General features: G+C 36.5%; 1 protein-coding gene and 1 non-coding gene across 2 annotated transcripts; both read right to left on the bottom strand.

Moving 5' to 3' along the window:
• Positions 1 to 13539: 13539 nt before the first annotated feature.
• Positions 13540 to 13647, bottom strand: LOC130971808 (small nucleolar RNA R71). Its single transcript, XR_009083016.1, has one exon. It is a non-coding gene; the product is annotated as a small nucleolar RNA R71 (small nucleolar RNA).
• A 15743-nt stretch (positions 13648 to 29390) lies between these two features.
• On the bottom strand, positions 29391 to 51790 carry LOC130965844 (diacylglycerol kinase 4-like). The gene is made up of 13 exons (XM_057890606.1): positions 51547 to 51790; positions 50107 to 50495; positions 49657 to 49779; positions 48957 to 49094; positions 48785 to 48870; positions 47915 to 48002; positions 47191 to 47266; positions 46911 to 46993; positions 46723 to 46793; positions 41638 to 41715; positions 41425 to 41512; positions 32963 to 33079; positions 29391 to 29549 (listed from the first exon to the last, which is right to left on the bottom strand). Exons 1-13 carry the CDS (start codon positions 51788 to 51790, stop codon positions 29391 to 29393), a joined length of 1740 nt encoding a protein of 579 aa, XP_057746589.1.
• Positions 51791 to 72089: the final 20299 nt, after the last annotated feature.

Genomic DNA, 72089 nt, shown 5'->3' with positions numbered 1-72089 from the left:
AAAGGACTGCAGATGCTGTTGGATTCTGACCTTCCTGCACTCGAAGTGGATTTTCTGGAGCTACAGAAGTCCAATTGACGCGCTCACAACGGCGTTGGAAAGTAGACATCCTGGGCTTTCCAGCAATATATAATAGTCCATACTTTGCCCGAGATTTGATGGCCCAAACCGGCGTTCCAAATCAGCTCAAGAATGCCCGGCGTTAAACGCCGGAACTGGCACAAGAATTGGAGTTAAACGCCCAAACTGGCACAAAAGCTGGAGTTTAACTCCAAGAAGAGTCTCTACACGAAAATGCTTTAATGCTCAGCCCAAGCACACACCAAGTGGGCCCGGAAGTAGATTTTTATGTTATTTACTCATCTTTGTAAACCCTAGGCTACTAGTTCTCTATAAATAGGACCTTTTGCTATTGTATTTTTATCTTTGGACGTCTAGTTCTTAGATCAGATCTTGGTTCTTCTGGTTCCCTCTCTGGGGTCGAGGCCAATGATCACTCTTGTTCTTATGTATTTTCAACGGTGGAGTTTCTACACACCATAGATTAAGGTGTGGAGCTCTGTTGTACCTCGAGTATTAATGCAATTACTATTGTTCTTCTATTCAATTCAGCTTGTTCTTATTCCAAGATAGTCATTCGTACCCAAAAACATGATGAATGTGATGATTATGTGACGCTCATCATCATTCTCACTTATGAACGCGTGACTGACAACCACTTCCATTCTACAAGCAAACAAGGCTCTAATGTTTATCTCTTGGATTTCCTTAACCGGAATCTTCGTGGTATAAGCTAGAATTGATGGCGGCATTCAAGAGAATCCGGAAGGTCTAAACCTTGTCTGTGGTATTCTGAGTAGGATTCAACGATTGAATGACTGTGACGAGCTTCAAACTCGCGATTGTGGGGCGTTAGTGACAGACGCAAAAGAATCACTGGATTCTATTCCGACATGATCGAGAACCGACAGCTGGATAGCCGTGCCGTGACAGGGTGCGTTGAACATTTCCACTGAGAGGACGGGACTGTAGCCATTGACAACGGTGATGCCCAACATACAGCTTGCCATGGAAAGGAGTAAGAAGGATTGGATGAAGACAGTAGGAAAGCAGAGAGACGGAAGGGACAAAGCATCTCCATTCGCTTATCTGAAGTTCTCACCAATGAATTACATAAGTATCTCTATCTTTATCTTTATTCTTTATTCATAAATCATCCATAACCATTTGAGTCAGCCTGACTGAGATTTACAAGGTGACCATAGCTTGCTTCATACCAACAATCTCCGTGGGATCGACCCTTACTCGCGTAAGGTTTATTACTTGGACGACCCAGTGCACTTGCTGGTTAGTTGTGCGAAGTTGTGTTTATGCCATGGTATTGAGCACCAAGTCTTTGGGGCCATTACTAGGGATTATTTGAGTTGTGAAAATTAGTGATCACAATTTCGTGCACCAACTGTAAAGACGAATGGAGTTGATCCTGAAGTCTACAGACTCATGCTTTTCCCTTTTGCTGTAAGAGACAGAGCTAGAATATGGTTGGATTCATAACCTAAGGATAGCCTGGACTCCTGGGATAAGCTGGTCACAGCCTTCTTGGATAAATTCTTTCCTCCTCAAAAGCTGAGCAAGCTGAGAGTGGATGTTCAAACCTTCAAACAAAAAGATGGTGAATCCCTCTATGAAGCTTGGGAAAGATACAAGCAGCTGACCAAAAGATGTCCATCTGACATGTTTTCAGAATGGACCATATTAGATATATTCTATTATGGTCTAACTGAATTTTCAAAAATGTCATTGGAACATTCTGCAGGTGGATCTATTCACCTAAAGAAAACGCCTGAAGAGGCTCAAGAACTCATTGACATGGTTGCAAACAACCAATTCATGTACACTTCTGAGAGGAATTCCGTGAATAATGGGACACCTCAGAAGAAAGGAGTTCTTGAAATTGATGCTCTGAATGCCATATTGGCTTAGAACAAAGTGTTGACTCAACAGGTCAACATGATCTCTCAAAATCTGAATGGATGGCAACATACATCCAACAGTACTAAAGAGGCAGCTTCTAAAGAAGCTTATGATCCTGAGAATCCTGCCATGGCAGAGGTTAATTACATGGGTGAACCTTATGGAAACCCCTATAACTCATCATGGAGAAATCATCCAAATTTCTCATGGAAGAATCAACAAAAGCCTCAACAAGGCTTTAACAATGGTGGACGCAACAGGCTGAGCAATAGCAAGCCTTTTCCATCATCTTCTCAGCAACAGACAGAGAATTCTGAATAAAACACTTCTAATTTAGCAAATCTAGTCTCTGATCTGTCAAAGGCCACTTTCAGTTTCATGAGTGAAACAAGATCCTCCATCAGAAATCTGGAGGCACAAGTGGGCCAGCTGAGTAAGAAAGTCATTGAAACTCCTCCCAGTATTCTCCCAAGCAATATAGAAGAGAATCCAAAAGGAGAGTGCAAGGCCATTGATATAATCAATATGGCCGAATGCACAAGGGAGGAGGAGGACGAAAATCCTAGTGAAGAAGACCTCCTGGGACATCCCTCAAGCAAGAAGGAGTTTCCTATTAAGGATCCAAAGGAATCTGAGGCTCATATAGAGACCATAGAGATTCCATTAAATCTCCTTCTGCCATTTATGAGCTCTGAAGACTATTCTTCCTCTAAAGAGGATGAAGATGTGACTGGAGAGTAAGTTGCTCAATATTTAGGAGCTATCATGAAGCTGAATGCCAAGTTGTTTGGCAATGAGGCTTGGGAAAGTGAACCTCCCTTGCTCATTGGTGAACTAGACACCTGGATTCAGAAAACTCTACCTCAAAAGAAACAATATCCTGGCAAGTTTTTGATACCTTGTACCATAGGCACCATGACCTTTGCAAAAGCTCTGTGTGATCTGGGGTCAGGGATAAATCTTATGCCACTTTCTGTAATGGAGAAGCTGGGGATCATTGAGGTACAACCTGCCTTGTTCTCATTACAATTGGTAGACAAGTCATTGAGACAAGCTTATGGAATAGTGGAGGACGTGTTAGTAAAGGTTGAAGGCCTTTACATCCCTGCTGATTTCATAATCTTAGACACTAGGAAGGAAGAGGATGAATGCCTCATTCTTGGAAGACCTTTCCTAGCCACAGCAGGAGCTGTGATAGATGTCAACAGAGGTGAATTAGTCCTTCAATTGAATGGGGAATACCTTGTGTTTAAGGCACATGGCCATCCCTCTGTGACAAAAGAGAGTAAGCATGAAGAGCTTCTCTCAGTTCAGAGTCAAGAAGAGCCCCCACAGTCAAACTCTAAGTTTGGTGTTGGGAGGCCACAACCAAACTCTAAGTTTGGTGTTAAGACCCCATATCCAAACTCTAAGTTTGGTGTTGGGACTATACAACATTGACCTGATCACCTTGTGGCTCCATGAGAGCCACTGTCAAGCTATTGACATTAAAGAAGCGCTTGTTGGGAGGCAACCCAATTTTATTTATCTAATTTTTATTTTATTTTATTTTATTGTTATTTTGTGTTTTATTAGGTACATGATCATGAGGAGTCACGAAAAAAATATAAAAATTAAAAACAGAATCAAAAACAGCAGAAGAAAAATCACACCCTGGAGGAAGCACAGGCTGGCATTCAACGCCAGTAAGGAGCATCTGGCTGGCGTTCAACGCCAGAACAGAGCATGAATCTGGCGCTAAACGCCAGAAACAAGCAACATTCTGGCGTTTGAACGCCAGAAATGTGCCTAGAGGAAAAGCTGGCACTGAACGCCAGTAACAAGCATGAAACTGAAATATTCTTGCGTTTAACGCCCAAAATGGCACCTTTACTGGCGTTAAACGCCCAGAATGGTGCCCATTTTGGCGTTTAATGCCCAAAGTACCCCTTACTGGCGTTTTTTCGCCAGCAAGCTCTTTTTCTCTGCTTTTTGCACTGAATCCTTCTGTAACTCTGTGAATTCCTTCAATTTTGATAATTGCCCTTTGAGAATATGTATCAAGCTTTGATTAAACAAAACAGATAACCTGCTAATGACTGGGTTACCTCCCAGCAAGCGCTTTTTTATTGTCTTTAGCTGGACCTTCACTGAGAATCATTCAAGCCTCAGTTTTGAGCATTCCTGCTCAAAATTGCCTTCAAGATAATGCTTGATCCTCTGTCCATTAACAACGAACTTTTTGTCAGAATCAGTATCCTGAAGCTCAACATATCCATATGGTGATACTCCTGTAATCACATACGGACCCCTCCAGCGGGATTTAAGTTTTCCTGGGAACAGTCTGAACCTAGAGTTGAAGAGCAGAACTTTTTGTCCTGGCTCAAAGACTCTGGTTGACAACTTCTTGTCATGCCACTTCTTTGCCTTTTCCTTATAAATTTTTGCATTTTCAAAGGCACTGAGTTTAAATTCATCTAGCTCATTTAGCTGGAGCAATCTTTTTTCACCAGCTAACTTAGCATCCAGGTTTAGGAATCTGGTTGCCCAGTACGCTTTATGTTCCAGTTCCACGGGCAGATGACAGGCCTTGCCATACACAAGTTGGTATGGAGAGGTTCCTATTGGAGTCTTGAATGCTGTTCGGTATGCCCACAGAGCATCATCCAAGCTCTTTGCCCAATCCTTTCTACGGGCAATTACAGTCCGTTCTAGGATTCTTTTTAGCTCTCTGTTAGAGACTTCAGCTTGCCCATTTGTCTGTGGATGATACGGGGTTGCCACTTTGTGGCTAATTCCATATCGGACCATAGCAGAGTAAAGCTGTTTATTGCAGAAATGAGTACCCCCATCACTGATTAGGACTCTGGGAACACCAAATCTGCTGAAGATGTGTTTTTAGAGGAATTTCAGCACGGTCTTAGTATCATTAGTGGGTGTAGCAATTGCTTCTACCCACTTAGATACATAGTCCACTGCCACCAGAATGTAAGTGTTTGAGTATGATGGTGGGAACGGACCCATGAAGTCAATCCCACATACATCAAACAATTCAATCTCTAAGATCCCTTGTTGAGGCATGGCGTATCCGTGAGGCAAGTTACCAGCTCTTTGGCAGCTATCACAGTTACGCACAAACTCTCGGGCATCTCTATAGAGAGTAGGCCAGTAGAAGCCACATTGGAGGACCTTAGTGGCTGTTCGCTCACTTCCAAAATGTCCCCCATACTGTGATCCATGGCAGTGCCATAGGATCCTTTGTGCTTCCTCTCTGGGTACACATCTGCGGATCATTCCGTCTGCACATCTCTTAAAGAGATATGGCTCATCTCATAGGTAGTACTTGGCATCTGAAATTAATTTCTTTCTTTTCACCCTGCTGTACTCCTGGGGTATGAACCTCACAGCTTTGTAATTTGCAATATCTGCAAACCATGGAGCTTCCTGAATGGCAAAGAGTTACTCATCTGGGAAAGTCTCAGAGATCTCAGTAGAAGGGAGGGACGCCCCAGCTACTGGTTCTATTCGGGACAGATGATCAGCTACTTGGTTCTCTGTCCCTTTTCTGTCTCTTATTTCTATATCAAACTCTTGCAGAAGCAACACCCATCTTATGAGCCTGCGTTTTGAATCCTGCTTTGTGAGTAAGTACTTAAGAGCAGCATGGTCAGTGTACACAATCACATTTGATCCCACTAGATAGGATCTAAACTTGTCAATGGCATAGACCACTGCAAGTAACTATTTTTCTGTGGTTATGTAATTCTTCTGTGCATCATTTAGAACACGGCTGGCATAATAAATGACGTGCAGAAGCTTGTTATGCCTCTGTCCCAACACTGCACCAATGGCATGGTCACTGGCATCACACATTAGTTCGAATGGCAATGTCCAGTCTGGTGTAGAGATGACTGATGCTGTGACCAGCTTGGCTTTCAGGGTCTCAAATGCCTGCAGACACTGTGTGTCAAACACAAATGGTGTGTCGGCAGCTAGCAGGTTGCTTAGAGGTTTAGCAATTTTCGAAAAATCCTTTATAAACCTTCTGTAAAATCCTGCATGTCCCAGAAAGCTTCTGATTGCCTTAACATTGGCAGGTGGTGGTAATTTTTCAATCACCTCTACCTTTGCCTTATCCACCTCTATTCCCTTGCTTGAAACTTTGTGCCCAAGGACAATTCCTTCAGTCACCATAAAGTGACATTTCTCCCAGTTTAAAACCAGGTTAGTCTCTTGGCACCTTTTTAGGACAAGTGCTAGGTGGTTAAGACAGGAGCTGAATGAGTCTCCATATACTGAGAAATCATCCATGAAGACTTCCAGGAATTTCTCCACCATATCAGAGAAGATGGATAGCATGCATCTCTGAAAAGTTGCAGGAGCATTACACAGACCAAAAGGCATTCTCCTGTAGGTAAACACGCCAGAAGGACAGGTGAATGCTGTTTTCTCTTGGTCTTGAGGATCTACTGCAATTTGGTTGTAACCTGAATAGCCATCCAAAAAGCAGTAATAATCATGACCAGCTAGTCTTTCTAGCATTTGGTCTATGAATGGTAAAGGAAAATGATTTTTTCTGGTGGCTGTATTGAGCCTTCTGTAGTCAATACACATACGCCACCCTGTAACTGTTCTTGTAGGAACCAGTTCATTTTTTTCATTATGAACTACTGTCATGCCTCCCTTCTTGGGGACAACTTGGACAGGGCTCACCCAGGGGCTATCAGAAATAGGATAAATAATCCCAGCCTCTAGTAATTTAGTGACCTCTTTCTGCACCACCTCCCTCATGGCTGGATTTAGCCGCCTTTGTGGTTGAACCACTGGTTTGGCATTATCCTCCAATAGGATCTTGTGCATGCATCTTGCTGGGCTAATACCCTTAAGATCACTTACGGATCACCCAAGAGCTGTCTTGTGTGTCCTTAGCACTTGAATCAGTGCTTCCTCTTCCTGTGGATTTAAAGCAGAGCTTATGATCACTGGAAAAGTGTCACCCTCTCCCAGAAATGCATACTTCAGGGATGGTGGTAGTGGTTTGAGCTCAGGTTTGGGAGGCTTATCCTCCTCCTGAGGAATTTTCAAAAATTCTTTTGTTTCCTCTGGTTCTTCTTGATCAGGCTGAACATCCTTGAAGATGTCCTCTAGCTCTGATTCTAGACTTTCAGTCATATTGATCTCTTCCACTAAAGAGTCAATAATGTCAGCGCCCATGCAGTCATTTGGTGTGTCTGGATGCTGCATAGCTTTTACAGCATTCAACTTGAACTCATCCTCATTGACTCTCAAGGTTACTTCCCCTTTTTGTACATCAATGAGAGTTCGTCCAGTTGCTAGGAAAGGCCTTCCTAGAATGAGAGTTACACTCTTGTGCTCCTCCATTTCCAGCACTACAAAGTCAGTTGGAAAGGCGAATGACCCAACCTTGACAATCATGTCCTCAATTATGCCTGATGGATATTAATGGAGCCATCAGCAAGTTGGAGACATATCCGGGTTGGTTTGACTTCAGTCAACCCAAGCTTTCTGATAGTGGATGCAGGTATTAGATTGATACTTGCTCCAAGGTCACACAGGGCTGTCTTGGTGCAAGCACCTTCTAATGTGCATGGTATCATAAATCTTCCTGGGTCTTGAAGCTTTTCTGGTAAGCTTTTCAGAATGACTGCACTGCATTCTTTAGTGAGAAACACTTTTTCAGTTTCTCTCCAATCCTTCTTATGACTTAAGATCTCTTTCATGAACTTAGCATAAGAAGGTATTTGCTCAAGTGCCTCTGCAAACGGAATCTTTATTTCAAGAGTCCTTAGATAGTCTGCAAAGTGGGCAAATTGCTTATCCTGTTCCGCTTGGCGGAGTTTCTAAGGATAAGGCATCTTGGCTTTATATTCCTCAACCTTAGTTGCTGCAGGTTTATTCCTTACAGAGGTGGTTGGAGAAGCCTTTTTAGAGGGATTACTATCAGCACTCTCAGGTGTCTGATTCTCCATTGGCGTTTGAACGCCAGGATTGGGTGGAGAATGGGCGTTTAACGCCAACTTTTCCCCCTTTTCTGGCGTTTGAACACCAGAACTGGGTAGGGAATGGGCGTTTAACGCCAGCTTCCCCCCTTTTCTGGCGTTTGAACGCCAAGAGTATTCCTCTCTGGGCTCTTACTGTCCTCAGAGGGATTTTGGATAGTGGTTTGGCTATCCTCTATCAATTGTTCCTTTATTGGCTTTTTGCTACTTTGAGCAGTGTTATTCAATGTCTTCCCACTCCTCAGTTGAACTGCTTGGCATTCTTCTGTTATCTGTTTAGATAGTTGCTGTTTTGCCTGATTCAACTGTGATTCTATGTTCTTGTTAGCAATTTTAGTTTCTTGGAGCATCTCTTTAAATTCTGCTAAATGTTTTGTCATCAGGTGTAATTGCTGATTAAGCTCAATCATCTGTTCTTGAGGATTAGGATCAGTGGCTACTGCCATAACTTCTTCTTTTGTGGAGAACTCATTGCTAGAGTACAAATGTTGATTTCTAGCAACAGTATCTATAAGCTCTTGAGCCTCCTCAATCGTCTTCCTCATATGTATAGATCCACCAGCTGAGTGGTCTAGAGACATCTGAGCTTTTTCTGTAAGCCCATAGTAGAAGATGTCTAACTGTACCCACTCTAAAAACATTTCAGAGGGGCATTTTCTTAGCATACCTCTATACCTCTCCCAGGCATTGTAAAGGGATTCATTATCTTTTTGTTTAAAGCCTTGGATGTCCAGCCTTAGCTGTGTCATCCTTTTTGGAGGGTAAAATTGATTCAGGAATTTGTCTGATAACTGTTTCCATGTCTTTATGCTTGCTGTAGGTTGGTTATTCAACCACCTCTTAGCTTGATCTTTTACAGCAAATGAAAACAGTAATAGTCTGTAGACATCCTGATCCACCTCTTTATCACGTACTGTGTCAGCAATTTGTAAGAATTGTGCCAGAAACTCAGTAGGTTCTTCCTGTGGAAGACCAGAATACTGGCAATTTTGCTGCACCATGATAATGAGTTGAGGATTTAGCTCAAAGCTGCTTGCTTTAATGGGAGGTATACAGATGCTACTCCCATATGCAGCTGTAATGGGGTTAGCATATGACCCCAGAGTCCTTCTGGACTGTTCAATTCCACTTAGGTCCATGATGGAGAAAGGGAATATGATATGAATTCACAAGTAAAGTATTTTTTTTACCGAAAATAATAAAATAAAACAAATGGAAAAAAATCAAATTTCGAAAACTAAAAGAAAATAAGATCAAAGCAAATTGAAAACTAAATCAATTAGTTAATTAAAAAGATTTTGGAATTAGCAATTGAAAATATATGATTGAAAATTATTTTGAAAAAGATTTTATTTTTGAAATGAGGAAAGAGAAAAACAACAAAATGACACCAAACTTAAAATTTTTAGAAAATCAAACACAAATTTTCGAAAATTTTAAAGGAGAAACACAAAGAAGACACCAAACTTAGAATTTTTAAAGAACAAGAAAGAACTAAGAACATGCAATTGACACCAAACTTAAAATATGAAACTAAACTCAAATAAAAGACTCTAAACCAATGATGAGCGGATAATTTGTATACTTTTTGGCATTGTTTTTAGTATGTTTTTAGTATGATCTAGTTAGTTTTTAGTATATTTTTATTAGTTTTTAGTTAAAATTCACTTTTCTGGACTTTACTATGAGTTTGTGTGTTTTTCTGTGATTTCAGGTATTTTCTGGCTGAAATTGAGGGACCTGAGCAAAAATCTGATCCAGAGACTCAAAAGGACTGCAGATGCTGTTGGATTCTGACCTCCCTGCACTCGAAGTGGATTTTCTGGAGCTACAAAAGCCCAATTGGCGCGCTCTCAACGGCGTTGGAAAGTAGACATCCTGGGCTTTCCAGCAATATATAATAGTCCATACTTTGCCCAAGATTTGATGGCCCAAACCGGCGTTCAAAGTCACCTCAAGAAATTCCAGCGTTAAACGCCGGAACTGGCACCTGATTGGGAGTTAAACGCCCAAACTGGCACTAAAGCTGGCGTTTAACTCCAAGGAGAGTCTCTACACGAAATTCCTTCATTGCTCAGCCCAAGCACACACCAAGTGGGCCCGGAAGTGGATTTTTATGTCATTTACTCATCTATGTACTAGTTTTCTATAAGTAGGACCTTTTACTATTGTATTAGAAATCTTTTGATCACTTTTAGATCTCTAGATCATCTTTGGACATTTTAGTTCTTAGATCATTGGGAGGCTGGCCATTCGGCCATGCCTAGACCTTATGCTTATGTATTTTCAACGGTGGAGTTTCTACACACCATAGATTAAGGTGTGGAGCTCTGCTGTACCTCGAGTATTAATGCAATTACTATTGTTCTTTCATTCAAATTCCGCTTGTTCTTGTTCCAAGATATCACTTGTTCTTCAACATGATGAAGGTGATGATTGACGCCCATCACCATTCTCACCCATGAACAAGGTGACTGACAACCATTCTTGTTCTACAAGCATCTGAGGCTTAGTGAATATCTCTTGGATTCCTGATTGCACGATGCATGGTTGATCGCCTGACAACCGAGTGCTCGCCTGACAAACGAGCCAACCATTCCGTGAGATCAGAGTCTTCGTGGTATAGGCAAGAACTGATGGCAGCATTCAAGAGAATCCGGAAGGTCTAACCTTGTCTGTGGTATTCTGAGTAGGATTCAATGATTGAATGACTGTGACGTGCTTCAAACCTGTAACCTACTGGGCGTTAGTGACAGACGCAAAAGAGTTATTCTATTCTGGTAGGGGAGGGAACCACACCGGTGATTGGCAGCACTGTGACAGAGTGTGTGCATTAGCTTTCACTGCGAGGATGGGAGGTAGCTGCTGACAACAGTGAGACCCTATACGAGCTTGCCATGGAAAGGAGTAAGAAGGGTTGGATGAAGACAGTAGGAAAGCAGAGAGACGGAAGGGAAGGCATCTTCATGCGCTTATCTGAAGTTCCTACCAATGAATTACATAAGTATCACTACCTTTATCTTTTATGTTATTTTCGTTCATCACCATATATATCTGAGTTTGCCTGACTAAGATTTACAAGATGACCATAGCTTGCTTCAATACTAACAATCTCCGTGGGATCGACCCTTACTCACGTAAGGTTTATTACTTGGACGACCCAGTGCACTTGCTGGTTAGTTGTGCGAAGTTGTGTAATGCCATGGTATTGAGCGCACCAAGTTTTTGGAGCCATTACCAGGGATTATGAGAGTTGTGAAAAAGTATAGTTCACAATTTCGCGCACCAAGTTTTTGGCGCCGTTGCCGGGGATTGTTCTAGTTTTGAGCAAGCCTTTGGTAACATCAGTGCCAAGATCCGGCAACAACATCAAATCTTTGGTGTTATTGCCCGGGATTGTTCAGGCTGGACAACTGACGGTTCATCTTGTTGCTTAGATTAGGTATTTTTTTTCGAAATTCTTGAAGATGAATTCTAGAGTTTCATGATGATTTGTTGAAATCTGGCTGGCTGAGAAGCCATGTCTAATCTGATTGGACCGAGGTTTCAACTTATCACCACAAGAGCTTGTTGATTTCGTATCAATCTTGCTTTTGGAGAAGTGATTTGCTAAGGCTTGGCTGACCTTTGGTCATGTCTAGTGTTTTGGACCGAAGCTTTCTTTGGAAGCTTGGCTGGCTGTGAAGCCATGTCTAATTCCTGGACCGGAGTCTTAGACTAGCATTGCACTGATTCCTGGAATTCTCATTAAGAATTTTGATACCTTCTTTTTCCACTTAATTTTCGAAAAACACAAAAAAAATTAAAAAAATAAAAAAAAATCATAAAATTCAAAAATATTTCTTGTTTGAGTCTAATGTCTCATCCTAAGTTTGGTGTCAACTGCATGCATTCATATGTCTTAGTGATCTTCAAGATGTTCTTGATGATTCACTTGCTCTGATCTTTGAATTCTATTGACTTGAGTATTTTGTGTGTCTCATATGCATTTTCAGTTCATTAGTGTCAGTAGTATACAAACTGCTAAGTTTGGTGTCTTGCATGCATTGTTATTTGATTCTTGTTGCATTTTAATTATTAAAAATCCAAAAAATTTTTAATTTGTGTCTTTTCAAGTCAATGATACAAGGGATTGAAGATTCAGAACACACTGCAGAGGAATTATACAGAAAAAGCTGAGCATTCAAAAATGCCCAGTGAAGAAGGCAGACTGGCGTTTAAACGCCAGCCAGGGCACCTGGTTGGGCGTTTAACGCCCAAAAAGGTATCATTTTGGGCGTTAAACGCCAGAATGTATACCATTCTGGGCGTTTAACGCCAGGATGGTGCTAGGGGGAAGATTTTGTTTTCAAATCAATTTTTTTTCAAGTTTTTCAAAATCAAATCTTTTTCAAATCATATCTTTTCAATCAAATGTTTTCAAAATCAATTTCTTTCCTTTTTCAAAGATACTTACTAACAATTAATGATTTGATTGAACATTTTTTGCCTTTTCTGTTAAGGAAGGTTTTATGTTTGAATCATATCTTTTCTTGTTAGGCAAGTCATTAATTTTTAAATTATATCTTTTCAAATTGTTTTCAAATCATATCTTTTAAAATTGTTTTCAAATCATATTTTCTCAATCACATTTTTTTTTAAAAAAAAAAAAACCAATCATATCTTCTTAATCACATCCTTTTCAAAATAGTTTTCAATCAAATCTTTTTAACTTCTAATTTCAAAATCTTTTTCAAAAATCACTTGATTTCTTTCCCACTCTTATTTTCGAAAATCAATTAGTGTTTTTCAAAAAATTTTTCAAAATCTTTTACTTAATTTTCGAAAATTACTTCCCTTCTTCTCACATCCTTCTGTTTATGGACTAACACTATCCCTTAAGGCAAAATTCGAACTCCATCTTTTTCTGATAAGTTCGAATTTTCTACTTCTGTCTTCTACTCTTCTTTTCCTCTGACACTTAAAGGAATCTCTATACTGTGACATAGAGGATTCCACATTTTCTTGTTCTCTTCTCTTTCTTATGAGCAGGAACAAAGACAAAGGCATTCTTGTTGAAGCTGACCCTGAACCCGAAAGGACCTTGAAGAGAAAGCTAAGAGAAGCCAAAGCACAACTCTCTTTAGAGGACCTGACCGAATTCTTCAAAGAAAAAGAAGACATGGCAGCCGAAAACAACAACAATGCCAACAATGCAAGGAAGGTGCTGGGTGACTTTACTGCACCTACTCCCGACTTCTATGGGAGAAGCATCTCTATCTCTGCCATTGGAGCAAACAACTTTGAGCTTAAGCCTCAATTAGTTTCTCTAATGCAACAGAATTGCAAGTTCCATGGACTTCCAATGGAAGATCCTCATCAGTTTTTAGCTGAATTCTTGCAAATCTGTGACACAGTCAAGACTAATGGGGTTAACCCTGAGGTCTATAGACTGATGCTATTCCTTTTTGCTGTAAGAGACAGAGCTAGAATATGGTTGGATTCTCAACCTAAAGAAAGCCTGGACTCTTGGGAAAAGCTAGTCAATGCCTTCTTGGCAAAGTTCTTTCCACCACAAAGATGGAGTAAGCTTAGAGTGGAAGTCCAAACCTTCAGACAGAAGGATGGAGAATCCCTCTATGAAGCTTGGGAAAGATACAAACAATTAATCAGAAGATGTCCTTCAGACATGCTTTCTGAATGGAGCATCATAGGTATTTTCTATGATGGTCTCTCTGAACTATCTAAGATGTCCTTGGATAGCTCTGCTGGAGGATCTCTTCATCTGAAGAAGACGCCTGCAGAAGCTCAAGAATTGATTGAAATGGTTGCAAATAACCAATTCATGTACACTTCTGAAAGGAATCCTGTGAACAATGGGACTAGTCAGAAGAGAGGAGTTCTTGAGATTGACACTCTGAATGCCATATTGGCTCAGAACAAGATATTGACTCAACAAGTCAATTTGATTTCTCAAAGTCTATCTGGAATGCAAAATGCACCAAACAGTACAAAGAATGCTTCATCTGAGGAAGAAGCTTATGATCCTGAGAACCCTTCCATGGAAGAGGTGAATTACCTAGGAGAACCCTATGGAAATACCTACAATTCTTCATGGAAAAATCACCCAAATCTCTCATGGAAGAATCAAGAGAGACCTCAAAAAGGTTTCAATAACAATAATGGTGGAAGAAACAGGTTTAGCAATAGCAAGCCTTTTCCATCATCTTCTCAGCAACAGACAGAGAGTTCTAAGCAGAATACTTCTGACTTAGCAACAATGGTCTCTGATCTAATAAAGACCACTCAAAGTTTCATGAATGAAACAAGGTCCTCCATCAGAAATTTGGAAGGACAAGTGGGACAGCTGAGCAAGAAAATTACTGAACTCCCTCCTAGTACTCTTCCAAGTAATACAGAAGAAAATCCAAAAGGAGAGTGCAAAGCCATAAACATGGCCGAATATGGAGAGGAAAGAGAGGAGGAGGACGCCACTGAGGAAGACCTCAGTGGGCGTGTACCAATCTCCTCTGAGTTCCTCAATGAGGAACCATGGGAATCTGAGGCTCAAAATGAGACCATAGAGATTCCATTGGACTTACTTCTGCCATTCATGAGCTCTGATGAGTATTCTTCCTCTGAAGAGGATGAGTATGTCACTGAAGAGCAAGTTGCTAAATACCTTGGAGCAATCATGAAGCTAAATGACAAGTTATTTGGAAATGAGACTTGGGAGGAAGAACCACCTTTGCTCACCAAAGAACTGGATGACTTGTCTAGGCGGAAACTGCCTCAAAAGAGGCAGGATCCTGGGAAGTTTTCTATACCTTGTACCATAGGCACCATGACCTTCAAGAAGGCCTTGTGTGACTTAGGGTCAAGTGTGAACCTCATGCCCCTCTCTGTAATGGAGAAATTAGGGATCCTTGAGGTGCAAGCTGCAAGAATCTCATTAGAGATGGCAGACAATTCAAGAAAACAAGCTCATGGACTTTTAGAGAATGTTTTGGTGAAGATTGAAGATCATTACATCCCTACTGACTTCATAGTCCTAGAGACTGGGAAGTGCATGGATGAATCCATCATCCTTGGCAGACCCTTCCTAGCCACAGCAAAGGCTGTGATTGATGTTGACAGAGGAGAGTTAATCATTCAAGTGAATGAAAAATCCTTGGTGTTTAAGGCCCAAGGATATCCCTCTGTCATCATGGAGAGGAAGCATGAAGAGCTCCTCTCAAAACAGAGCCAAACAGAGCCCCCACAGTCAAACTCTAAGTTTGGTGTTGGGAGGCTACAACCAAACTCTAAGTTTGGTGTTGAACCCCCACATTCAAACTCTAAGTTTGGTGTTGGGAGGTTCCAACACGGTTCTGAGTATCTCTGAGGCTCCATGAGAGCCCTCTGTCAAGCTAATGACATTAAAGAAGCGCTTGTTGGGAGGCAACCCAATGTTTTATAATTAATTATTTTCTTTTGTTATTTTATCTTTTTTGTAGGTTGATGATCATAAGAAGTCACAAAAACAATGAAAAAAGCAAAAACAGAATGAAAAACAGGAAGAAAAACAGCACACCCTGGAGGAGGAGAAGCTGGCGTTCAAACGCCAGTAATACTAGCTGTTGGGCGTTTAACGCCCAGTCTGGCACCATTCTGGGCGTTTAACGCCAGAAAAGGGCACCAGACTGGCGTTAAACGCCAGTAAAGGGCAAGAACCTGGCGTTAAACGCCAGGAATGGGCACCAGCCCGGCGTTTAACGCCAGAAATGGCTCAAAACGTGATTTTGAGCAACATTTGGTGCAGGGATGACTTTTCCTTGACACTACAGGATCTGTGGACCCCACAGGACCCTACCATCACTCTCTCTCTTCTTCCCCCATTCACCAATCACCTCAACACCTCTTCCCCAAAAACCCCTCACCTATCAAATCCCATCTTTCTCTTCACCACTCACATCCATCCTTCATAAAACCCCACCAACCTCACCCTTCAATTTCAAACCACTTTCCCTCCCAAACCCACCCATAATGGCCGAACCTTTACCCCCCTCTCTCCTATAAATACCCTTCTTCAACTCTTCATTTTCACACAACCTAAACACCCTTTCTTACCCTTCTTGGCCGAACACACTACCATCTCCCTTCTTCCTCATTTCTTCTTCTTCTACTCTCTTCTTTCTTCTTTTGCTCGAGGACGAGCAAACATTTTAAGTTTGGTGTGGTAAAAGCGTTGCTTTTTCGTTTTTCCATAACCATTTATGGCATCCAAGGCCGGAGAAACCTCTAAAAAGAGGAAAGGGAAGGCAAAAGCTTCCACCTCTGAGTCATGGGAGATGGATAGATTCCTCTCAAGGGTGCATCAAGACCACTTCTATGAAGTTGTGGCCTTGAAGAAGGTGATCTCCGAGGTCCCCTTTTCATTCAAAAAGGGTGAATATCCGGAGATCCGCCATGAGATCCGAAGAAGAGGTTGGGAAGTACTCACCAACCCCATTCAACAAGTCGGAATCTTGATGGTTCAAGAGTTCTATGCCAATGCATGGATCACAAAGAACCATGACCAAAGTGTGAACCCGAATCCAAAGAATTATCTCACTATGGTTCGGGGGAAATACTTGGATTTTAGTCCGGAGAGTGTGAGGGTGGCGTTCAACTTGCCTATGATGCAAGGAGATGAGCATCCTTACACTAGAAGGGTCAACTTTGATCAAAGGTTGGACCAAGTCCTCACAGTCATATGTGAAGAGGGCGCACAATGGAAGCAAGATTCAAGAGGAAAGCCGGTCCAATTGAGAAGGCATGACCTCAAGCCCGTGGCTAGAGGATGGTTAGAGTTCATACAACGCTCAATCATCCCCACTAGCAACCGGTCCGAAGTTACCATAGACCGGGCCATCATGATCCATAGTATCATGATTGGAGAAGAAATAGAGGTTCATGAGGTTATAGCCCAAGAACTCTATAAGGTGGCGGACAAGACCTCCACCTTGGCAAGGTTAGCCTTTCCTCATCTCATTTGCCACCTCTGTTATTCAGTTGGAGTTGACATAGAGGGAGACATTCCCATTGATGAGGACAAGCCCATCACCAAGAAAAGGATGGAGTACACAAGAGATCTCACTCATCATGAGATCCCTGAGATTCCTCAAGGAATGAATTTTCCTCCACAAAATTATTGGGAGCAACTAAACACCTCCCTAGGAGAATTGAGTTCCAACATGGGACAACTGAGGGTGGAGCATCAAGAACACTCCATCATCCTTCATGAAATTAGAGAAGATCAAAGAATCATGAGGGAGGAGCAACAAAGACAAGGAAGAGACATTGAGGAGCTCAAGCACTCCATAGGATCTTCAAGAGCAAGAAAGAGCCGCCATCACTAAGGTGGACCCGTTCTTTGATTTCCTTGTTATTGTTCTTCTGTTTTTCGAATTTTAATGCTTATGTTTATCCATGTTTGTGTCTTATGATCATTAGTGTCTTAGTGTCTATGCCTTAAAGTTATGAATGTCCTATGAATCCATCACCTTTCTTCAATAAAAACGTGCCTAATTGATAAAAGAAAGAATTGCATGAATTTTGAATTTTATAATAGTTTAATTATTTTGATGTGGTGGCAATATTTTTGTTCTCTGAATGTATGCTTAAACAGTGCATATGTCTTTTGAATTTGTGGTTCATGAATGTTGGCTCTTGAAAGAATGATGAAAAAAGAGACATGTTACTGAGGATCTGAAAAATCAATAAAATGATTCTTGAAGCAAGAAAAAGCATTTCAAAAAAAAAAAAACCGAAAAAGAAAAAAAGAAAAAAAGAGAGAAAGAGAAAAAGAAAGAAAAAGAAAGAAATAAAGTTGTGATCCAAGGCAAATAAGAGTGTGCTTAAGAACCCTGGACACCTCTAATTGGGGACTTTAGCAAAGCTGAGTCACAATCTGAGAAGGTTCACCCAATTATGTGTCTGTGGCATGTATGTATCCGGTGGTAATACTGGAAGACAGAGTGCTTTGGGCCACAGCCAAGACTCAATAAATAGCGATGTTCAAGAATCATCATACTTCACTAGGAGAATCATTAACACTATCTGGATTCTAAGTTCCTAAAGAAGCCAATCATTCTGAATTACAAGGGATAGAGTGAGATGCCAAAACTATTCAGAGGCAAAAAGTAAAAGCCCCGCTCATCTAATTAATACTGATCCTCATAGATGTTTTTGGAGTTCATTGCATATTCCCTTCTTTTTATCTTATTTGATCTTCAGTTGCTTGAGGACAAGCAACAATTTAAGTTTGGTGTTGTGATGAGCGGATAATTTGTATACTTTTTGGCATTGTTTTTAGTATGTTTTTAGTATGATCTAGTTAGTTTTTAGTATATTTTTATTAGTTTTTAGTTAAAATTCACTTTTCTGGACTTTACTATGAGTTTGTGTATTTTTCTGTGATTTCAGGTATTTTCTGGCTGAAATTGAGGGACCTGAGCAAAAATCTGATCCAGAGACTCAAAAGGACTGCAGATGCTGTTAGATTCTGACCTCCCTGCACTCGAAGTGGATTTTCTGGAGCTACAAAAGCCCAATTGGCGCGCTCTCAACGGCGTTGGAAAGTAGACATCCTGGGCTTTCCAGCAATATATAATAGTCCATACTTTGCCCAAGATTTGATGGCCCAAACCGGCGTTCAAAGTCACCTCAAGAAATTCCAGCGTTAAACGCCGGAACTGGCACCTGATTGGGAGTTAAACGCCCAAACTGGCACTAAAGCTGGCGTTTAACTCCAAGGAGAGTCTCTACACGAAATTCCTTCATTGCTCAGCCCAAGCACACACCAAGTGGGCCCGGAAGTGGATTTTTATGTCATTTACTCATCTATGTACTAGTTTTCTATAAGTAGGACCTTTTACTATTGTATTAGAAATCTTTTGACCACTTTTAGATCTCTAGATCATCTTTGGACATTTTAGTTCTTAGATCATTGGGAGGCTGGCCATTCGGCCATGCCTAGACCTTATGCTTATGTATTTTCAACGGTGGAGTTTCTACACACCATAGATTAAGGTGTGGAGCTCTGCTGTACCTCGAGTATTAATGCAATTACTATTGTTCTTTCATTCAAATTCCGCTTGTTCTTGTTCCAAGATATCACTTGTTCTTCAACATGATGAAGGTGATGATTGACGCCCATCACCATTCTCACCCATGAACAAGGTGACTGACAACCATTCTTGTTCTACAAGCATCTGAGGCTTAGTGAATATCTCTTGGATTCCTGATTGCACGATGCATGGTTGATCGCCTGACAACCGAGTGCTCGCCTGACAAACGAGCCAACCATTCCGTGAGATCAGAGTCTTCGTGGTATAGGCAAGAACTGATGGCAGCATTCAAGAGAATCCGGAAGGTCTAACCTTGTCTGTGGTATTCTGAGTAGGATTCAATGATTGAATGACTGTGACGTGCTTCAAACCTGTAACCTACTGGGCGTTAGTGACAGACGCAAAAGAGTTATTCTATTCCGGTAGGGGAGGGAACCATACCGGTGATTGGCAGCACTGTGACAGAGTGTGTGCATTAGCTTTCACTGCGAGGATGGGAGGTAGCTGCTGACAACAGTGAGACCCTATACGAGCTTGCCATGGAAAGGAGTAAGAAGGGTTGGATGAAGACAGTAGGAAAGCAGAGAGACGGAAGGGAAGGCATCTTCATGCGCTTATCTGAAGTTCCTACCAATGATTTACATAAGTATCACTATCTTTATCTTTTATGTTATTTTCGTTCATCACCATATATATCTGAGTTTGCCTGACTAAGATTTACAAGATGACCATAGCTTGCTTCAATACTAACAATCTCCGTGGGATCGACCCTTACTCACGTAAGGTTTATTACTTGGACGACCCAGTGCACTTGCTGGTTAGTTGTGCGAAGTTGTGTAATGCCATGGTATTGAGCGCACCAAGTTTTTGGAGCCATTACCAGGGATTATGAGAGTTGTGAAAAAGTATAGTTCACAATTTCGCGCACCAACCAACAAAAATAAAACAGTCCTAATCTAAGCAACAAGATAGACCGTCAGTTGTCCAAACTCGAAACAAGCCCCGGCAACGGCGCCAAAAACTTGGTGCACGAAATTGCAATCACACTTTTGCAATTCCGCACAACTAACCAGCAAGTGCACTGGGTCGTCCAAGTAATACGTTACGCGAGTAAGGGTCGATCCCACGGAGATTGTCGGCTTGAAGCAAGCTATGGTTATCTTGTAACTCTTAGTCAGGATATCAATAATTATCAGGGTTGATTGTAAAAAGTAAAAGAACATGAAATCAGTACTTGTTTTGCAGTGATGGAGAACAGGTTAAGGTTTTGGAGATGCTCTATCTTCTGAATCTCTTGTTTCCTACTGTCTTCTTCTTCAAGTACGCAAGACTCCTTCCATGGCAAGCTGTATGTAGGGTTTCACCGTTGTCAATGGCTACCTCCCATCCTCTCAGTGAAAATGTTCAACGCGCTCTGTAACAGCACGGCTAATCATCTGTCGGTTCTCAATCAGGTCGGAATAGAATCCAGTGATTCTTTTGCGTCTGTCACTAACGCCCAGCCTTCAGGAGTTTGAAGCTCGTCACAGTCATTCAATCCTTGAATCCAACTCAGAATACCACAGATAAGGTTTAGACCTTTCAGATTCTCTTGAATGCCGCCATCAGTTCTAGCTTATACCACGAAGATTCTGATTAAGGAATCCAAGAGATATCTACTCAATCTAAGGTAGAACGGAGGTGGTTGTCAGGCATACGTTCATAGGTGAGAATGATGATGAGTGTCATGGATCATCACATTCATCAAGTTTAGAAACAAGTGATATCTTAGAATAGAAGCAAGCGTGATTGAATGAAAAACAGTAGTAATTGCATTAATCCATCAAGACACAGCAGAGCTCCTCACCCCCAACCATGGGGTTTAGAGACTCATGCTGTAGAAGATACAATGAGAAATGTGTAAAGTGTCATGAGGTAGAGATACAATATCAAAAGGTCCTATTAATAGTGAACTAGTAACCTAGGGTATACAGAAATGAGTAAATGACGTAAAAATCCACTTCTGGGGTCCACTTGGTGTGTGCTTGGGCTGAGCATTGAAGCTTTCATGTGTAGAGACTTTTTCTGGAGTTAAACGCCAGCTTTTATGCCAGTTTGGGCGTTTAACTCCAATTTTTGTGCCAGTTCCGGCGTTAAACGCCGGGAATTCTGAAGCTGATTTGCAACGCCAGTTTGGGCCATCAAATCTCGGGCAAAGTATGGACTATTATACATTGCTGGAAAGCTCAGGATGTCTACTTTCCAACGCCGTTGAGAGCGCGCCAATTGGGCTTCTGTAGCTCCAAAAAATCTATTTCGAGTGCAGAGAGGTCAGAATCCAACAGCATCTGTAGTCCTTTTCAGTCTCTGAATCAGATTTTTGCTCAGGACCCTCAATTTCAGCCAGAAAATACCTGAAATCACAGAAAAACACACAAACTCATAGTAAAGTCCAGAAAAGTGAATTTTAACTAAAACCTAATAAAAATATAATAAAAACTAACTAAAATATACTAAAAACATACTAAAAACAATACCAAAAAACATATAAATTATCCGCTTATCACTAACTCACATCCATTACCTTACAATGTCAACTTGCACACAGTCTAAAGAACCAAAATTCTTAGCATGATGTGATCAATTCTAATAGAGTATACACCATCTGTATATGTGAACACATGGTTCCGACTTGTGATATGGTTAGCAAGTTCACGTTTATCAACTTGATCTTTGTTCGTTTGACTATATTCAAACTCCTTGTGTGTTGACTAGTGGCATTTAAAGATAAGCCATCTATATTCGATATATCTACAAAGATCAATAATACTTGAGTGTTTACTTCTTATGATTGCCTTAAAACGTTTTTGTTTACCTTTAACATTTTTTATATATCGTAAAAAAATTTTACATTTATAAAAAATATTTGTTTATGCATTTTTTTTTCATTTGTTTCTTTTTCTCATATTTTTTATCTTCTTTTTTGTAATATTTTAAAAATACAAAAAAAAGAAATAAAAGAAATAAAAAAAACACATAAGAAGAAAGAGAAAAAAATGATGCGAGCGAGAGAAAAAGGAAAAAATAAAAAGGAAGAAAGAGAAGAAGAGGAAGAGAAAGAGATGACGATAATGATAACAAGGACACAACGCATAAGTAAAAAAATAAAAAAATATGGTTGAAAGTATTTAATTAAATTTAGTTACAAAGCCACGGATTCTTGTGTGGGAGTAACATTAACTATCCTAAAATATTCATGAATGGAACCCTGTTTTTTGTTTTTGGAAAATTTTATAATTAGATATTGCCTCTTTATATTTTTAGTTTTTCAACATGTTCCCCTTTCCTTTTAAACATTCTTTTAAAGAAGAGAGACATTTGTCTCTGGGTTCTTGCCTCCTTCTACCGTCGTTGCACCACACTCCACACTTTTAGATCTCTCTGCGTCACCACTGGTTCTCTATTCCTTGCCCTACTTCTTCACTCGTTCTTTGCTCTTCACCATGAGCTATCGCTGATACTCTGCTCCTCGCCGTCGCTGCTGGGTGGTCTCATCTTGTCTTAATGCCGTGTCTACAATTGGAGCGCCTATATCTCGCTCCAACATGGTTTGCATTAGAAGTAACAACTAGTAATTTTTTTACTCTATTCAATATTTGAATTGGAAATTGTTATTGATTCTTGTATCGGACCTTGTCTTGCCACTTGGGTGGATCATTATTTTCAAAACACAATTCTTAGCCTTTTCACGTGTGTATGCACATCAAATTATTAACATTGTGATTGAGTATCTATTTTCTTTTGCTCAGCTTGATGTTAAAATTGTTCATGCCCTCATTGGCCCAGTTTCATACTCGTTGCTCTCCAAGCCTGCCAAGGGTGTTGAAAATACCTTCTTTCTTTTCTCACTTCTCCCCGAGGTCCTCGCTGGCTACAAGTAAGAACTTTAACTTTTGTATTATAACTATTGCTTATTTTTATGTGATTATATGTATGTCATATTTCTAACTTACTCATATTTATAAAATTAGCAAAGTCATATTTACTAGCGTAGTCATATTTGTAAATTGATTCTATTTTTTGCTCTTTTTTTAATTGTGGATAATGAGATAAAAAAAATGCATTGAATATTTGAACTTGATGAATCTTTTTTTTCACTTGCTAGAAATCTGTCACAACTCATAATATTTTTGGTTGAAGATTGATTTGTGTTTCATAGTTTCTAAGATGAGTCTCTTCCTTTCTAATCTGGTTGTGGGTGATTAAAGTATGTTCAAAGTTAAAAGAAATGTTAAGCAATTTTTTCCAAAATTCATATATAATTTATGATAGGATGTAATGTCACTATTTCATCCATGTAGCAAACCCTTGTTAGGAATGGGATATAGGGTCATTATTATTTTTATTTTTGCATTGCGTAAGATAAGAGGACATGGATGTGTGTGCAAAAATTTATTTGTGTGATGTATTATTATACATTAAGTTTGAACATCGAATTATAAAGACCAACGCATTATGAGAACCAACAAGTATCTGCCAATTTTTTCATGTGAGGTCTCAGCTTTTCATTCTTCACTTTTTTACTTGTATTTGATAAAATCTTGTATTAGTAAGCGAAAAATAGTACTTTTATGATGGTGATTCTTTTTTCAAGTAATGCTGGCAGGCGTTAATGTTGGCCAGCTTTTGGATGTGGCATTAATGATCCCGTGGTAAATGTGGCATGAAAAAATTGAATAATTTGTCATATTTGTCAAGACATTGATCAATGTTAGTTAGAAGGCCCTGAATTTGACATTTTTGAAGATGACGTGCTTAATCATGTGAATATTGATCATGATGAGATTGTAAGTATATATGTCAATGAGTTATGGTAATGTTCTAATTGCTTAATAGCTGGTAATGATATTGTTTTACTAATACTTTAGCATATGATGAGGATGCTTCGCATGGTAGCAATGAAGCCGAAGATTGATATATAGCAAGCCAATGATTGGTAAGTTAGATAAAATCGATACAATAATGGTCAAGATGTATCTTTTCAACTTCACGTAATTTCTTTTATTATAAATTCACGGTTTTTGCTATTGCATGATCAAGTACCTTTTATTTATGTAATTTTTGGAATCTTGGCTTTAAGGCCCTACTTATTGAGTATGCTACAAAGTATAATCTACTTTTTTTTAATAAATAAAGCATTATTAGGTCTTTGCCGATGATGTTACTCTTATTACATTTACAATTTACATACATACATATAAGAGCAATTTTGTGGTGCTTTTTTACTCCGGTTAGTTTTAGACTGAGATGTGTTTCTTTGCAAGGTAATGTGATTTATATTGCTTATTGCTTTGTTGCTGTGACCAATTATGGTAATAAATTATTATGATTATGCATTTTATATTCACTGTTATTTCTTTTTCTTTTTTTAAAGTAGTTCCTCTATTCTGTATGCTAATAAATCATCTTTGGTACAATAGTGTCTTAAATAATCACAATTACTAGATATAATTTAAGTAGTATTGAATGACCTTTTGTGAGCTGATTATTGATTAAAGAAAAATTAGTTTTTATAGTTAAATAGGTTATTTATGGTTTAGTAAGTGAATTTAGTCTACTGTGCATGCTTGTGATTTTCATTGTAGGTAACTGATTGCTCTATTGTAAGTGTAACTCTTTGATTTCCTCGTGTAGAGTTAGAACCGTAAGGTAAAAGACTTAACTGCCAAGGATACTCCCTCTTGCAAAGGATACAAGGCCTATGTGTGAACCTGGAGACACCAACCTACCTCATGCTGAGTTGTCAGATCTCATGTGAAAAGCTTAGCCTAAATGTAGTTGTGATTGGCACTGTTGTGCATGGTCATGTCTTTGGTTATATTTTGAGATTCTCTTTTTTTCAAGCTAATGCGATTTTGTTTGCGTTTTTGACAGTGTGGCACTGCTTTTATAACGTTGAAATTATAATTATAATGATTAATGAGTGATTTTTTAGCATTAGTCATATGATTGAAATTTTGAGTTTTTGCACTATAGTTATGGACTTATGATAAATAACTAACCTTTTACATTAGGTAACCTTACTATAATCTTAGTTTTTGACTTTTTTAGATTAGATGCAAATAATGCAATGGCAATTGAATCTGTTTTAATTACTAATGCTGGTTTTGGACTTTAATTTTCTATAAATATCTGCCATCAAACTCATTTGATCATGTAAGCTTTCCAAATGTATCTGCTATCATTTGATCTTAGCTAGGGTATTATGGTTGGCTTACTTTTATATATACACTCAATCAGGATTCTAGTTTTGGAAATATAATAATGGTCTTTTTTTCTATTTATTCTATTTTTAATACAGCACTAAGATGCAATTCCGGAGAAAATAAAGAAATACTACATGCTACAACTTGACAGGGAGAAAATTTTCAGAATGTAGCCTATTAAATGTCAATGTAAATGGCAAAGATTGTTATATATGTTGTTAAGCTGATGAATGGTGCATTAGAACCATAGCTGTGTTGGTAATTTTTTTTTTCAAATTTGTATTCGATTAGAACAAGAATGAAAGAACTCACAAAATGAGTTTTGATGATTTTTAAAGGAATTGAAGTCAAGAATTGAGGTTATTTTAGGGGAAATAGATAAATGGAGTGTTATTCATGTTGGTCCCTTTGTTTAAAGGTTTTCAAATCCTTTTATGGCACTCCATGACTTGAATAATCCAAAGAGAGCTGTTGTCTCATCCATTAACTTAAACAAATATGCTTTCTTGTTTTTCATGTTTTTATGTTAACTGCATCTTAAACTAAATTCGCCGTATTAGAAACCCAAGATGATTGCTACTTTGGAAAAAAATGTCACAGCTTGATTATTATGATCCAGAAGATCAAACAAATCAAAGTTATTTTCATAGGTAAAAATTACTTTCAACTTGGTCCACTAAATAAACTATACTTACAGATATTAAAAGGAGATCCAATATTTAGTCACAGAAAAATATTATATTTTAAAAAATTTCTTGGGACACAAAAGACAAGCAAATCAAAACAAGATATAGGTTTATTTTCAAGTTTTTAATTAAAGTATCGGGATAGGTAATTAATAAAAGAGATTCTTATTGTACAACTTTATATGTATATCTACACGGTACTTTACAACAACATATGCAAAAAAATTATAATATCCTAAACTAGCATTAATGTATATCTACACAGTTTTTTATAAATCAATCATTTTTTCCATGTCCTCTATGTTCATAGGATGCCACATTTTAATGTGCCAACCATTCCATATGTTGTTTGCTAAAATTGCATTGATTGCATGCCATTTCTGATTATAAGTACCCGATCCACCCCTTGTAATTCCCAAATCCACACAGCATGCCTTGTTGGTGACATTGAATCCTAATTATACAACATAAAGCTGAGTAAGCTTTGATGTCCCAAGACCCAGAATAGTAAAACCTGAAGTGAAAAAAAAAGATACTTTACCATAACTTTCATGATTCTTCAAAATATTCATGGAGCCCTCAAACACGTCCATTGTCACAGAATGTCGATGTTGTGTTTGATATTGTCAACAAATAGCATATACACCCTAAATTGGATAAGACCAAAATCAAGTGGATAAAGAGATAGAAAAACACAATAAATTAAAAAGATAATAGCTTAAATAAGCATTGGGGACTTAAAAACTTCTAAAGTATACGAAGTTAAAAATCTAACACAATTGTGTTGGAGAAAAATGATAATGGAGTAGTTATTGCAAATCAACTGGTTCGTTAATTCTTCTATAGTAAGATTAACCACTTTAAGCTTAGTGTTTTTAGTTGCAATTCTTTTTCTCTACAATAAACCAAGCACTTTGTGCTTGATCTTCATTCTGTGATATAGAAAAAGAAAAAGATTAGTGTTACTCAACTCCACTCCCTTAAGTGGTTGATATCCTAACTAAACCACTCTTAACACCAACTTTTGATATCAGAGTTTCAAAGCCAAAACAAAAATCAATTTTAATTAGCAAAGAATATATCTAAGATTATTTTTGATAAGGGATGTATAGAGTAATAACACAGTTAAGCAATTCTCATATATTTTAACGCAGTTTGTTATAAGCTACTATCGGTTATGTTGTCTATTATTTCTATTCCTAATCCAATGTGAATTCCCTCGTACAAGACACCATGTATTAAATTTTAGCTCTTTAGAATCATTGCCCTACTTTCACAACAGAGGTTAAACTTCAAACAAAAAAAAGTAGGAACCTTATACAATTAGAAATTAAAATAGTTTCTACCAACAAAATTACAATAATCAAATTCAATCATTCAAGCATAATCAAGGACTCCTAATCTATTTTAAAACTTTTTAATGGTTTATTATAAAATTCTTTTGAAATCAAAACAACATTCAAGTAAAACTATTAAACATAAATAAATCCATTGCCAATGAAAATTGCACATTTGCACACTTTTCAAAAAGCATATTCTGGCACCCGAAGAACATTCAAATTCACATAAAATTTTCATAGAAAAAAAATAAAATAAAATAAAAATAAAAATAAAATGGAAACTTAAAGGAGTAGGAAGCTAAGGCACAAGGAACGAGCGACGTTGATAGAAAGTTGAGAGACAGAAAAACCCTAGCAGAGCTCTGATCCTTATTTAAAACTCAGGTTAAAAGAGATAAGAGGAATATGTAAATTAAAGAAATTAGAGAGATCAATATTTAATTATTAATTTTTAAAAAAATAAAAGGGGTTTATTTTGTAAATATTTTAGTGATAGTATATGAGAGTAAGGAATCTATGGCCTAATTACAAATATTACTTGATAATCCAATACTTTTCTTAATTTTATATATGTTGCAATAAAATATGGAGCACATTACGACTAATTATTTTTTATATTGGCTATCATTTGGTAAATAATAAGAAAATTGAACATTTTAATATTTTTCATACATATATGGGATAATAATTGCATTTACCACAGTCCATAATATATAAAGAGTATATTAAGTTTCTTTATTTTAATGAAATGAGCAATACGATGGGAGTATGTTTTTTAATTATAATATTTTTTATTTTGTGTTAAACAATCCATTAGAGTGAATAGATCAATTTTTTTCTTTAAATTCGGAAAAACTAAAAACACCAAAGGTGTATTATTAATTTAGTAATTTCTTAAAATAAAACAAAAATGCTAGTGTCATATTCATAATTTAAAAAAATTAAAACTAAATTGGGGCTTATTATTAATACTATAGGGCGTATTATGAATATTGTTGAGAAAATTTGTGTTTAATAATAGAAATTTGAACTTGCAAGAAAATAGATCAAGCTTACACGAGGGTCAGTAGTCAGTACCACAACCATTTCTCTTTATTATTCTGCATATCCACCCACTTCTCTATATTTCCTCTTCTTCCAATACCAGAGGGTCAGTGATTGATTAAAAAAACGTCTGATAGAGTTTGTTTACAAGGATATTACAATGGTCAAATTTACTATAAATAGTGTAAGATTTGCATGTGAGATTTCATGTAGTGTTATTGTTCCTTTAACAATATCATTTGAGAAACTTAAGAGTATAATTTGTAAGGAGAACGGATCATTTGAATCCATGTGTTGTCGTAATGTTACACTATTTTTAATATGTATTTCTATGCGTATTATTTAAGGAGAGGGGTGTAACGAATTAAGTTGAGACATATGAGAATGAGTGAGTGAGAAATGTATTAATAAAAGAGGGAACCTTGCTCATTGCAACACTGGCTGGTCACACTTGCACATGCAGTGGGCCAAGGTGCAATATACTCCTATGAAACACTTTTGATGTTTTTTTGTTTCCTTTAATATCACACAGCAATCATGCACCCAATATGCTCCTAATGGATTTAAGACGTCCCCATAATAGCAAAATACTCCATCCTTTGCCATTACCCCATATTACACTAAGATAAAAAGCTATATATCAAAACTAATTCCAACACATTATAGTCACTTTTCTCTATTTATTCCCTTTAGTTTCTATTAGCTTTAATAACATACACTATCTTATATATCAATGATCAAATAATCTTTTTTGGCATATGGTGCCACTTCTTTTTTCACTATAGAATCCATCAAAATAGAAAAGTCACTTATGTTGTATTAGTTTGGTTTCATATCCTCAAATATTAGCATTACCACTGTAGTAAATAATATTCCATACTATATTTAAGATTATAATTTTCTTTTGGGATAAACTAAATGGAACTAATTTCGACAATATTAACTTTTAACAGACTTAGAAAAATGCCAAAGTTGCATTTGAAATGCACATTTTACATGATTCCCGCCGATAGAGCTACCAATCTTCAAATAATCAGTCTCCCCTAACCATAAATGATTGGAAAGGTTCCCTTTTTATTTCGACAAATGTTGAGTGTTCCCTGCTCAATGGTTGTTTCCAAGGTTCTCCATCCATTTGCAAGTATGCATCTTTCCATTCACCACCCCTAATTTCCAATCGAATTGCTGCTGCCTGAAAGATTTAATCAATAAACTTTTATTGTTAAGAGATGCTAGAACTTACCAATAAGAAAGCCTACAGGGGTAGGTAGCCATCCCCTATGGCATCATCATTTAAAAGGATGTCCCTTGTTCTTTTTCCATTTCAATCGTGGGTCCCAATAAATTATCTCCACAAAAATAAGTGGATACCCACGAGTATCTATGAATATTTTTTAAAATTTTTTATAAAATTTAACAAAATAATATATCATAACAATCATAAAATAAATCAACAAAACACAATCTAATACAATTTAACATAATTTAACACAATTCAACAAAATTAATAACATGTTCATTATAAAAAATAACAATTAAAAAAATGTAACAATACCTTTCAACATATAATAGAAATGGATATTATCACTCTTATTTTGATAAAGTCACTCCTTTTCTTATTATAAATTCATCTAAACATACAATATAAAAAAATCATATATAGAGTAGCATTATCAAAAATAATGACAATATATTTTTGCCAACATATATATATATATATATATATATATATATATATATATATATATATATATATATATATTGGTTTTCTATGGTATTTTTCTACCCGATATGTCAAGGACAAAATCATTGCAAATTCAAGCTCCATTTAGAGCAATATAGTAATTTTAAATTCACCGAAATTAATGGGTTTTCACGGGACAAATATCTATGACCTTGTCCCTATTTTCATTTATTCACAAAGACAATTCCACTTTCTGTGGAAAATTTGTGGATTCCTGTTTAGTCCTCATAGCTATTAATTCTACTGATACTCATTTTGACGAGTTTTTTGCTATTTCTTGTATTATATAACTAATAATGAAAATGATCCAAAATGTACGTTAGCTAATGCTTGTTAGAGAGTGTTAGTATGTCTAGTATTTATTCTAATAATAATATTATAGGATTGTATTTAACTTATTAAAAAGAAAGTTAGAATATGAATATGCAAGTTGTTGAGATTAATTACATGTAATGAACATGAAGAGAGACTAATTATTATCGAAATCAAAATAAAAAAGAAACAAAAATATAATTGCTTATTTTATTTACATACACCTAGAGAGATATACAGAGATATCAAACTATATTTTAGTCATAATATAATGTTCTTAGTTTTGTTAAATTAGAGTTAGTTTATTCAATTATATATATATATATATATATATATATATATATATATATATATAAAAGAGAGAAGTATTTTTGTGAGAATAATTTTTTTTACTATCATATTAAATTAGTTAGTTTGTTTAATTATGATTAGTAGATAACATAATGATAATATACAAATTTAATTTTATAATTATTGAAATAATTTTTCACTATAATTTTAAAACTATTTTACTTTTAACATTACTAAAAATAGTTTTCTAATTTTATCCCACTATTTAAATAAGCTTTTGGCACCTATCAAATTTTTCTTTTGTTTTTTATCGAGTAAAATTAAAAAAAAAGTTTATTCCACATGGTTAGTTTGTTTTGTTAAGTAATGACATTGTAGGTTATATGCTAATGAAACAAATTAACAATTAGAATAAATAGAAATCTTTTAAATTTTACATGACTAGAATCAAAGAAAAATTTTATAAAAATTAAAATAAAACAACAGATCTTTTATTTTAATGAGAATATTCTAGTCCTTCTAACGAGAATGTTCTCCTTTTCATTGCAAATTTACAATAATAGAATATTACATGATAAATTTTAATATTAGGATTATATAAATTGTGATTTCTAACTAACCTTCTCATAAGTAATAAATTTGCTACTCTCTATGTTTGTTTAATGGCCATTAGAGGAATTCAATTGTGTCATTATGGTAAACACTAACCATCTCTTTAACCCGAATTTAAAAAACCAAATCACTCAACTATGGTAAAATCATTTTTGCAAATCACAAATTTTTAAATAAGTCCCAATTTAAAAACTTTTATCTTTTTTTAGACCACCCAATTTATAAATTAGTTTCAAATAAGAAAAAAACTCTAAAGCTGAAAGAACATATAAGAAGAAAAACTAAATGGCATACAAAGAATAAGAGAATTAAAAATTTATTAAAAATTTGATTACAATATATTTCATGTTCCATTGCAATGTATTACATATAAAAGTAGTTGTAAATTTAGTTGGTTTTAAAAGAATGAAATGTGTGCATAACTTTAAAAATGAATAATTTAAATGTCGATGTATTTTTCTAGACATACAGCCTATGATATATGAAAATATTAACAATTATAAAAACTATGTGTGTAATAATGATTTATGATATTTCAATAACAATATTTCTTTTTACATAGAATTTAGCAATGTCATTGCATAATTTTTAGATTTTATGTTAACTTTTTCTTTAAAATGTTCCATATAGACTTGACGTAATCATAATTTTATTGTGTTAATTAGAGTTTTTCGGTTTTTGCTTCAATTGAACATAGAATATGGTGCAATCAAATTTTTGATAAATCTCTAATTTCTTTATTCTATATTTTAACTTTATTTTGGTTTTTCTTTGGTTATGTTCTTTTTAGCTTTTGAATTTTGGTTTTGAAGGTTGGAAAAAGGTGAAAATTGTAAGTTGGAGTTTAGTTTAAAACTCTTATAATTTGCAAAAATGATTTTACCATGATTGAGTGATTTGATTTTCAAGACTTAGGTTAAAAAGATGGTTAGTATTAATTATGATGATAAAATTAAATTTTTCTAATGACTACTGAACAAGACATTGAAGGTAACTAACTCCTTATTTATTAGATGGTTGACTAATAACAGTTATACAAATATTTTGAATGTTATTACGTCTTAAGAGTTACAAAGTCATGCTCTATATAAAATAGATATCCTTGAAACTTAATTAGCACACGAGACTGATCTGACACTATATGAATAGTTCTACCTAACTCACTCTAAACTATGTGATGTATACCTTGCTATGGAAATGACTATGGGATAAGAGTTAAAGAAATCTATGTTCCTCACCTAAATTGGTGACATGTTGGTTCAATTACATTTGAGTACATAATGAAAGATTGACTTTATCATTTTGCCTTAACTTTGAGGAATTTTACTTTCAAGTTCTTTTCAGTAGAATTATCGAGTATCAAAAAATTGAATATAATTAAGGACAATCATTCATTATAGCATTGTATTGGAGTTGACAACGACATTGCTACTACACATATGGTTTATGGAGCTATTAATTAAACTCATTCTATAATTTGTTCTTCGTGTTACGTTGTAGTTAATGAAGTTTGCAACTAAAGTTCTACCTAACTACCTTAAGTATAAGATTCAATGAATGTAGGTTAAAAGTTATGTTGAGGCCTTTAAATATTGTGCAGTTCTCATTAATAACAAAAAAAAATTCATAATAAAATGAGTACTTACTTGAGCTATGTGTTTTGCTGAAATTAGTTCAACCATGACAAATGATGCATGCCATCCTTGCTTTAGACCAAATATTTCTAAAAGTCCATCATCTACTTGTGCTTCCACAAATCCTCTCTACAATACAATAAACAAAAATTCAAATTTTCAATTTATGGAAGAAAAAGATAAAGTAGTTTACAATTAGATGCACATCTAGATGAACATTATCAAATGACAATATCAACATTGATAACATATAATATAATCGTCAAGGAAAATAAGGTAAGTCTAGATAAAAAGGTTTTAAGTAAATACAATCAAAGCATCTCATGAATAATTCTTACTTTACAAAAATTAAATAAAAAATATTTTTGTTTGAAAAGAATGTAAAAGAATAAATATTTATATGGAAATATAGTGTAATCAAGTTAATTTTTTAAGCAAGTTCAACCAAGCTCCTTTATATACGGTCTCAAGTGTCGAAAGCAAAGATAACAAAATACTCTTAGACTATTATAGGGAGGTAGCTTGCCAAAAGCCTTTTTATGAAGAGAAATATTTGAAAGAGTAAGAGTAGGTAGTGAATTATTGATGCTTTCTGTTGTTAAAATTTTTTTCTAATATTTTGTAGATATACCACCAGTAGCTAGGAGAGCTAGTTCTGTCTACAATCCATGTCGATGTTTTCTTTCAACATTGTAATTTTGCTAATGAAGTCATGACACAAAAACCTAAGAATCACTCCTTGTATGTTCCTAAAAACTTTTGCACAAGCTTAAGTATTTTAAAGTATCACTTTGAAGTATCTTAAGTTTCTTATTAAATTGCAGTTCAACCATTTTATGAATTTGATTAAAAATTAATTTGTGTTTGCTTCGAGCACGAATTAAATATTGGCAAGTTTATTTGGTACAAACATCAATGAAATTAACAAAGTATATATTTTCAATATTGCCTGAGATATGTGATGGCCCCCACATATAAAACTATACCAGCTGCAAAGGCTGATCATAGATAGTTGTAGAGATTAAAAAAAATTAATATAGCAGGCATTGCATACAATTTTATTTGTATAAAAAGAGATATTACAAATCTTAAGAACATTTCACACTATATTATTTTTATGACCTAAATATGCATGTCATAGTAAGAATCTATCTTCATTTACTATTGATACTAACGCTGCAGGTTTGTTATTCGAAGAAGTGTAATAAAAAATTTTATAGAGGCCTTTATCCATTTTTCCTCGAAGTATTTCATTGGTGTCCTATAATTTTAGTTATGCTAAGTATATGTTGCAACTTATTTAGCAAGAAAACTCTAGAACTCAAATGAAATTTTAAAAACGCCTTTCCAATATGGTTAACTTGCAAACCTAAAAGTTGTCCACCACCAAGAGTTGGATATCATATGCTACGTTACTGCTAAATCTGAATACCAACTTGGATCATCAATCGTAGCTGGTGTAACAATAATGTTGTTGAGATTTGTACTTACTTATCTACTAATCTGCCACTATGATTCTCATTACTTTCGATGTAGCTTCCATCATACTTATGGCAGTAGTTTAATTCTATACGACCATATTTTTTACATACTTGACACTGAATTCTTTTAGACAAATTTTTTCTTTCTCCAAATTACTAAGTTCTCTCATGGAAATTGCTTCTAACTCCAATGAAATTGCCTTTGTCAACTTTGCTTCCACAAGAACTCTCATATCTATTATCTTAAATTGATGATCTTTTAGCATTGAATAGCAATATACTTTCTTTGAACATTTTTTTTCTCTTCTTTCTTGATAGCCTCATCTAAAATTGTCTCTTTCAAAATTACTTTGTAAGGCTCAGAAAATTATTCAGCTAATTTTCTAAATATAAATTGGTTTTTCAACAATTTTAAACCTTCCAAACTCGATTAAAATAGGTTGAAAATATTTTTTTTTTAGTTAGGAGATTTGCAGATATAATTTGAATACAATATAATTTTCTTAGCATGATGAAGTAATTGTTTTTAAGAAAATGAGTTCCTTTGTCACAAGCAATTGAACACACTTTAGGAATCTTGGTATAAAATATGATAAAATAAATAAGAAAAAGGAGCCAGAATAGTTCCTGTTCTTGGAGCTTTGGATGTCAGATTTTTGTGATGTAAGGTGAAGGAATCCCTTTTTTCTCATTTGTTCTAATTTTTTAAAAATTATAATTGAGAATTTAATGAAATTGATTAAGTAATTGAATGAGATTTTATTAAGACAAAGAAAAACTCAAAAAAGGCTAAAAAGGCTAGGAGGATCTTCATTTAAGGTATGAATTTTAATTTTGGGTATTTATATATAATGTTATTTAAAAACCCTAGGTTAGAGGCCTTATAACATATCATAATTCCTTGTTAGTTGGATGATGTTGATGTTGTTTGAAAGTTAGAATGTGTGATTTGTAAAATTATAGTTGCCATTTGTGAAATCATGTTTGAGTTATGGTTGTATAAAAATCTTGAAAATTGAATACAAAGGAAAGAAATCCGTTGGGTTGGAAAATTCGTGCTTTTTATTTCGAGTTTAAATTTTTATTGATAATATTGATTTTGTTGAAATGAGTTGAGTTAAAATGAATGAGGCTTGAAATGCTTAAATTATACATGAAAATTAGTTGTGAGATGTGGTTTGGGTAATAGAAAAAAGAAGTGGTCGGTTGAGTGTTGGTTTGTTTAGGGAAATATGTATAATTTAAGTAATTTGAAAAAATTTTGGTAGGTCCTAACTTGACCCATTAAATCTTGAAAATTATATAAGGTTTATAAACTTTGTATTATTAAAAAAATTAGGGATGTCTAATTTATTTCCTTCGAAGAAAAGAGGCTGAATGACTTTTTAAGACGTAATCTTGGTAGCTGAGAGTTTGGAGGTTAGATTTGAATTATGCAAAATGTGTTAGCAGGAAAAAGATGATTCCTATGCAATAGGACTCGTGTACACGAAGGGTCAAGAGCTTCAAGGACACATACTTGACATTACCCGTATATGAGCCAACATGAAACATTTGACAGAGAGAATTTGGCCACGTGCATGGAATTAGCTATGTAAGCGATGGTTTGCTAACTGATTTGATGAAATGGATCTTTCTGGTGAGCCTGAACCTAACTATAACCTATGCTCGACTAAGGATACCCTCTATTGGTGAGTTTCAAAAAAGGGATAGTGTGATTAGTGAGGATTTTATGATCTTAGTAATGAGGATAATAGTTGAATTGTATAATTGGAAACCCTTACTAATTTAAAAAACAAATTGATGATAGATTTTCATGGCCTTCGTGGTGTTTTGTGTTGATATTAACCTAATGATAATTAATATATGAGGTGTGTAACATGAGTATTTTCCATGTTCTAATGATAGTTAAACATGGATGAAATGAAAATAGTTTTATGTGAATATATTTATGAGAATTTTGTTATTACGTATGGTTCATAATGTATAACTATGATATTAATTATGAAGATTGTTGATTTGGATACTGGGATCATATATGTTTCTCTTCTAATTTGTGAGGGTGACTAGGCATACAATTTTCGAATAGTTTTTCTCCTAAGAAAGGTGATGGGGTACTCTCCTCTCAATTATTTGTGCGCATTATATGTACATTTGAAAAGAAAATTTTAAGATATCCCTTGTGATGGGGTACTTTCCTCTCAAATATAGTCGAGGAATTGTTGCAATTATGAAAGAAATAAGTGATCTTAACAACTTGGATGTTTGTCTCTATGTATTAGGATTGGGATTGAGATTTAGAATGCCTAAGGTCGCGTCTCATTAAGTTGTTATGCTTCAATTTTAGAATCTTACTAGGAACTTTTAGCTTCCGCCGTTATTGTTCACTCCAATTTTTTTAGATGCAGATTGTGGTATGCCTTGTTGATGGACGGGTGATGTGGAGAAGAAGTAGAGTGAAAAGTTTACCTTTTTCTTTTGCCAGTAGCACTCTCTCCCTCTTTATGTACAACAAAATTTGGTAGAGGGGTTGTTTAGAGAGTCATGATTTTAATCATCTAATTCTAGTCAGAGTACCAATCTAGGTGATTTTTTATGACCAGGATTTGGGGTTATTTATTATTTACATATTTTTATAGTATTTCTATATTTTGTAATTAAGTATTAGTGTATGCCCCTAATTTTTTTTTTGCAAACCTCTAATATATTAAACTATGGACCTACATGTTTATTTAAGGTTTTGTAAATGGATGCTTAACAACAGAGTGATGTATTCATTGTTCAAAATTTTTACAGGCTCATAATTATGTAAACACTTCTAATATATATGTATGTGTTTATGTATGTATCAAATCTTCACATGTTTATTGTTGAGTAATACTTTGTCTGTTATTCATTGTGACTTAAGCACAAATATATGATAGGTGAGGGTGTTACAAAGTTGTGTGTTGAGCTATATTTGCTTGGATAAATGAATATATTTTTTGAAATCTTTCTAATATACATTCCTGAGCCATCAATACTGCTTCTAATTAACTAATACTAATGTTTTGTGGCTGAATCATTAATAATGTGATTAGTGGAGCATAATTTTCAATCAAACAATGGAGGATAGCTTTGACATGATCATTTTCTTTTATAGGTTCTCTAACTAAGCCTAAAGCATCTATTGTACTTTTTTATTGCAAGAACATAATCACTCACTGATGAGCCAATTTGGCTTAGTTTGGTAAAGTTTTTAGTTTTTAAAAATATCTTATAAAAGTTAGCTTCTTAAAAGTTGTAGCATTCATGTTTCGTAAATTAAATTTAGAGTAATTAACCAAATCAGTCTCTGAGGATTTTAAAAGCAAACATTTTAATTTCTAAGAAAAATTAATACACAAAGCAATTTCTAACATTTTCTCTGTTAGACATAACAGTCTCCCATCCATTTTCCAACGTGACTCACTAACGGAGAATACTGAGTTGGCACGCAACCTCGAATTGGTGGCAATTAAGTGTCCACATGTGCGAATAGGACAAATTAGTCTTTGGCTTTCTTCTTCACCTTCTCATCCATGTTCTTCATCCACCATACTACTCTCTTCTTCTTCCTTTTCTTTACCTTTTCCACCCTTTTCCATTCTCACCATTTTTTTCTCTTGACAACTACATCCTCGATTGTAGTTCTGCCACCCCACTCACCATCGTTGCCACTTCCTCCCTCTACGTCGGCAACTACCTCTTCTCCGATGATCTCGCTTGAACACACAACTCTCCCTTCTACTCCCTTTCTTCCTTTTCTGTCATTTCATTTTGAAACGATAACCTCGTCTCTGGCCTTTTCCCTATCTACCACACCGCTAGGATTTTCACTAATCCAACTAGTTATAGTTTCTTCCTTAAATACAAAGGAAGTCACATCGTTAGGTTCCACTTCCACGCATTCATATCACCCAAACTTGATCTGAGCTCAATTTCGAGTCTTAGTTGATGACTACGTCGTATTGACTAACTTCACCAGTTTGAATTGATAGGAAAAACCTACAAGAGAAGCACAATTTTGGTTCTTCTGAGACCTGCCATGCTAGAGACACCACTAGTGAGGCCTTTGAAGAGGAAAGTGGGGGTGCAGGAGAAGAGGAAGTGCAAAACAATAGGTGTTGAAGAAGCCAATGGAAGAGCATAGGAGAAGGCTCCTGTGCTTGTTTATTCTGGAAAACCCATACGTGAATCCATTATCATTGTTGAATATATTGATGAGATATGGCCACATAATTCATTGGTTCCTTATGATCCGTATGAGAAAGCTCAAGCAAGGTTTTGGGTTAACAATGCTGATCAAATGGTAAGTTTTTAGAAACACATAATCTGTAAGATTGAATTTATATTAGTTTAAAATGTCAATAATGATGGGATAAATGTTTACAAGTTCCTGCATTATTTGTGATGCTCTACTTCAAATGCGATGCTGGTGAAGAAAAAGAGAACCCAATAGAGAAGATCTGGTCTCAAAGTTATTGAAGATCAATGCCTAGGTGATAAGAGGAAATTCTTCAGTGGGGATACTATTAATATGTGGACATAGCTTTTGGGTCAATTTTCAAAGTTTTAGTCACTATAGAAGATGTTAATGAAGTGAAATTCATAGAAGCTGAGAAGTTCCCTCTCTTGCATTCATGGTTCAATAATTTCAAGAATGTCACAATGATCAAAGAAAACTTTCCTGATATGGAGAAAATGTTAGCTACTATAAAATCTATCATAGGGAAGCGTTGGAATCTTTCTGAGAGAAATCATCAGTATGTGATTTTTGCATCCTTGGTGGGGAGGGGCGTTGCAGGTGATGCAGGAGGTGGAGCCGGTGAGGAAGCACTGGGCTGGGCGGTAGGTAGAGGAGACATAGTCTTTGTCGCAGTCGACCCAGAGAAATTGGCCGCTGATCTGAAGTCGAGGATGAGGGGGACGGGGATAAGAGGGATTTGCTATCTCCGTCATCAATAGCTTTCATGCTTGAGATTTTGGAAATGGAGTGAAGTTAGTGGAGGTTGTGGTTGCTGTGGCGAGAGAGTTTGATATAGAGGATGCGTGGCTAGAGATCGACAGGAAGTGCGACTGGAGGGAGATGGAGGAAGGTGATGGAGGGTTTAGAGTTTTTAATTAGAACGTCAGGGACTAATTTGTCCTCGTTGCATACGTGGACAGTTAACTGCCACGTATGCGAGTTTGTGTGCCAACTCAGCATTCTCTATTTGTGAGTCTTGTCAAAAAATGAACCGAAGACTGTTAAGTCTGATGGAGAAAAATATTGGGGATTGATCTGTGTATTAATTTTCTTTGGGACTAAAATGATTGATTTTAAAATCCTTGGAGACTAATTTGGGTAATTACTCTCAAATTAAAAATAGCTTTTAATAAGCACAAGCAACATCAAGTGCGCTTGGTAAAATAACTTTTAAAATTTAAAAAGACTATAATAAACATTAACATAAGACTTAAAATTAGATATTAATTAATGTATGAGGTTACATTAGACTTTTTAATTTTGATAAGCACAAGCCAACTTTGAAAAGCTCCCCCTTATGTGCTTTCAAGAGCACTCCTAACCTTTAAAAGTTGCAAGCGCAAGTACGTGAACTTTTTGATTTACCAAATGCAAAACAAGGTGCTTACTCTTTTGAAGCACCTCTTCAAAAAGTTTTACCAAACCAAGTTTTTGAATATTGCTTAATTTATTTTCCAACTGTACTACCTTCGCATTTATCTAAGAAGCAAAATTATCTTCCAGTCTTTTCCACACTTCATGAGCAAACATGCATCAAACCATCCTTGTGAATGATTTCGTCAGAAAGGCTAGGAGCCATGACTTCAATAATGCATCTTGTCGTTTTCACCTTCTTTGTTCTAGATTTACTGATCTTAAAGCTACATCTGCTGCAATAAAAAACTTTTTTGATATCTCCTCTCTATTGATGTGACTAAAAATACTTTTTCATTAATTGTGAATTTTATATGACAGGTAATTTTATTCATCAAATTTTATCGCAATTGGAATCGAAGTGAAGCTTAGGGATACTTGAGATTGAACACCACCTAAATCTGAAGAGTTTGAGCCTTCAATAGCTATGAAAGTGATAAAATCTAAGCTCTAATACCATAAAGGTATTAGATCTAGTTTGGAGAATTGAAAACCTAGAATAATATAATTAGAAAAGAAAGAGAACACGAAAAGAGTAGAGAGTGACTGATCTCTATTGATTGAATAATCAAGCAAAGTCAATCAGTTACAAGTGAGGTATTTATAGACATTTCTATTATACCAATCACCATTCTATTCTCCAAAAAGACTTCAAGGATAAGAGAGAATTCTAAGTGCCTTAACTATTTCTAGATGAGTAATCACTCTAAAAGTTTCTTATGTACATCTACTAGATTCACTAACCTTTCTATAATATTTATGATGAGCACCCTACTACCCCTTTGGTACTTTAAATCGTAGACATTCTCCAACCTCTATGATTTGCTTGTATATCGTGTTCATTGTAGAAGTAATGGTGCTCACCAAGTTGTTGCAAGACATAGACATGGTTTTAGTGTTCATTTTTTTCCTTCCTTTAAGCTTTTCTTTTATTTTAGTTAATTTTCTTGGTACTAGAAATTTTTAACTTATGGCTTCTTACTTTGTTTTGTTTCTTGGGTCTTTAAATTATGATAGTTTCAAATATAAATATTGTAAATAATTTATACAAAATAGCTTTCAATGCATAATATCATGTTTTTCACATATTAGAAAATTATTTAGGATCTTCATAATTTTCTGTTGCTTTCATTGTATATTATCTATTTTATTGCTAAACATTTCGAATATAACATAGCGTTAATTATTATTAGTTCAAATCGTGCAAAGCATTTAGCACTTAATTTTTTCTAGAGACATTTTGGATTGTATCATAATTATCATGCATGTTTCTGGTAGTTTGTGATTATCAAAATGTAACAAACATATATTACCTTTTCTAAATATTCTGGTTTCAAATTACCCCATGGATTTCGTCCACTTCCATAACTATGAAGATTCAAGGCTACTATTGCCCTAACACTGAAAACAAATAACATAATTATTTAATATAAGGAATTAATATTATCTGTTCAACATATTTTTATTTATTATTTTAAAAATTATTAACATACAAATTTCATATATGATAATAAGTAGTAGTATACCTTGTAGGAACTGGGATGCGCTCCCATTCTGAACTATTAACCTTCTTGACATGCATCCGTAAAATATTCTTTAGTCCCCTAATACCAAAATATTTTAATTAAAATAGATTTATTGATTATGAATAGGATAAATATATATATAGGCTAATATATACATTTTTTTCAATATTCTACTAAAAGAAAAGGACCTAATTTAATAGAAAAAAGATATGTCACAATCAATAAAGCTAGTAATGCTTAAAAATCTTATTGTGAAAAAAGTTACATAATTAAAAAAATACTAAACTTATATCATGAAACAAAATAAGAGGCATAAAGAAAAAGAAAAAGAAAAAGATGTAAGAACATATTTAGCATATTTTCAATCCAATACAAATAGAAGTTAAATAAAAAAATAGATTTATTACACCACAATATTGTTTGAATAGAAATACAATATATTTAAAAATGTATAGTCTAGTAACTATGTCTCGAATCTTTTCAATAGAATAATATGAATAATTATTTCTTTGTCAAATTTTATCTCTTCTATTTTATGTACATTGTCATTCATCTGGTCAAGGAGTCAAATATACAAATATCTTAGGCAACAAATTTGACCGTGAAGAGGTTGCATGTTCTAAAATAAAAAAAAAAAAACAAAATATGCATATTCATTGAGAAATAATACAAGTGTTGCCACTTGAACTTATTTTTCTTAAAATGCTATAAAAATTCTGAGTTGATATAATTTTGAAATAACTCCTACCATTTAAAAATTTGTTAAAAAATATATCATATACACAAAAATATTTATTTGAGACACAGGCTAATAAAAAAAAAGTTAAAATTATTTAATTGAATAATATATTAGCACAGTTGATACAATAAACAAATTAATCCAATAAAAAGTCTCTAAACATAGTGATGTTATTGCAAATTGTTAAGATATTTAACTACTTTTATTCTAAATAGGTGTCGTCATTACTATCTAGTGTATAAATTTTATGTGCTTCATGAAGGACATCAAAAAATTTATTAATTTATCCTTTCTCTTGATTTTGAAATACTTCATAAAGATAATTTATATAACGACTAATAACAATATCAAGTATATATCTTGTATTCTTGTATATCTAGGCAAGAAATAATTTTTAAAGCTAGACATGTCTTCTTTTTCTTCTCCCTCTAAAAAAAGTGCAAATCAGAGTATTCTGGTCTTTATATATTATTGAGTTTTAATAACATGTTATACCATATAAATAATTAATTTTATAAAACAAAAACCTTGATATTTGATACACAAACTAATTTTATTATAGAATTGACCTTGAATATTATTTTGTTGTCCTATAGTTTTATTAAGTTAGAATATCGAAGGTATCATTTTTATTAAATAAAATAAAATTTATATTAACAAACAAATAGAATTTTAAATTTTATTGTATTTTTAAAAAATGATAATTACTCTTATACAGTACAAGATTAAAGGCCTTAATATCAATGATTATGTTATGATATAAAATAAGAATATCCTATGTTATTATTTTAAGTATAGCTTGTGATTAAATTGTTTGATTCTAGGTTAAATAAATTCATAATTCTAAGATTTATGGATTTTTTCTCACTCAGACAAGAATGTAGGATAAGAATCAACTATTAGTGCATTAGATTTTAGCCAAAATTTGACACAAATTCATGATCCAACTTTCAAAAGGTATACATTATATATATTACAAGTTCTTGTATTATTATCGAACCATAGAAATATAAATTAAGTGTCAACAAAATTAGTATAATACATAGAAAAAAGGATAAGGGTAAGAGGTACAAATCAGGGCAAGTAAATAAACAATATAGTTTTATCAAATCTTCTAACAACTTTTTTAGGTTCTCAGTCCTAATCTATTTTCTTATATTGTCCTTTTTGTTTTTTGTAAATGGTTATAGTGATGATCTTGCTGACCTACTGAATAAAAATAGCCTACATGTAGCCATGGAGGACAATTTGTGTAGTTAAATTATATAGCTATATGTATATAAAAATAAAAATGTCCATCTTGTATGTATACTCTTTTTATGTTATGAGTGTTCTTGAGAGGAGTTCGAGAGAGCATTTTTGTCATTCAAATAATAAGAGAAAAAATAAGAATCTTGTGAAGTTTAAAGGTCTCTTTACAAAAAGAATCATATTATGTCGATCTTGGATATTTGATTTGATTTGACTGGATATTAATTTTTGATTTACTATAATCGAATAATAATTTCTATGAAGATTATATTTTTAGAAAATAGGTATGAGAGTTTATATATTTGTTTTATGAAACTTGTATAATTTTAGAATATTTGATTTAACTCAAGTTTATACACATTTTAAAAAATTAATTTGAGATAGAGTCATTAAAATGCGTATTATTTAATTTGAGGATAAATTAATTGTTTGCTTGAGGAAAGCTTTGTAGAATTGAGATTTTCGATGTAAGAGATAACAAGTATGAGCATGTTTTTCATGGTGTGATAATAATTTATCGTGGATGTATAAGATTATAAAATTGATGACGTGAATGACAAAGGAAAGACCATGAGTTAGCTTATAACGATATTGATTTTTTTTTATCATATCAATCATTTATATTTTCCATGTATTAATGACAATCAAACATGGATGCGTACAGTTCACGATGACTTAATGTGCTATCAATTTGATATTTATTGAATTTGATACCGTGACCATATATGCAACTCTTCTAATTTGTAAGTATGGTCAGACATGCAATTTTTGGATAATTTTTCTCCAAGAAAATGTGACAGAACACTCTCCTTTGACTTTTATAAACATTATATATTTGATTTTAGATACCCCTTACAAAATGCACAGCTAGAAAATTATGTCTGGGGTTAACTATCAGATGTGTCAAGTTCTGACATAATAATCGACACATAATCTCATGGCCAGTAGGACAAGAATACATCATGTGCATTTGTTTGGATTGCTTGGATTTGCATAATTATTAGAGATTGCCTATTTGTTCAACTATGTGCTACTTGTCTAATTGATTTAATTGTGAATTGGTTGTGTTTGCTATTATTTGTATTTTCCTAAACTAATTGGAGGTTTTAGAGAGAGGGAGTGGTGTTGAAACTCGATAGTATTTTGATTCTTGAAGGCATTGATTTGGATTGGTGAGAAAAATAAATTTGATAGAGAATAAGTATAGAATTAGAGAAAAGGAACAATAACAAAAACTAAAGAGTTTGTATGAATAAAGATTTTAGCTGAACCCTCAAGTATTAAGTATTTAGGATAGCAAAAAATGTCAATTATTTTGAATTATGCTTGGGGATTGTTAAGAGACAAAAATGGTAATGGGAGGAAATGGACTTGGAAGGGCGATTGTAGGTCAATGGTTAAGATTATGAGCTAGTGAGTGGTGCTTAAGGTTTAGATTTGTGACCTTTAGGTTTGAGAGTGGGGTTAAGACCAAGAATGTTTAGGGCCCATGTCTTGTTATGTAATTATTATCTGATTTCAAAGCCCTGTTAGGAACCGTCAGCTTCTCACCCATGGTTTAGATTTTTTATCATAGTAGACTTTAACAAATTTTAAAGTCAAATTTCATACCACTTCCTGTGTTTATTCTATTCTTCGCAATCTTCTTTCACTATTGATGTATTTTTTTGTGTGAGTTTTAAGCCAAGAGATGGGATTTTATATATCCCTGGTCGTTCTAGTTTGAGGTTCATCTTTAGGTTGTCTTTTCACAGGTCAGGCCTTAGGACTTATTACCTATCTTTTACATGCATTTATAATTATTTTATCATTTGTATTATTTGAATTTGAACCTCTCAATTTGAAAATTTTTTCATTCTTACACCGTATCATTTCTTTTGTATTCATGTATTTGAACAATATTCATATATGTATAAAAAAGATCTCGCAGATTATTATTATTATTTATTATTATTATTATTATTATTATTATTATTATTATTATTATTATTATTATTATTATTATTATACAATTGTTTAAGATACATGTTACCGGTCTTAGTAATGCTCTCACTAATAGCCTATTATGTTTTTGCAATAATGGACTCATTAGTTAGGATGTTACATTATATGTGAAAGTTAATTAAGAATATTTGTAACTTTTTATTTATTTTAAAATTTGAGTTAATACTCAAATTAGTTCTAGAAGTTACACGTGTACCTTAATCTGATCTCCGAAGTTTCAATTTACACAATTTGGTTACCCAACTTAGCATTTGTGATTCACGTTATTCCTAGGTCCTATTTTTGTCACAAAATTATTAAGGGTGTGTTGAGATTGACTGACGTCTGCCACACTAGACTATCTAATAGCTATGGAGGTAAAAAATTTCCAACTCTCACACCAAATAGTCATTGAAAAGTCTAGCGTGGCAGCTGTCAATCTATCTCAGCACGTTTTTAACGATTCTATGATAAAACAAGGTCAAGGACCAACATGAGTCACAATGCTAAGTTGTGAGACTAAATTGAGTATATCAAAACCGCAGGACAATTTTTCTGAACTCTAGACATGACTTATTTTCAGTCTGGACAATGCAACCACTTCAAAAGCTAATTAAAGAGTATTGTTTGATGTTAACAAAGGCTAATAACAATTATAGGAGATCTTATCAATAATATACTGAATTAGATCAAGGTGACTTCAAGTTTCAAGTATAGTTGTTAATGGATTGACAATGTTTATAGACAAGCGCTTGAGTTTTAGTTGAGATTTAATGGAACATATGCTAAACTTGAAAAAAAAACTATGCATAATGGAGTTTTTAAGAGTTCAATATATCTTCTAAGTGTGGATTATAACTTAGAAAGGTAAAGACATAAAGTTGTGTGTATCTACTCTTCTAAAAATTCGATAGGTTCTCCTTATATTGTGGTAATTTATGTGTATATTCTTTTAATTTAATAAAAATATAAAAATAAAAATATTATACCTAATAAGTGAAATAAGCATTTTTTACTTAAGGCTAAGATTAATGTTAAAAAAAACAAGTATAAAAAATGATAAGAACAATTATTTCTATTAAATATAAGAACTTTTGTTTCTCCATTTTTACCTTAACTTTGGATCACTTGTGCACGGAGTAAGGAACCAACCTTGGGTGCAACTATAACCTGAGTAAATGATCTACAACAATAAAGAAGAAAAGACTAAGAGTTGTTACCTTATTTGCAATTCAACCTTGTGCAAAGGTACAATTTTAAAGATTTTTTTTAAATTGCTTTAAAAACTATGAGTTGTTACCTTATTTGCAATTGGACCTTGTGCAAGGTACGGTTTTTCATTTCTCAAATGATGAAACCCATAAGCAACTTGGGCATCCATTCCTGAAATAACTAATCTCTAAGAGTAATCAACAAATAAAATTAGACATTTGTTTTAGATTTTAATAAATTTGATATTATTTAGTATTTGAAAACTTTTATGTTTCAAATTTTGAAATGTGACGGTGAACATGATACGTTCAGTATTATAATCAATGTGGTTATAAAAATATAAAAAAAAATAAAAAATACCAAAATACCTGTGCTAAAATAATTGTAAAAGACGCCATCATAGCTTATAACTTTCTCCGGCAGTCCTTCCTCGTCTTCTATGTCCTGCAAGTATAATAAAATTCATAAGTTGCAAGGTATAACGTAAGTAAAATTTGAACATAAAAAAATCAAATAAAAAAATAAATATACATAATTATTATATAAATTACATGTTTACTTTATATGTTCATTTACTGAAAAAATACATAATCAATTAAGGAGCTCTTATTATAAAATCTTATCTTAAGAACAAATATCCTTCAAATTAGTTCATAATAATTAAGCTTTCACTATCAAAATATGTGTCAACAATCTAGTTATGTAAAGGACTGTTATTATATATGTCATTGTTATACAATTGTGTGAACTATACATAAAGTTTGAAAAAGATATTTGTAGTAATAGTTATGAACTTTCAAATGGGATAATTACAGTGATAGTGATTAAAATGCATGTTGTTAAAGCATATTAGAACAAAACTTATATAAAAAATCTCTAACATAATATTCTTTAATTAAAGTGAAGATATTTTGGTAAAATTATATTTGATTTTCCTGTATTTTGTAAGATAAACACTATGAATTCTGCTTTTTTCTTGATTTATAGGAGATTAAATTCACTAGAACATATAAAAGGAAATGATGATGATGTTGATTTTTACCAAATTTTAGAAAAATTAGTATAATTTTCCATAAGAAACTATATTGCAACCTCATCAAGAGTGCACCCTTCTATTTGCTTCAAAGAATGTGGTGGTTCTACTATTGTTCCTTTGGGCATTGTAATTGAAATTCGCCAACTGCATGAAAATTGTCAAAATAATTAATATTTAAATAATGCTTGATTTCTTAAAATTGGAGATGGTGCAAAATGATTTAGTCTGCTTGTTAAAAGCATGACTATGGTCTTTAATTATAGTAATAAAAGAAATTTATGCTACAAAAGATAGTTTTTTTTTATTTTTTATCACTTTTCATCAACTGTTTTTAAAACCAAATGTAGAAAATATACAAAAGAAATTTATAAAAAATAATGCATATAATATTTTTACTTACAAATATTATACATGAAAATAAACACTCAACTAAGGTGATTCCTAGTGTAGTTGTAGAGGATAACAGTCACTACCACAATTTTAAATATTTTTATTAAAATTTTATCTCTTTTGTAATTTTTTCGTCTGTCATTTTTAAAAATTTTGGGACTAACATCATAATGTATTAACTTTTTTAAGTTTAATAGTCCATATGTATCCTTTATTATTTCTTAATTTATTACATTTCACTTTATTCAAAAGAATAAAGAAAGTTTGAGAAATACTACAAACACTAAAGTGAAAAAAACATATTGTTCCTTGTCTCATGAATTGTCTAATTTTGCCCCAAGCTACTCAAAACTAGAAAGTATTTCCATAATAAATTATAATAATATGTTAATCATGTTCGTTCAATATCTGCATTTGAAAAGAAGATCATATCAAAAATCAAGCAACGTCCAATAAGATATTAAGCTCTAAACAATTCTTTCTTGAGCAATCAATTAAACAAAATATAAGATCTAAATTTATATTATAATATATACCTATCCAAACGACAAATTGGACCAGTAGTTGCTTTGTAAAGTGTTCTCTTTATTGCCTGTCTCCATGAGAAAGGAAATGAACCACCCTAACACCACAAGAAAAAAAGACACATTATAAATTAGTCTTTTGTTTCAATGAACGTATCATTTTTTAATTTATGTAATTTCTTACCCATCCAAAACTCCTAGAAAGATCATTGCCTGTACCAAGTGGTATGATTGCAACAGGAGGAACTGGTTCCCGACCATATTTGTGAAGCTCTGTAAGGCATCCTAATACCCATCCAACAGTACCATCACCTCCAGCAACCTATCAATCCAACCGTATCTATTCAATGCCATCAATAAAATAATAATAAAAGTATTTCTTTGTGTAAAATATCTTAACATCAATCATAAAAACATACTTAACAAGGGTTATTTTATTTTCATCATGTACAATCACAACTTTTATTAGCCAGATATTCGTCTACATGCCTATCTAAAAGTTCTAGCCTAAGATTCTTTTTACAAAAATTCTATTTGTACACCAAAGTCAGCCACTAAAATCAGTCACCAATGTATTTGTGTATAAATACATGTGTGGTTTAATTTATTTTCAATGTGTATTTATATTCCAATATGTATTTTATACTGGTGGCTGATTTTGGTGTACACATAGCATAACTCATCTTTTTATATAGTAATATGTGATCAACTAAGTTAATAGTGTTTTAATAGTGTTGTAAGTATTAAAAGGAGGTACTCGATAACGAATTTAATATTATAAAATAAAAAATTTGTGATTATAGAGAATTCAACAAAAATACAAATATATTTTACATTCTATCATGTGGAATAATTCAATCATCACGAACACAATGAACATATACCACAATCCTTATTCTTTCACGAATCTCTCTAGCGCAGGTATCTCCTTTATCAGCTAGCATCTCTAAACATTTTAACCCATATCGGATAAATTCATCTGGCTTCACATCTACTAAATCTAAAACCTGCATCACAACTTAACATACATAAATAATATTGTAATTGTGTAATAAAAACTTTACAACAAGAAGACAAACTCAACCAATATTTTTTTTAATACTTCTAACCTCATAAAATCCCAAAACGGGTTGATAGAAAAAACTCAACGCATATTAAATATTAAATATATTGAAAAGAATCTTGTTAAGAGTTTTGTCATATTTAATTTATATCATAGAATAATTTCTTACTAAAAAAACATAAACAAAGAAATAAATAAATTATATGTGCTAAGTTTAAATTTTTTTTAGAATTATGAATTTAAAATAAAAAAGACATGAAATGATAATGACCTGTTCCTCACTCATGAGATGTTGGAGCCTCTCTTTAAGGACAGGACCATGGCGGCCACCACTACGGGGATTGATGAAGACAACGAGGGGTGTTCGCTCTGCGGTGATCTCATTGTCCACAGAATCAATTGTACGAGTTTCTTCAGTAATGAGATCTTGAAGACGAATGCTATCACGCATTGCACAACGAAGGTATTGTGGCATTGTAAGGTTTTGTCTAAGATTTTCCGTGTCAATGCGAACATTGGAAAGGCCACATCCGCGAAGCGAATTTACTAACGTTGATGATCTTAATGGGGTCTTGATATATGTGTCTCCTGTTGTCGATGACGAAGGTGATGCAATTACACTGAGGTTCTCTTCTCCCTCTACATCTTTTTCTCTATCTTCTATCGGATTCATGAGGAAAAAACTATATGATTTGATGGACAAATGTATTGAAAAAATGTTCTTCTGTTCAAGGTATTCAATAATAAATCTATTACCGTATTACAAGATATAGTATAAATATATAGCCTGAGGTTGAGAGAGAAAGAAGCAAGTAGAATGAAATAGAGTAGGGGTGGTTGTGGGGACAGACAAGTTCAATTGGGTAAACAATAAATCATCCTACGTCCTTTTTAATTACAGAATTAATTAGTGACCCAATCATAATGCTCATGCACCACAATTTTTTAGCATTCCACGATATTTATGCTACTTTTTTATTTTCTTTTATATATTATTTTATGTACAAAAGATACATCTTTAATTAGTATCTACTTATATTACCTATATTTTCATCATTTTTTATATTAGGAAGTATATTTATTTTTGTTCAAATATAATAATTATACATTTGTATTGCATGAGTTCATTGATGTTTCTATACCTATGTTTGATAAAAATAGTCAAATAAACAAAATAGTACACCAAAATATTAATATATCTATAATACCATTTTTAGTAAGAATTTATACTCAAGTCATAAGTCATAAGTTCGTCCTAATCAGAATATCACATAATGCAAAAAACTAAATTCTACTAATTAACTACTTACTTGATTTAGTAATATTAAAGCCTTACCAAAATTAAATTTCTTAAAAGTTTTTTCAATTTTCTAGCAAGCGTGTAGTCGTAAAAAAGAAAGCCAGTATAGAAAAATAAGGAGTCAAAAAGTATGAAAACAACCAACAACATTACAATCAAGTTTGAGCAATTATAAATGAAAGTTCTACTTATAATGCAGTGTGACATATAATTGGGAAAAGAAAAAGTATAGGAAGACAATGAGAATACTAAACAACGTGAACAATTGAGTAAAAAAGAAAACTAAAATTAAAATCATAAATCAGATTAGTAATTAATTATTTTTAATTTCAGATTTTGAAATTTAAAAAATAAGGATTTGCAATTAAAATAAATCACAATTAGCACAGTTACTCCTAATATCACGCTAACTTTCCATCTCCATTTGCGATTTCCGGTCCGCACAGTCACCCCGGTGCCGCTGCACTTCCCTGCTATCCGATCCGACATCGCCCAGCCAACGCCGCCCATCCTCCCGCCGACGCCGCCCAGCCTCCTGCCGACGATGCCCAGCCTCTCCGCATTCCGCTTGTCCTCCCCGTTGCGCTGTTGTTGCTGCTGTGCCGCACTTCATCGACGTCGCCCATCCTCCCACCGATTGTTCGCATGCCGCCATGGCTAACAACTTTCTAGTGTTAGCTTGCGTATGCAACGATGGAAGCTCAAGTTTCGGTAACCTTTCGCCGCGACCATGCTACCCTTCTATGCCGAGGCACCTGAAGGGCGTCATGGTAGCAGAAGGGAGCATCATGGACACTATGTCCATGGCAAAAGCATATTCTGCGTCACTGGAATGACTTGCTCCACCTGCGTCAGCTCCATCTGAAAATCCATCAAACGTATTTCGGGTATTCGTGAGGCCGTCATAGATGTTCTTAACAACCATGCTTAGGTCCTCTTCTACCTCATTTTCATTAACGAGGAGACCATTCGGGAGGCTATTGAAGATGCTGGTTTTGAAGCCACCTTAGACAGAGACGAATCCAATTAGAGAAATGTTCATGTATGCCGAATACGCATCAAAGGAAAGACTTGCACCTCTTGTTCCTCCACCATTGAATTTCCTCTCCTGCCTCTGTGCGTCATCATCGACTCTTTCCACCCCACAAATGTGCTGGATGTTCAATTCACTAGGTACATAGATGGTTATTTAATTCTTAATTGGATGATTATTTTGTTCAATTTAGTTTAAATATATACAATTAACAAATGCTGGATGGTCATTTCACTAGGTAGTTAAAAATCCCATTTTGAGGGTTTATCTTGTGTTGATTTCAGGGGTTTTATCAATGATTCCACACGCTTTCTATATGAAAATACAAGACTTTGTGTTCCTTTCCTAATTTTGCCCCATGGATGAAAACATGCTTATTTTGCACTAAAATAGATACATTTCTAATCTTCTCTTGATGCCATTCGATGCCGTGACCTGTGTGTTAAGTGGTTTCAGAATATAGGGCAGGGATGGACCGGAAGAGAGAAGGAGGACGGGTGCAAAGGAAGGGAGCATGAGAATTGAGCCTTGGAAATCTTAGCATGGGCGCGTGCCCGCACTTGACGCGTCCGCGTGGATAGAGCAACTAGAAGTCGAAGCCAAGAGCCAAGCCATGAGCCGGCTTGTGTAGCGGCTAAGCCATGATCTTCATGGGCGCGCACGCGTACATCACGCCTCCGCGCACATTACAAGATGCTTCGGTGGCACGCGCGCGTACATTGCGCGTGCGCGCCGATGTTCAAATGTGATTTTTTTAAAGAGTCACGTGACTTAGGCGTGGAGGTAGTTGGGAATCCCATTTTGGGGAAATGCCTTGGCGGAAAAAGCTTAAGAAGACCAAAGGAACAAGGGTTAAGGACTTTTTAGCTCATTTTCTAGATTTTTAGATATTTTGAGGGGATAGTTAGTTACACTCTTGGAGAAGGAGAGAGAGATTCCAAGCTCTCACTAGGGTTCATCTTCATCCAATTTCTGAATTTTCAATCACTCTTTGGTGAGATCCATTGCAATTCTCAATTCACTTTGTTCATGTCATAGATCTTCTTCTCCAATTTCAAGTAGTATTTGTAATTGCTCAATTCTCATAGATCTAGAATTCAACTTTGTATTTTTGGATTTTATCAATTCCTTGAGAATTTGATTTTCATTGCTGTTCTTTGATAATTGTTGTTAGTTCCTTATGTTGCAATACTTTTAATTCTATTTTTCTTCTCATTTTTACTATGACTTTCATTCTTGCTCATCAAATGTTTGATAAAATGTCAACACTAGTTATGGAGTAGAAATTTCTTACTTGGCATAGGGTTTGGGCCATTAGAAGAAGTTGAATAGTTGTGTCAATTGTTGATTTGGAATTAGGGATTGCTAATTGACTTGGAGTGCACTAAAGCTAGATTCCCATGAGGTGAAGCTAGGACTTGTGACTCAAGTTGATTATTCTCATTTGACTTTCCTCTATACCTAGGGGTTAACTAAATGAAGCAAGGCCTAATTGTTGTCATCATTGAAGGAACTATAAGGATAGAATTTCTAATGCCAACCCTAAGCCAAGTCTTTTAATGATTGATTGTTTGTTTCTTATTACTTTGCTAAAACCTTCAAGGAATCCTAACAAGGCTTTCTAATCAATAAGATGCACACTTTAGCAATTCCAAGGGAGGACGACTCGGGAGACTAGTACTCTCGGTTATAGATTGTAGGATTGTTTGGTGCGAAGTTTAAGTGTCGATTAGACTATACTCACGATCGTATTCATCATTGAATTCTAAATCGGCATGCTAAATTTCGTTCATCAAAATGGCGCCGTTGCCGGGGATTTTGCTTAGTGTGCCATGCTATTGTTTGGAATAAATGTGTGTATATATGTACATAGTTGCATTTCATTGTAAATTGTTCAAGTGACTAACCCCTCATCGTTACCATGAGTCTCATCTTCCCTTCATTGCATGACGCGTTCACAACCGAATCCGAGCTTAGTCCCCTTTGATCCGGAAATAGAACGAACTTTGTTTCATATTAGACAAGCTCGGAGGCGGCTAAAGTTTGGGAAAGGTGAAGAGGTTTTCACCACCTCAACCACCTTACTAAAAGTGAACATTGAACCGTCACTCAAGGAAGGCATTAGTCATACTTCCATCAATATCACTAACAACTCTTCTTTTGTTTTAGGTACTAACACCATGGATGCTCCGAGGAGAGTTACCATCAAGGAAGCGGGTGCACCGGATTATGTCCTCCAACCCCTTCATGTAACTCACCCCAACTTGAATGCAAACTTTGAATTGAAGACCGCTTTGATCAACCTCCTACCTAAGTTTCACGGGCTTCCCGCACAAGACCCTATTCGACATCTCAAGGATTTTCATCGTATATGTTCAACTACTAGACGGGAAGGATCCGATGAAGTTGCTATATGGTTGTTTGCTTTCCCTTTCTCTCTTGAGGACAAGGCTAAGGAATGGTTCTACACTCTATCTAGTGAAGTCACCTCCGATTGGGACTTACTTAGAAGAGGATTCTTGGATAAATTCTTGCCCCCGGAGAAGATGGATAGGCTAAGGAAGGAAATGTCTTGTATTGTGCAAGGTGAAACGGAACCACTATACGAGTATTGGGAACGGTTTCGCAAGCTACTAGACGCATGCCCTAATCACATGATTGACACTCAAGTATTGCTTGGATACATATGTCAAGGGATGCGAGAGCAAGATAGAACTCTCTTGGACACCTCTAGCAATGGTTCTTTGTCCAAATATAAAACAGCAGAGGAGGCATGGCAACTTATCATTGACTTAGCCGAATCCAATCAACATATGAGACGAAGAGTCAACCGCCCAAGAACCGTGAATGAGGTATCAACTAGTAGTGAAACCACCACTCTAACTCAATCCTTGAGCGAAATGACATCCATCTTGAGGCAACTCCAATTGAACCAACAACAACCACAACAACCTCAATCATACCAACAACACTCCCCACCACCTCAACAACACAACCAACAATTGGTTTCTCAAAAACTGTGTGGCATTTGTTCTTGCTACTCCCACTACACGGATGAGTGCCCGAGCCTTCAAGAAGATAACACCTTGGCGGCTACCCATAATTTCTATGACCGCCCAAATAAAGGGTACTACCAAGGCGGTAATCCTAATCAAGGGCACCCTTATCAAGGGAGCTACAATCAAGGGAGTGGATACCATAATCAAAATTGGAGAGACAATCATCAACAAGGGACAACAACAACAATGGAGGAGGTCAAAGATGGAGCAACAACTCACAAAATTTCTCACAAAACCGACCACACAACTCACAAAATCAACCATACAACCAACAAAACCCACAAAGAAACTACCAAACATACTAACCACCACATCAAAGACCACCACCCAACCAATCACAAACTCCTCAACTCACATATGCAACCACCCCCTCCAACCAAGACGAAACACTCCGGACCATTATCCAAGGCCAAAAGGAACTACAAAACACACTTACTTCCGGTCTCACCGGCCTCACCTCTACACTACAAGCTCTTCTTGCACGCATGGATACACCATCAAATCCCACTCCTCAACCCCCAATCCAAAGCGTCATTCCCTCTCAACCTCAACCAAATCCTAAGGGGGGCATCAATGCCATCACCCTTAGATCCGGAACACAACTAAAAGAGAAGGAAGCAAAGGACTCAAATCCCATCACAACCGCCCAAGATGAGAAGAGAATAGATATAGAAGAGGTAGTGGAAGAGGATACACCACAAGTCATAGTTGAGGATGAAGCCCAACCAACAAAGGAGACCCTCAAGGCCAAGAGAACCTTGGAAGAAGAAATTGCTCAACCACTCCCATTTCCAACACTTGCAAAGAAAGCTAGAAAGCGCATAGAACTCGACCCCAAAATGGTAGAAATGTTCAAGAAAGTCGAGGTAACCATCCCCCTCTTTGATGATATCCATCAAGTTCCTAGATATGCAAAATTCCTTAAAGATCTATGCATGAACAAGGATAGAATTCTTGAATTGAAAACCATCCCATTGGGGAGTTCTATTTTCGCTTTAATGGGAGCATTGCCCGAGAAGTGTGATGATCCGGGCCCTTGTATGGTCACTTGCACCGTTAATGGAGTTCAATTTATAGATTGTATGTGTGACCTCGGAGCATGTGTTAGCATCATGCCGCTCTCCGTCTACTGGGTATTGAAGTTGCCACCACTAAAAAGGTCGACGGCAAGATTTGTCCTAGCGGATAAAAGCATAATAACCGTGACGGGTGTTGCGGAAGACGTATTGGTGAATATCAAAGGGTTGGTGTTTCCGATTGACTTCTATGTCCTTGAAATGCCATCAAGCGAGACCGAGAGAGCATCATCTATCCTACTTGGAAGACCATTTTTGAGAACTTCTAGATTTAAGCTAGATGCCTACTCGGGGACCTACTCATTTGAAATAGATGGGAGAATCGTAAGTTTTAGCCTAGAAGAAGCAATGAAGCATCCACCGGAGAATCACTCTCTATTTCGGTGTGACCCAATTGACAACATGGTTGCCGAAGTGCACCTTGCAAAGTTAGATGAGAAGTACATGATTGAAGAAGCAAATGAAGGCCCAAGCGAACTAAACACCACACACCACACAAACCATCCGGAAACTCAAACTTCAAAGAATGACAAAAAGATGGAATTGAAGCCACTACCACCCCACTTAAGGTACTCATATCTTGATGAAGCCCAGAAGCTCTCCGTGATAATTGCAAAAGAGTTAACTCCTCAACAAGAAGAAAAATTGCTAGATGTATTGAGGAAAAACAAAAGGGCAATTGGGTGGAGTTTGGCGGATCTAGTGGGAATAAGCCCCCAAGTATGCGAGCACCGCATATTTCTTGAAGAAGGAGCAAGACCGGTCCGACAACCTCAAAGGAGACTTAATCCAACCATTCTTGAGGTTGTGAAAAAAGAAGTCAGTAAGCTACTTGAAGCGGACATCATCTATCCTATCTCGGATAGCGAGTGGGTAAGCCCGGTCCAAGTGGTGTCAAAGAAGTCCGGGGTGACAACAATCAAAAACAAAAGTGGTGAACTTATAGCAACAAGAGTGCAAAATTCTTGGAGAGTATGCATAGACTACCGAAGGTTGAATGCGGCCACAAGAAAAGATCACTTCCCACTACCATTCATTGATCAAATGCTTGATCGATTAGCCGGTAAATCATATTATTGCTTTCTTGATGGTTACTCCGGTTACTTCCAAATTCACATTGCTCTAGAGGACCAAGAAAAAACCACATTTACTTGCCCCTTTGGAACATATGCTTACAAGCGTATGCCATTTGGCCTATGCAATGCACCGGCAACGTTTCAAAGATGCATGATGAGCTTATTTGCGGACTTTCTAGAGCAATGTATGGAAGTTTTCATGGACGACTTTAGTGTGTACGGTGATTCATTTGAGCATTGCTTAGGTAACCTTGAAAAAGTTTTAGAGAGATGCACCAAAACAAACCTTGTCTTAAATTTTGAAAAATGTCATTTCATGGTCAAACAAGGCATTATTTTGTGACACATAGTCTCAAAAGAAGGCATCTCCGTAGATCCGGCAAAAATAAATGTCATATCTAGTTTACCTTACCCCTCCTCCGAGAGGGAAGTCCGCTCTTTTCTTGGACATGCAGGATTCTACCGGAGATTCATCAAAGACTTTAGCAAGGTGGCCTTACCTCTCTCTCGACTACTACAAAAGGACACTGAATTTGAGCTGAGCAAGGAATGTATGGAAGCATATGACAAACTTAAAGTAGCATTGACACAAGCTCCTATTGTGCGAAGACCGAATTGGACTCAACCATTTGAAATCATGTGTGATGCTTCGAATTATGCGATAGGAGCCGCGTTAGCACAACGCGAGGGTAAGATTCCCTATGTCATAGCTTATGCCTCCAAAACACTAGACGGAGCCCAATCCAACTACACTACTACCGAAAAGGAACTCCTAGCTATTGTTTTTGCTTTGGACAAGTTCCGAGCCTATCTTCTTGGTTCCAAGGTTGTAGTGTACTCGGATCACGCGGCACTAAAGTATTTGTTGGCCAAAAAGGAATCAAAACCGAGATTAATTCGTTGGGTGCTTTTGTTACAAGAATTTGACTTGGAGATCAAGGATAGGAGTGGTTCCCAAAACCTAGTGGCGGACCATCTAAGTCGCCTCGAACACACAAAAGGCGACACCACTCCTATCAATGACTCCTTTCCTTTAGATGCTTTGCACGCAATCTCGGAAGTAGTTCCTTGGTATGCCCCAATAGCAAACTACTTGGTTTCACGCACTTTCCCTCCCAATCTCAACAAACACCAAAAGGATAAGCTAAAAAGCGAATCCAAATACTATGTTTGGGATGATCCCTATTTGTGGAGGTGTGGAGCGGACCAAATAGTACGACGGTGCATACCTCAAACCGAATTCCAAGCAATCTTGGACGCTTGCCATGCTTCCGAAGGAGGTGGCCACTACGGCCCCCAAAGAACGGCAAGAAAGGTCCTTGATTGTGGATTTTGGTGGCCAACCCTTCTCAAAGATTCTTCTCTCCATTGCAAATCTTGTCCCCAATGCATTCGGTTTGGAAATATTTTTAAGAAGGACGAAATCCCCCAACAAAATATGCTTTTTTGTGAAATCTTTGATGTATGGGGAATCGACTTCATGGGACCATTTCCAAATTCCAATGGCTTTCTCTACATCTTGTTAGCCGTCGATTATGTGTCAAAATAGGTGGAGGCAATCCCCACCCGAACGGATGACGCTCATGTTGTTTATTCTTTTATGAGGAACAATATCATTTGTCGCTTTGGCTCCCCAAGAGCAATCATAAGTGACCAAGGATCCCACTTTTGCAACAAAAAAATGGACGGCCCCCTTCTAGTCCTACCGGCTCACCTCACTCCGATTGTGATGCCACACATTGACCGGAGGCAATGGAGGTTCCTCTTGAGGCAACCAAAGGAGGCCAATCTCTCATGGGTGGTGGAATTCTACTCCAACTACCACTCACCCCTTCTCACATCAATATTTGTGCGCCGAAAGCAAGTGTCAGTCACAGTGGAAACCATCCGAGAAGTCCTTGGGATTGGGCCGTTGACGGATGGATATGATGCCTACCAAGAAGTCTTGGCAACATGCGATGATCGTGCGTTCGATTGGAGCGCGATCCTCCGCGTAATTGCTTTATGATGAGCGGATAATTTGTACACTTTTTGGCATTGTTTTAGTATGTTTTTAGTATCTTTTAGTTAGTTTTTAGTATATTTTTATTAGTTTTTAATTAAAATTCACTTTTCTGGACTTTACTATGAGTTTGTGTGTTTTTCTGTGATTTCAGGTATTTTCTGACTGAAATTGAAGGTTCTGAGCAAAAATCTGATCCAGAGACTGAAAAGGACTGCAGATGCTGTTGGATTCTGACCTCCCTGCACTCGAAGCGGATTTTCTGGAGCTACAGAAGCCCAATTGGCACGCTCTCAACGGCGTTGGAAAGTAGACATCCAGGGCTTTCCAGCAATATATAATAGTCCATACTTTGCCCAAGATTTGATGGCCCAATCCTGCGTAGCAAACCGGCCTCAGAAATTCCAGCGTTAAACGCCGGAACTGGCATAAAACTTGGAGTTAAACGCCCAAACTGGCATGAGAACTGGCGTTTAACTCCAGAAAACGTCTCTACACATAAAAGCTTCAATGCTCAGCCCAAGCACACACCAAGTGGGCCCGGAAGTGGATTTTTCTGTCATTTACTCATTTCTGTAAACCTTAGGATACTAGTTTACTACTTATAGGACCTTTTGACTTTGTAATCAGTACGGAATGCGACCTTATGACATTGTACACCTTTTCTTCCACAGCATGAGTCTCTAAACCCCATGGTTGGGGGTGAGGAGCTCTGCTGTGTCTTGATGGATTAATGCAATTACTACTGTTTCTCATTCAATCATGCTTGCTTCCATTCTAAGATAATACTTGTTCTTAATCCGGATGAATGTGATGATCAGTGACAATCATCATCATTCTCAACTATGAACATGTGCCTGACAACCACCTCTGTTCTACCTTAGATTAAGTAGTTATCTCTTGGATTCTTTTATCAGAATCTTCGTGGTATAAGCTAGATTGATGGCGGCATTCAAGAGAATCCGGAAGGTCTAAACCTTGTCTGTGGTATTCTGAGTAGGATTCAATGACTGAATGACTGTGACGTGCTTCAATCTCCTGAAGGCGGGGCGTTAGTGACAGACGCCAAAAGAATCACTGGATTCTACTCCGGTCTGATTGAGAACCGACATATGGAATGCCGTGCCGTGACAGGGCATTAGGAATCGTTCCAATGAGAGGATGGGAGGTAGCCACTGACAACGGTGAAACCCTACACACAGCTTGCCATGGAAGGAGACTTGCGTGTTTGATGAAGAAGACAGTAGGAAAGCAGAAATTCAGAAGATGGAGCATCTCCAAACCTCAACCTATTCTCCATTACTGCAAAACAAGTAACCATTTCATGTTCTTTTGCTTTTCACAATCAATCCTGATAATTTCTGATATCCTGACTAAGATTTACAAGATAACCATAGCTTGATTCAAGCCGACAATCTCCGTGGGATCGACCCTTGCTCATGCAAGGTATTACTTGGACGACCCAGTGCACTTGCTGGTTAGTTGTGCGGGATTGCAAAAGTGTTATTGCAATTTCGTGCACCAAGTTTTTGGCGCCGTTGCCGAGGATTGTTCGAGTTTGGACAACTGACGGCTTGTCTTATTGCTTAGATTAGGACTGTTTTATTTTTGTTGGTTTAGAGTCTTTTAGTTGAGTCTAGTTTCATATTTTAAGTTTGGTGTCATTTGCATGCTTTTGTTTTTCTTTTTGATTTTCGATTTTTGCATGCTCTTAGTCCCTTTTTGATTCATAAAAGTTCTAAGTTTGGTGTCCCCTTTGTGTTTTTCCTTTAAAATTTTCGAAAAAATAGTGTTTGATTTTCTAAAATTTTAAGTTTGGTGTCATTTTGTGTTTTTCTCTTTCCTCTTTTTAAAAAAATCAAATCTTTTTCATAAAAACTTTTCAATCATATCTTCTTAATTGCTGTTTTCAAAATCTTTTTAATTAACTAATTGATTCAGTTCTCAATTTGCTTTGATCTTATTTTCTTTCTAATTTTCGAAATCTTATTTTATTTTCCTTTTGACTTTCGAATTTTTATTTTAAATTTCCTTTTTGTTTTTATTTTTATTTTTCGGTTATTTCAAAAAAAAAAACAAACAAAATTTATCTCTTTGCAATTGTTATCATTTCCCTTTTGTCCATTATGGACTTAAGTGGAATTAACCAGTCCAGAAGGACTCTGGGGTCCTATGCCAACCCCAATACAGCTGCATATGGGAGTAGCATCTGTGTACCTCCCATCAAAGCAAGCAGCTTTGAGCTAAACCCTCAACTCATATCATAGTGCAGCAAAATTGCCAGTATTCCGGTCTTCCAGAGGAAGAACCTACTGAGTTTCTGGCACAGTTCTTACAAATTGCTGACACAATACATGATAAAGAGGTAGATCAGGATGTCTACAGACTGTTACTGTTTCCATTTGCTGTAAAAGATCAAGCAAAAAGGTGGTTGAATAACCAACCTACAGCAAGCATAAAGACATGGAAACAGTTATCAGAAAAATTCCTGAATCATTTTTACCCTCCAAAAAGGATGACGCAGCTAAGGCTGGACATCCAAGGCTTTAAACAAGAGGATAATGAATCCCTTTATGATGCCTGGGAGAGGTATAGAGGTATGCTCAGAAAATGCCCCTCTGAAATGTTTTTAGAGTGGGTACAGTTAGACATCTTCTACTATGGGCTTACAGACAAAGCTCAGATGTCTTTAGACCACTCAGCTGGTGGATCTATACACATGAGAAAGACAATTGAAGAAGCCCAAGAGCTTATAGACATTGTTGCTAGAAACCAATACTTATATTCTAGCAAGGAATTCGTTCCACAAGAAGAGGTCATGGCAGTAGTCAATGATCCTGATCCTCAAGAACAGATGAATGAGCTTAATCAACAATTGCTCCTGATGACAGAACAGTTAGCAGAATTTAAAGAAATGCTCCATGATACTAAGGTTGCTAACAAGAGCATAGAACTGCAGTTGAATCAAGCAAAACAGCAAATATCTAAACAAATAACAGAAGAATGTCAAGCAGTTCAACTGAGGAGTGGGAAAACACTGAATGCCACTGCTCAAAAGAGCAAGAAGTCAATTAAGGAACAGTTGACAGAGGATGACCAAGCCACTATTCAAAATCCCTCTGAGGACAGTAAGAGCCCAGAGAGGAATATTATTGGCGTTCAAACGCCAGAAAGGGAAGGAAAGTTGGCGTTAAACGCCCATTCCTTGCCCAATACTGGCGTTCAAACGCCAGAACAGGGAGGAAAGCTGGCGTTAAACGCCCATTCCCTGCCCAGTTCTGGCGTTCAAATGCCAGAAAAGGGGGAGAAGTTGGCGTTTAACGCCCAAACTTCATCCACTCCTGGCGTTCAAACGCCCAAGGAGAATCAGGCACCTGAGAGCTCTGATGATTATCCCCCTAACAAGGCCTCTTCAACCATTTCTGTAAGGAATAAACCTGCAGCATCTAAGGTTGAAGAATATCAAGCCAAGATGCCTTATCCTCAGAAACTCCGCAAAGCGGAACAGGATAAGCAATTTGCCCGCTTTGCAGACTATCTAAGGACTCTTGAAATAAAGATTCCGTTTGCAGAGGCACTTGAGCAAATACCCTCTTATGCTAAGTTCATGAAAGAGATCTTAAGCCATAAGAAGAATTGGAGAGAAACTGAAAAAGTGTTTCTCACTGAAGAATGCAGTGCAGTCATTTTGAAAAGCTTACCAGAAAAGCTTCAAGATCCTGGAAGCTTTATGATACCCTGCACATTAGAAGGCGCCTGCACCAAGATAGCCCTATGTGATCTTGGAGCAAGCATCAATCTAATACCTGCATCCACTATCAGAAAGCTTGGGTTGACTGGAGAAGTCAAACCAACCAGGATATGCCTCCAACTTGCTGATGGTTCCATTAAACACCATCAGGCATAATAGAGGACATGATTGTCAAGGTTGGGCCATTTGCCTTTCCAACTGACTTGTGGTGCTGGAAATGGAGGAGCACAAAAGTGCAACTCTCATTCTAGGAAGACCTTTCCTAGCAACTGGACGAACTCTCATTGATGTACATAAAGGGGAAGTAACCCTGAGAGTCAATGAGGATGAGTTCAAGTTGAATGCCGTGAAAGCTATACAGCATCCAGACACACCAGAAGACTGCATGGACGTTGACATTATTGATTCTCTGGTAGAAGAGATCAATATGGCTGAAAGCCTAGAATCAGAGCTTGAAGACATCTTCAAAGATGCTCAACCTGATCAAGAAGAACTAGAGGAAGTAAAGGAATTTTCGAAAATTCCTCAGGAGGAGGATAAGCCTCCCAAGCCTGAACTCAAACCATTACCATCATCCTTGAAATATGCATTTCTGGAGAGGTGACACTTTTCCAGTGATTATAAGCTCTGCTTTAAATTCACAGGAAGAGGAAGCACTGATTCAAGTGCTAAGGACACACAAGACAGCTCTTGGGTGGTCCATAAGTGATCTTAAGGGCATTAGCCCAGCTAGATGCATGCACAAGATCCTGTTGGAGGATAATGCCAAACCAGTGGTTCAACCACAGAGAGGCTAAATCCAGCCATGAAGGAAGTGTGCAGAAAGAGGTCACTAAATTACTAGAGGCTGGGATCATTTATCCTATTTCTGATAGCCCCTGGGTGAGCCCTGTCCAAGTTGTTCCCAAAAAGGGAGGCATGACAGTGGTTCATAATGAAAAAAATGAACTGGTTCCCACAAGGACAGTCACAGGGTGGCATGTGTATTGACTACAGAAGGCTCAATACAGCCACCAGAAAGGATCATTTTCCTTACCATTCATAGACCAAATGCTAGAAAGACTAGCTGGCCATGATTATTATGCTTTTTGGATGGCTATTCAGGCTACAACCAAATTGCAGTAGACCCTCAGGACCAGAGAAAACAGCATTCACCTGCCCTTCAGGCGTGTTTGCCTATAGGAGAATGCCTTTTGGTCTGTGCAATGCACCTGCAACCTTCCAAAGGTGCATGCTCTCTATCTTCTCAGATATGGTAGAGAGATTTCTGGAAGTCTTCATGGATGACTTCTCAGTATATGGAGACTCATTTAGCTCCTGTCTTAACCACCTATCACTTGTCCTGAAAAGATGCCAAGAGACTAACCTGGTTTTAAACTGGGAGAAATGTCACTTATGGTGACTGAAGGAATTGTCCTTGGGCACAAAATTTCAAGCAGGGGAATAGAGGTGGATAAGGCAAAGGTAGAGGTAATTGAAAAATTACCACCACCTGCCAATGTTAAGGCAATCAGAAGCTTTCTGGGACATGCAGGATTTTACAGAAGGTTTATCAAGGATTTTTCGAAAATCGCCAAACCTCTGAGTAATCTGCTAGCTGCTGACACTCCATTTATCTTTGATAATGAGTGTCTGCAGGCATTTGAGACCCTGAAAGCTAAGCTGGTCACAGCACAGTTATCTCTGCACCAGATTGGGCATTACCATTTGAATTAATGTGTGATGCCAGTGATCATGCCATTGGTGCAGTGTTGGGACAGAGGCATAATAAACTTCTGCATGTCATTTATTATGCCAGCCGTGTTCTAAATGATGCACAGAAGAATTACACAACCACAGAAAAAGAATTACTTGCAGTGGTTTATGCCATTGACAAGTTTAGATCCTACCTAGTAGGATCCAAAGTGATTGTGTACACTGACCATGCTGCTCTTAAATACTTACTCACAAAGCAGGATTCAAAACCCAGGCTTATCAGATGGGTGTTGCTTCTGCAAGAGTTTGATATAGAAATAAGAGACAGAAAAGGGACAGAGAATCAGGTAGCTGATCATCTGTCCAGAATAGAGCCAGTAGTTGGGGCGTCCCTCCCTTCTACTGAGATTTCTGAGACTTTCCCAGATGAGCAATTATTTGCCATTCAGGAAGCTCCATGGTTTGCAGACATTGCAAACTATAAAGCTGTGAGGTTCATACCCAAAGAGTACAGTTACATGCAGAAAAAGAAATTAATTTCAGATGCCAGTACTACCTTTGGGATGAACCATATCTCTTTAAGAGATGTGCTGACGGAGTGATCCGCAGGTGTGTACCCAGAGAAGAAGCACAGAGGATCCTATGGCACTGCCATGGATCACAGTATGGAGGACATTTTGGAAGTGAGCGAACAGCCACTAAAGTCCTCCAATGTGGCTTCTACTGGCCTACTCTCTATAAAGATTCCCGAGAGTTTGTGCGTAACTGTGACAGTTGCCAAAGAGCTGGTAACCTGCCTCATGGATATGCCATGCCTCAACAAGGGATATTAGAGATAGAGCTGTTTGATGTATGGGGAATTGACTTCATGGGGCCATTCCCACCATCATACTCAAACACTTACATTCTGGTGGCAGTGGACTATGTATCTAAGTGGGTAGAAGCAATTGCTACACCCACTAATGATACTAAGACCGTACTGAAATTCCTCCAGAAGAACATTTTCAGCAGATTTGGCGTTCCCAGAGTGCTAATCAGTGATGGGGGCACTCATTTCTGCAATAAACAATTATACTCTGCTATGGTCAGATATGGAATTAGCCACAAAGTGGCAACTCCGTATCATCCACAGACAAATGGGCAAGCAGAGGTCTCTAACAGAGAACTAAAAAGAATCCTAGAACGGACTGTAATGGCCCGAAGAAAGGATTGGGCAAAGAGCTTGGATGATGCTCTGTGGGCATACAGAACAGCATTCAAGACTCCTATAGGCACCTCTCCATACCAATTGGTGTATGGGAAGGCCTGCCATTTGCCTGTGGAACTGGAACATAAAGCCTACTGGGCAACCAGATTCCTAAACATGGATGCACAGTTAGCTGGTGAAAAAAGACTGCTATAGCTGAATGAGCTAGAGGAGTTCAGACTCAATGCCTTTGAAAATGCAAAAATTTATAAGGAAAAGGCAAAGAAATGGCATGACAGGAAATTGTCAACCAGAGTCTTTGAGCCAGGACAAAAAGTTCTGCTCTTCAACTCTAGGCTCAAACTGTTTCCAGGAAAACTCAAATCCCGTTGGGGGGGTCCATATGTGATTACAGGAGTGTCACCATATGGATATGTTGAGCTTCAGGATATTGATTCTGATAAGAAGTTCATTGTTAATGGACAGAGAATCAAACATTATCTTGAAGGAAACTTTGAGCAGAAGTGCTCAAAACTGAGACTAGAGTGATTCTCAGTGAAAGTCCAGCTAAAGACAGTAAAGAAGCGCTTACTGGGAGGCAACCCAGTCATTAGTAGGTTGTATGATTTGTTCTTACAGAGGCAAATATCAAAAAAATGAAGGAATTCACAGAGTTACAGAAGGATTCAGCTCAAAAAGCAGAGAAAATGAGCTTACTGGCGAAAAAACGCCAGTAAGGTGCATTTTGGGCGTTAAACGCCAGAATGGGTACCATTCTGGGCGTTTAACGCCAGTAATGGTACCATTTTGGGCGTTAAACGCCAGAATGGGTACCATTCTGGGCGTTTAACGCCAGGTGTGCAGCATCACTGGGCGTTCAGAAAAACGCCCAGTGAGGAAGGTTTTCTGGCGTTTAACGCCAGCCAGGGTACCTGGCTGGGCGTTAAACGCCCAATAAGGGTGCCAAGTGGGCGTTAAACGCCAGAATGGGTGCCATTCTGGGCGTTTAACGCCAGAAAGGTGGGGGGACCACATTTTTGTTTTCAACTCAAATTTTTTCAAACTTTCCTCTTTTTAACCATAATCTTCTACATAAATGCACTTCAACCTTTCATCATTCACTTTCAAATCTTCACAAATCAAAACCATTCTTCAAATCTATTTCAAAATAATCCCAAATCTTCTTCAAAAACTCACCCTTTTCTCAAATTTTTTCAAAATCTTTTCAAATTTCCTTTCAAATCTCTCTTTTGTTTTCGAAATTCTCCTCCCCCCACTCTATAAATGAACGTTCCTCACCCCTCCTTCCTCACACCATTCGAATTTCCTCTCTCTCTCTCTCTCTTCTCTTCTTTCTATTCTTTTTGCTTGAGGACAAGCAAAACCTCTAAGTTTGGTGTGCTTTTCTGTGATCACTAAGCTAAGATCTATCAAGATCATGGCTCCCAAGGGAAAACAAACCAACTCAAGAGGAAAGAAAGAGACTAATCCAAAGAATCTTTGGAATGAAGAGAAGTTCTTAACCAAAGAACATGAAGACCATTATCACAAAATAATGGGTCTGAGGTCAGTGATCCCGGAAGTTAAATTTGATCTGAAAGAAGATGAATATCCGGAGATCCAAGAGCAAATTCGAAACAGAGGTTGGGAAGTTCTGACCAATCCTGAGACAAAGGTTGGAAGGAACATGGTTCAGGAATTCTACTCAAATCTGTGGCTAACAGATAAGCAAAGAATGACTGGAACCGCTTACCATACCCACAGAACCATGGTCAGAGGAAAGTTATGTACTTCCATCTGGACAAAATAAGAGAAATCTTCAAACTACCTCAACTACAAGATGATCCTGATTCCTTCAATAGGAGATGGTGAGAGTAGATAAAGGTTTGGATCAAGTTCTAGAGGACATCTGCCTCCCTGGGACTAAGTGGATAACCAATTCAAAGGGTGTCCCAAACCAACTCAAGAGAGGAGACCTCAAGCCAATTGCAAGAGGTTGGCTAGACTTTATTGGGCGTTCCATATTGCCCACTAGCAACCGTTCTGAGGTCACCATCAAGAGAGCAGTGATGATTCACTGCATTATGCTTGGAAAAGAAGTGGAGGTTCATCATGTGATTGCTTGTGAGATCTACACCATTGCAAATAAGAATTCCACTGAGGCCAAACTGGCTTACCCAAGCTTGATTTCCTTGCTCTGTAAAGAGGCTGGGGTGAAGATGGGAGTAGATGAGTTCATACCCATTGAACACCCAATCACCAAGAAGTCAATGGAAGGACAAGTGCAAGACAACTCCATCAAGAGGAGGGCGCAGGAATTCCTCCCTGAATTCCCAAGAATTGACTACTGGTCCAGCCTAGAAGCATCTATTAACAAGCTGCAAGAGACTATGGAGCAACTGAAGGAAGAACAGCAGAATCAGAATTGCATGCTCTGCAAATTGCTGAAGGAACAAGAGAAGCAGGGGCGTGAAATACAAGAGATGAAACGCCAAAAGCTCTCCTCTCAAGCTGAGGGAGCATCCACTTCTCAAAATCAAGGTTGTTGAGTCCTAACTCTGTGAAAACCTCTATCATTAGGAGCCTCTGTTTTTCGTTTTTTTTCCTTTATTTTGTTTTTATTTTTCGTTTTTCTAGTCTCATTCTATATCTATTTTTGAGTCTTGTTTTTAATTCATAATTAATAAAATTAAAGTTATGCCTTAAAGTTATGAATGTCCTATGAATCCATCACCTCTCTTAAAAGAAAAATGCTTTAATCACAAAAGAACAAGAAGTACAGGGTTTCAAAATTTATCTCTGAAACTAGTTGAATTAGTTTGATGTGGTGACAATACTTTTTGTTTTCTGAATGAATGCTTGAATAGTGCATATGTCTCTTGAATTTGTTGTTTTTAAGAATGTTAAATTTGTTGGCTCTTGAAAGAATGAGGAGAAAGAGAACTGTTATTGAGGATCTGAAAAATCATCAAATTGATTCTTGAAGCAAGAAAAAGCAGTGAATACAAAAAAAAAAATTCTCGAAAAAAAAAAAGAGAAAAGAAAAAGAAAAAGAAAAGAAATAGAGTTGTGATCCAAGGCAACAAGAGTGTGCTTAAGAACCCTGGACACCTCTAATTGGGGACTTTAGCAAAGCTGAGTCACAATCTGAAAAGGTTCACCCAATTATGTGTCTGTGGCATGTGTGTATCCGGTGGTAATACTGGAAGACAGAGTGCTTTGGGCCACAGCCAAGACTCATATATTAGCTATGTTCAAGAATCATTATACTTAACTAGGAGAATCAATAACATTATCTGAGTTCTGAGTTCTCATAGATGCCAATCATTCTGAACTTCAAAGGATAGAGTGAGATGCCAAAACTGTTCGGAGGCAAAAAGCTACTAGTCCCGCTCATCTAATTGGAACTATGTTTCTTTGATATTTTGGAATCTATAGTATATTCTCTTCTTTTTATCCTATTTTGATTTTCAGTTGCTTGGGGACAAGCAACAATTTAAGTTTGGTGTTGTGATGAGCGGATAATTTGTACACTTTTTGGCATTGTTTTAGTATGTTTTTAGTATCTTTTAGTTAGTTTTTAGTATATTTTTATTAGTTTTTAATTAAAATTCACTTTTCTGGACTTTACTATGAGTTTGTGTGTTTTTCTGTGATTTCAGGTATTTTCTGACTGAAATTGAAGGTTCTGAGCAAAAATCTGATCCAGAGACTGAAAAGGACTGCAGATGCTGTTGGATTCTGACCTCCCTGCACTCGAATCGGATTTTCTGGAGCTACAGAAGCCCAATTGGCACGCTCTTAACGGCGTTGGAAAGTAGACATCCAGGGCTTTCCAGCAATATATAATAGTCCATACTTTGCCTAAGATTTGATGGCCCAAACCTGCGTAGCAAACCGGCCTCAGAAATTCCAGCGTTAAACGCCGGAACTGGCATAAAACTTGGAGTTAAACGCCCAAACTGGCATGAGAACTGGCGTTTAACTCCAGAAAACGTCTCTACACATAAAAGCTTCAATGCTCAGCCCAAGCACACACCAAGTGGGCCCGGAAGTGGATTTTTCTGTCATTTACTCATTTCTGTAAACCTTAGGATACTAGTTTTACTTATAGGACCTTTTGACTTTGTAATCAGTACGGAATGCGACCTTATGACATTGTACACCTTTTCTTCCACAGCATGAGTCTCTAAACCCCATGGTTGGGGGTGAGGAGCTCTGCTGTGTCTTGATGGATTAATGCAATTACTACTGTTTCTCATTCAATCATGCTTGCTTCCATTCTAAGATAATACTTGTTCTTAATCCGGATGAATGTGATGATCAGTGACAATCATCATCATTCTCAACTATGAACATGTGCCTGACAACCACCTCTGTTCTACCTTAGATTAAGTAGTTATCTCTTGGATTCTTTTATCGGAATCTTCGTGGTATAAGCTAGATTGATGGCGGCATTCAAGAGAATCCGGAAGGTCTAAACCTTGTCTGTGGTATTCTGAGTAGGATTCAATGACTGAATGACTGTGACGTGCTTCAATCTCCTGAAGGCGGGGCGTTAGTGACAGACGCCAAAAGAATCACTGGATTCTACTCCGGTCTGATTGAGAACCGACATATGGAATGCCGTGCCGTGACAGGGCATTAGGAATCGTTCCAATGAGAGGATGGGAGGTAGCCACTGACAACGGTGAAACCCTACACACAGCTTGCCATGGAAGGAGACTTGCGTGTTTGATGAAGAAGACAGTAGGAAAGCAGAAATTCAGAAGATGGAGCATCTCCAAACCTCAACCTATTCTCCATTACTGCAAAACAAGTAACCATTTCATGTTCTTTTGCTTTTCACAATCAATCCTGATAATTTCTGATATCCTGACTAAGATTTACAAGATAACCATAGCTTGATTCAAGCCGACAATCTCCGTGGGATCGACCCTTGCTCACGCAAGGTATTACTTGGACGACCCAGTGCACTTGCTGGTTAGTTGTGCGGGATTGCAAAAGTGTTATTGCAATTTCGTGCACCACTTTACCCGACGCATATTGGATTCGGGGGACCATAAAGCAAAGACCAAAGGGTTTAGATGTCCGCCACCTCACTCAAGAAGCCATGGCATGGGCCCAAATTCTAGCTCACTACGTGCTCCCAAGCACCCATGGGTCATCCATTATCGCCGAACTTGCCTTATTGATATGGTGCATCTTAACCGAGAAACCGGTCGACATTTCGCATGCCATTCGCCAATCCATGGGGCGCATTCATGCCAAGGGAAATCTACCATTCCCCGCTATGGTGACTGAATTAGTTGCAAAGGCCGGCGTCAACCGAGAGGCTAAGGATAGGAGAACCTCAATTCCGGTCGAAGGCGATGTTATTCCGACCAAGAGGTGCCTCAAGCCTCCGGAATTCACCAAGGACATTGGACTACCAACACCAACTCGCAACACTACCACATCATCTACACCAAAAAAATCAGCCACCCAACGCCTTGAAGACCTTCACAAGAAGTTGGACCGTTATGAGAGGCGTAACCAACGCTGATATGCTCATGTGAAAAAACTTCTAAGCGTAGTCACCCCACCTATGGAGGAACCAGATATCTCCACATCCACCGCAACTTCAAGCGGAGATAGCGATGACATTGGAGATGAGGGACACTCGGGACTCGACCACCCATTGTGCCTAACCTATAGCACGGAGGACCGTGCTAAGTTTTAAGTGTGGGGAGGTCGGCCGACCGATCTCCGTAGGTAACATCCGAATAAATTCTTGTTCCTTGAACTCCTTTGTAATTAGGATAGGTTGCATGATTAGGTCTTAGTTGACACCATTTGCATGATAAGTTTACTTGGTTGGAACAATGAAACTCTTTCTTAGGAAACCAATACTTTGGGGCAACCGTGGCATTGCCAATTTTAAATACTTTGATGCCAAATTTGCATGAAGAATTATATTTTGGAACATGGATTTTGAGTTAAGAACACAAGCTAGTAAGCTTTGAGCCTTGTTTGTGGCTACATCTTATAGTCACCTACTGTCCTTCTTGTGTGCAATTATTTTCTCTCTATGAGT

Source organism: Arachis stenosperma, chromosome 3, assembly GCF_014773155.1.
Source record: "Arachis stenosperma cultivar V10309 chromosome 3, arast.V10309.gnm1.PFL2, whole genome shotgun sequence".
Lineage (NCBI taxonomy): Eukaryota > Viridiplantae > Streptophyta > Magnoliopsida > Fabales > Fabaceae > Arachis > Arachis stenosperma.
The sequence above is the reverse complement of the archived record's forward strand: the minus strand, read 5'-3'. Positions and strand labels throughout refer to the sequence as shown.

Excerpts from the sequence above, each read along its gene's own strand:
- LOC130965844 (XM_057890606.1), bottom strand. The coding sequence starts at position 51,790 with ATGGCGGCATGCGAACAATCGGTGGGAGGATGGGCGACGTCGATGAAG. Across the intron at positions 41,513-41,637 it reads CGCATCCCAGTTCCTACAAG|TGTTAGGGCAATAGTAGCCT; the intron begins GTATACTACTAC and ends ATTTGTTTTCAG. Across the intron at positions 33,080-41,424 it reads AACCAGAATATTTAGAAAAG|AGAGGATTTGTGGAAGCACA; the intron begins GTAATATATGTT and ends ATTGTATTGTAG.